General features: G+C 52.9%; 5 protein-coding genes across 6 annotated transcripts in view; 1 reads left to right on the top strand and 4 right to left on the bottom strand.

Annotated features, from left to right (window-relative positions):
- PSKH1 (protein serine kinase H1) overlaps positions 1-10,591 on the top strand; it is a gene marked incomplete at both ends in the record, with an annotated part of 21,978 nt that extends 11,387 nt beyond the window's left edge. The window contains one exon of the mRNA XM_080704501.1: positions 10,274-10,591. Coding sequence (XP_080560627.1) covers positions 10,274-10,591 — 318 coding nt within the window. The remainder of the gene's footprint in view (positions 1-10,273) is intronic.
- Positions 10,592-12,749: 2,158 nt separating this feature from the next.
- On the bottom strand, positions 12,750-14,616 carry CTRL (chymotrypsin like; the record flags this gene model as incomplete). The annotated part of the gene is made up of 7 exons (XM_080704515.1): positions 14,562-14,616; positions 13,861-13,964; positions 13,694-13,773; positions 13,516-13,597; positions 13,204-13,384; positions 12,996-13,129; positions 12,750-12,911 (listed from the first exon to the last, which is right to left on the bottom strand). Exons 1-7 carry the CDS (start codon positions 14,611-14,613, stop codon positions 12,750-12,752), a joined length of 795 nt encoding a protein of 264 aa, XP_080560641.1. The 5' UTR covers positions 14,614-14,616.
- A 3,530-nt stretch (positions 14,617-18,146) lies between these two features.
- PSMB10 (proteasome 20S subunit beta 10) lies at positions 18,147-20,367 on the bottom strand (the record flags this gene model as incomplete). The annotated part of the gene is made up of 8 exons (XM_080704512.1): positions 18,147-18,258; positions 18,379-18,530; positions 19,065-19,123; positions 19,234-19,349; positions 19,579-19,719; positions 19,816-19,913; positions 19,990-20,077; positions 20,312-20,367. The coding sequence occupies 8 exons, from the start codon at positions 20,365-20,367 to the stop codon at positions 18,147-18,149; spliced, it is 822 nt and encodes a 273-aa protein (XP_080560638.1).
- Positions 20,368-28,754: 8,387 nt separating this feature from the next.
- LCAT (lecithin-cholesterol acyltransferase) lies at positions 28,755-32,122 on the bottom strand (the record flags this gene model as incomplete). The annotated part of the gene is made up of 6 exons (XM_080704502.1): positions 28,755-29,329; positions 30,439-30,663; positions 30,745-30,840; positions 30,955-31,070; positions 31,147-31,303; positions 31,969-32,122. The coding sequence occupies 6 exons, from the start codon at positions 32,120-32,122 to the stop codon at positions 28,755-28,757; spliced, it is 1,323 nt and encodes a 440-aa protein (XP_080560628.1).
- Positions 32,123-32,776: 654 nt separating this feature from the next.
- On the bottom strand, positions 32,777-60,522 carry SLC12A4 (solute carrier family 12 member 4; the record flags this gene model as incomplete). 2 transcript variants are annotated; one of them, XM_080704492.1, is made up of 24 exons in its annotated part: positions 32,777-32,868; positions 32,988-33,121; positions 33,264-33,448; positions 33,959-34,066; positions 34,146-34,277; positions 34,361-34,530; positions 34,635-34,830; positions 35,080-35,248; positions 35,893-35,997; positions 37,428-37,547; positions 37,823-37,921; positions 39,830-39,948; positions 40,178-40,352; positions 40,687-40,744; positions 41,012-41,110; positions 41,189-41,353; positions 41,882-42,096; positions 42,228-42,469; positions 44,695-44,825; positions 46,597-46,651; positions 46,728-46,874; positions 51,438-51,569; positions 53,533-53,627; positions 60,408-60,522. In XM_080704492.1, 24 exons carry the CDS (start codon positions 60,520-60,522, stop codon positions 32,777-32,779), a joined length of 3,258 nt encoding a protein of 1,085 aa, XP_080560618.1. The 2 variants fall into 2 exon arrangements, with proteins under 2 accessions (XP_080560618.1, XP_080560619.1); XM_080704493.1 differs by having other exon boundaries at positions 34,164-34,277.
- Positions 60,523-61,834: the final 1,312 nt, after the last annotated feature.

The following is a 61,834-nucleotide window of genomic DNA, read 5'->3' as shown; positions in this document are numbered from 1 at the left end:
TAAAAGGGTGGGGAGTAGCTTGGAATGTAGGATGCCTATGAGTTCAATTTTCAGTGAAAGAAGGAAGGAAAGAAGGAAGGAAGGACTGACTTAACACTGTTAACACTGGGATAGTGAAGATTAAATGAGGTGCAGAGGAGCCAGTTATTGTGGTGCATGCCTATAATTCTAATACTTGGGAAGCTGAGGTAGGAGGATATAGATTTGAAACAAGCCTTGGCAATTTAGTGAGACTCTCAGCAAACTAGGGATATCCTGTTTAAATTTTTTGAAAAAGGGGGCCAGGTGTGGTGGCACATGCTTGTAATCCCAGTATTTGGGAGGCTGAGATGGGAGGTCATGGTTCGTGGACAGCCTCAACTACTTAGGCCTCTTGCAACTCAGTGAGACCCTGTTTCAAAATAAAGAATAAAAATAGGGCTGGGGGTGTAGCTTGGAGGTAGAATGCCCCTGGGTTTCATCCCCAGTACTGGAAAATAATAATAATAATAATAATAATAATAATAATAATAATAATAATAATTTTAAAAGGCTAGAGATGTAGCTCAGCGATAGAGTGCCCCTGGGTTCGACCCCCAGTACCATATAAAGTGAGGTGCAAAGGGTGTTGCATGTCTTGACGCTCTCTAGGTGACCGGAGTCAGCTAGAGTCCTGTCCTCTAGGCGTTCTTCTTTTGCTGCTGCCCTGGTTACACGCTCCCCAGAGAGCAGTACTTTCCCTGTGGTGGCAGAAGCAGACACCATCCCCCATACTGCTTCATCCAGCCCTTCCTGCAGAAAGACCTTGCTCCGACCGCCTTCAGCAGCTCATCAGCCCAGGTCAGAGCCGCCTCTCATCACTGCTGGACTCCACTCCCAGCCCTCAATGGCTCTCCAACAAAAGGCGACATCATGGCTAGTCCTCAGAGCCATCACTAGTGTGCCCGCTGCCCCCTCTCCTCTTCTCATTGTCTGTCTCTACCTGAAATAGCACTACCCGCTCACAGGCGCTCTTGCTTCTAGGCCCTTGAGTTTCTCTCTGAGCCACTAGGCTGTTGTCTCTCACACATTCTGACCGCTTTAGATTTGTTCCTGGCCTCCCACGCTCCTCCCCCCTACCCCAGAGATGAGAACTGACTGGATGGAGCAGCGGATGACAACCTGGTCCAACCATCTCTACCAGCAGAACCTCAGCAGGCTCCCCTTCCTTTTTTTTTTTGTTTTTTTTTTTTTTTTTTTGTTTTGTTTTGTTTTGTTTTGTTTTGGGCAGTACTGAGGATGGAACCCAGGGCCATTCTACCTCCAAGCTACAACCCCAACCCCAGCCCTATTTTTTTTTTTTTTTTTTTTTTGCAGCCCTGGGAATGAAATCCAGGGGCATTCTACCTTTAAGCGACACCCTCAGCCCTATTTTTTTAATTTATTTTGAAACAGGGTCTCACTTGAGTTGCATAGAGCCTCACTAAGTAGCTGAGGCTGTCCTCGAACCGCATTCCTCCTGTCTCAGCCTCCCAAATGCTGAGATTACAAGCATGCGCCACTACGCCTAGCCCCAGCCCTAATTTTTGTATTCTTTATTTTGAAATAAGCTCTCACTAAGTTGCAGAAGGCCTTATTAAGTAGCTGAGGCTGTCCGAGAACTGCAGTCCTCCAGTCTCAGCCTCCCAAGTGCTGGGATTGCAAGCGTGCACCCCCATGCCTAGCTAAGGCCACCCTTCCTTATGTCTGCTGTGCTTCAGTTTATCTGCCTTCTGGCGCATGCACGGTACCCAGAACTGAGCTCTGCTCCAGTGTCCACGTGGCATAGTGCAGAAGGCTAAGTTTATTCCATCTTTCCACTCCTCTTGTCATCTCATGTTGACCAAGTGCTGACCTTGAGCTGAGTCCTGTATACCCAGGGCCCCAGGGACACAGACCTCTAAAGACAGAGACCACAGTGTCGTTGAGATGCTGACAGCTACGGGGGCTCCAAACTGCCTTAGAAATTGGAATGGTAAAAGGCTGAGAAAGGAGGATCACAGGTTTGAGGCTAGCTTCAGCAACTGAGCCAGACCCTCAGCAATTTAGGGAGACCCTATTTCAAAGTAAAAAATAAAACACCAGGCAAACAAACAAAAAAAATAAAAATAAAAATAAAAAATAAAAAGGGTGCTTTTTATGTTTATTTTTTTATTTTATACTTGGGAGACCGAGAAAGGAAGAGTGCAAGTTTGAGGACAGCATTCAGCAATGTACCATTCTCTCAGCAACCTAGTGAGACCTGTTTCAGAACAAAAAATAAGGCTGGGCATGGTGGCGCACGCTTGTAACCCCCGCATTCGGGAGGCTGAGCCCATAGGACTGAGGTCTGGAGACAGCCTCAGCTACTTAGGCCTTCACAGCTCATTGAGACACTGTTTCAAAACATAAAAAGCCAGGCATGGTGGCACATGCTTGTCATCCCAGCATTCGGGAGGCTGAGACAAGAGGATAGTGGTTCAAGGACAGCCTCGGCCACTTAGTGAGGCCCTTGGCAACTCCATGCCCAGCTCCCCAACTCATTTTTTTTTTTTCAGTACTAGAGATGGAACCCAGGGGTATTCTACCTCTGAGCTATACCCCAGCCCTATTTTTTATTCTTTATTTTGAAACAGGGTTTCACTGAGTTCCAGAGGGCCTCACTAAGTAGCTGAGGCTGTCTGCAAACTGTGATCCTCCTGTCTCAACCTCCCGAATGCTGGGATTACAAGTGTGCGCCACCACGCCCGGCTTGCCCAATTCTTTTTTTTTTTTTTTTTTTTTTTGTGGTTCCAGGGATGGAACCCAGGGGAACTATACCTGCAAGCTACTCCCCTAGCCCTAGTTTTAAGTCTTCCCACACCACATCATTCTCTTTTTCTTGCTGCTCCTTTGCTCTGCCCACACATAAATTGGATCCTGTCAGGTGTGGAAGCTTAGGCTCAGGACAGTGGGTGTCTTGACCACAGGAGGGAATGCTGGCTCCACTGGCACCCAGTGTCTGATCCTGCTGAATTTTTCAAATGCTTATTCTCATGGGCAGCATCAGAGTGTCAGAGTGTGCTGTTCTTATTGTCACACTGAGAGTTCTGCTGTCCTGGGTAAACCTAAAACTCTGTTTCCCAGAATTTCCTCTGTGCCCTTTTCACTGCTCCCATTTAGGCCCACGTAAGTACAGAAAGGAGGCTTTTGAGGGTGGGAATGCTGGGTCTGAAAATACAAAAATACCTCCGGAGACAAAGCTGAGGAAGAATTGAGTCATGGTAGCAAATCCCAGCTTCATTCCTCCCTCCTTCCCCTGGCAGCTTTTTGGTGGTGCTGCCTTCTCTGCCTCAGAGCTTTCTCTGAGTCACCACAGGGGCCAGGAGGTCAGCTGGAATGTCAGATGGCATCCTCCATGCCTCCCGTGCAGCCAAGAGAGGAAAAAGGATGGGAGTGGTGTTCTTACACTCTAGGACTTCAGAAACTGGGAGATAATTAATTGCATTCAGCCTCTTCATGATAAAAGTGAGAAGGCCAGCAGGGCGTGGTGGTGCACGCTTGTAATCCCAGCATTAGGGAGGCTGAGACAGGAGGATCACGGTTCGTGAACAGCCTCAGCTACTTAGGCCCTGTGCAACTTAGACCCTGTTTCAAGATAAAGAATAAAAAATAGGGTAGGGCATATAGCTCAGAGGTTGAATGCACCTGCATTTCATCCCCAGACACCTCACCCCCCCAAAAAAAAAGTGAGAAGGCTATGATTTCTCTAAGGTCATACAAAGAAAGTAAAATTGGAATGCAGGTCACTGGTGTATTCTGTATTCTTCTCTCTCTCTCTCTCTCTCTCTCTCTCTCTCTCTCTCTCTCTTCTTCTCTCTTTCCTTCTCTCTCCTCTTTCTCCTCTCTCTTCCTCTCTCCTCTCCTCTTCTCTTCTCTTCTCTCTCTCTTCTTCCCTCTCCTCTCCTCTCCTCTCCTCTCTTCTCTTCTCTTCTCTTCTTTCTCTCTCTCTCTCTGCTAGAAATCAAACCCAAGGCCTGACTCGTGCTAAGGTGCTGCTAAGCAAGTATTCTGTCACTGAGCTGCATTCCTCTCCCCTCTGTCTCACACTTTGATATATCACCTGATATATCAAAAGAGATCTGGGCCTTTTTCTCTTGCAGCCTCACTTAAGAGTGATCCAAGCCTGGCATGGTGGTGCACACTTATAATCCCAGTACTTGGGAGGCTGAGACAGGAGAATGGCACAGGTTTGAAGCCAGCATCAACTACTTAGGCTCTCAGCAACTTAGTGAGATCCTTTTCCCAAATAAAATATAAAGTAGGTCCAGGAGTATAGCCTAGAGATAGAAAGCCCCTGCATTTTGTTCCCAGTACCACACACACACACACACACAAAATTTTTTAAAGGCTTGGATGAAGCTGGGTGTGGTGGTGCATGCTTGTAATCCCCACGCTTGGGAGGCAGAGACAGAAGGATTGCATTGGTTCGAAGCCAGCCTTGCTGGCTTAAGAGACCCTGTTTCCAAATAAAAATATAAAAAATAGGTCTGGGAGTGTAGCCTGGAGGTAGAAGAAGGGTTTCCAGGAACCCCAATACCACCAAAAAAAAAAAAAAAAAAGGGCTTGGATGGCACTTTTGTTACATTAGGAGTAGGTTCCCTGAATTAAGGGGTAAGGGCTCTTTGGGACTCTGGACTTAGGAGAAAGGCAGCTAATTTGATGGTTAAGGTCAAAGTATAGGTTATTTCCTTCCCTCCACAGGGCTGAGTCCCTCACCCACACAGCTCTGGAGATTTAGGAGAATATAGGTTGGTACCCAAGGTATTGAAGCTGTTCTCTGATCCAGAACAGGCAGAGACCTGAGCAGCAAAGCCAGCTAACTTAACATTTCCTCCAACACTGTCCTCCTTGTGAATCCAGAAACAGGTGGAAGCCTCTGGGAGACTGGTCAAGTGGTACTTGGGGCTGTTCCTTCTGTTAGCCACCTGAGGCCCACATGTGTTGTGTCCCTGCTCTGGCCGGCATATATACTGAGGCCAGAGTGCTGTCCTTTACCAGAGCAAGCAGTTACAGCTGTAGACACTGAAGAACGCGACTGTTTATCTTTTGTTTTCCCCTCATACCCACAACACTTCTCAGCCAGCCAGTCACAGGCTGACAGAATACATAAGCTCCAGGGCGCTGAGATTGTCAAGGAAGGAGACGGGTTGACCCGTGGGTGTTGAACCCTTTCTCAGGAGGTGCTGAATTGGACTTGAGGCCAGAAGCGTGGCTGTGGTGAGTGTGGAAGGCCTTACTTTTCTGAGCCTTGTTAGAGGTCTCAGCAGGGTTACCAGGGCCACTCACTATTCTGGAGGTCAACCTAAGCCCTGCCTCACTATCAGCTGGCTAGAAGAGGATCATCTCCCTGTGTGGCTGCCTGATTTCCCCTCTACAGGTTCTTTACTGCACCAGGGGTAGGCTGGGCACCATTGGTCAGGGCAGCTTGAATCAAATTGGCTTGGGGATCCTCCAGCACAGCTGCTCCCAGCTCTTTAAAGATGGGGAAAACTTGGGCCTGCCAGAAAGGGTTGGGCTGGTCCTCAGACAAATGAGTCCATCGGCATTCTCTGCACAGCTGCACGTACATAGTAATTGACTAGGCGAGATTCTGGGGGAACAGGATGGTTGAATCAATCTGGCTCGCTTTGGCACTAACAGATGGGCTGCTCGACAAGCAGCAGGGGTCGATGCCTGGGGTGAGTTGTGCCACTGTGGAGATGGAGATGCTTAAGCCCATGGGGCAGGTCTGGTGAGAGGCTCTTCTAAGATTGCACTAGACTGGTTTGGAGCTGCAGGGGTCCATGATTTGGCTGTCTGTGGATGTGAAGTAGGGACGTCTCACACTCATCCATGTTTAGGTTCCTGGCTTGTGAATTCAGCTTTTTAATTTTTTTTTTTTTAAGCCAGTCTGGGGATGGAACCCAGGGGCATTTGACCTCCGAGCTACAGCCCCTGCCCTATTTTTTATTCTTTATTTTGAAACTAGGTCTCACTGAGTTGCAGAGGGCCTCACTAAGTAGCTGAGGCTGTCTGCGAACCACGATCCTCCAGGTCTCAGCCTCCGGAATGCTGGGATTGCAAGCGTGCGATTACCACGCCCGGCTCCTATTTTTTATTCTTTATTTTGTTTTTTTGTTTTTTGTGGGTTTTTTAGTGGTAGTGGGGTTCCTGGAAGCCCTTCTACCTCCGGGCTACACTCCCAGACCTATTTTTACATTTTTATTTGGAAACAGGGTCTCCTAAGCCAGCGTGCACAGCTGGCTTCGAACCTGCGGGATCCTCCTGTCTCTGCCTCCCAAGCGCGGGGATTACAAGCGTGCGCCACCATGCCTGGCCTTTATTCTTTATTTTGAAACAGGGTCTCACTGAGTTGCAAAGGGCCTCACTAAGTAGCTGAGGCTGGCCACGAACCGTGGTCCTCCCGAATGCTGGGATTACAAGCATGCGCCACCACGCCCGGTTTGTGTATTTTTATTTTGAAACAGGGTCTCGCTAAGTTGTCTCATTAGCTACTAAGACTGTCTTTGAACCTGCAATCCTCCTGTCTCAGCCTCCCAAGTACTAGGATTACAGGCATGCGTCAACATTCAGCTTTATCTTTTTTTTTTTTCCGATACTGGGGATGGAACCTAGGGGTATTCTACTTCTGAGCTACACATCAGCCCTTTTTTTATTCTTTATTTTGAAACAGGGTCTCACTGGGTTGCAAAGGGCCTCATTAAGTAGCTGAGGCTGTCTGCGAACCATGATTCTTCTGTCTCAGCCTCCTAAATCCTGGGATTACAAGCATGTGTCACCATACCTGACTCTTATTTTTTTATATTTTGAAATGGCCTTGTTAAGATGCTGAGGCTTGATTTGAATCTGTGATCCTCCTCTCAATCTCCCAAGTACTGGGATTACATGTGTGTGCCACCATACCTGGCTGTGTGTTAGCTTTACCACTATTCTTGTCCTTTGTAGAGGAGTTTCCCTTTTGTCCAGGATGGACCAAAAGGCAGGGGCAGAATCTATGTCTCAACCCTGTTTGGATTAGTCTAAGCTGCCAGCCTTGTCTTGGGTCTGCTTCTCCAGTATCCTGTCCAGGCTGGGTGAGTGAGAGAGAGAGAGAGAGAGAGAGAGAGAGAGAGAGAGAGAGAGAGAGTGTGTGTGTGTGTGTGTGTGTGTGTGTGTGTTACTGGGGGTGGAATCCAGGGGCTTTTCTACCTCCGGGCTATGCTCCCAGAGCTATTTTATACTTTATTTGGAAACAGGGTCTCATTAAGTTGCTGAGAGCCTCACTCAGTAGCTGAGGCTGGCTTCAAACCTGTGTGATCCTCCTGTCTCAGCCTTCCAAGCGCTGGGATTACAAGCATAGGCCACCATGCCTGGCTCTCTCCCACTGCATTCTGTTTTTCCTGGAGACCACAGAAGGCCAGCAGGGCAGCACAAATATTTTCCTGACTCAATCTGTTCATGTCTGGGTTTCCCATGCCCTTCAGGGGCCATGCCAGGCCTGCTGTTTCTCACCTCCTAAGTGAGTGATGAGGCTGCAGTGAATATCCATGGTCTTGACTGGCAGGCCTCCAGCAGTAGCTCCTATGTTTGGATAGTAGCACCATTTGGTGGGGATTTTTTTTTTTTTGAGCTGTAAGCCAAAAGCTTTTGTGGCATCTGTCTAGTTCAGTCAACTGCCTGTTGGCCTCAATACCAGAGCCCCGAGCTGCACAGCCCAGCAGGGAACGTGGACCAACCCACATTACTCTCAGAGCACGACATATCTATCTCTGGGTTTTTCATAGCTACGTGTCCTTGAAACTCTGACTTTCTTCTTTCTGAGGATCAGAATCACTAGAGCTGGCCTGGTGTTGAGGACAGCCCTGTTAGGTGACTATGTGACAGTGTGATTTCTCTGCCACTTTCAATTAATCATGAAAATTGCCTTCCGGAAGGCAGATGAGGACAGTAACTGCAAGTCACCTAACCACCAGAAGTCCAGGTGACAGTTTTCCCTGCCTTGTCCTCCTGTCTAGCAGTGGGGAAGGGGATGGGGCAAGAGGTCAAGGAACCTGAAATGAGGTGGCAATGGTCAGTAAGAACATGTGTCTGCCAAATGGTTATGCTGTTGCCCTGAATGTGGGCTCTTATAAATTAGCCTGAGCCCCCTGGAGCACATGTTCAGGGTTCCCCAAGGTATAGGGTGCCATGGGGCAGAACAGGCAGACTCAGCCAGCAGGAAGGAGAGTGACAGTGTCCTTGGCATCTTCGCAGAGCCTTCTGCAGTAAGCTCAGGAAAGGGCTGAGCCTCCACCCTGAAGGGAACACCAGAGCCTGAGCCTGGAGAGCTCCCAAGATATGCAAGGACTGCATCCTGGGCTCCCCTTGATTTGGCTCCTGGCCTGGAAGTAGCTTCCACAGCGTGTACTGGTCAGACAGTATTCAGGGGTGATTAGCTCAAGAGCCTGTACCTACTGAGCATCTCCTGTATGCAGTGTGCCAAGCACTAAGGTTCAGTACTGCCTAATGGGAATAATAGAGTTAGAGTTGGAATATCTGCCTTAAGCACTGAGGGCTCAGAGGATGTCTGTTCAAGTGTCCTTTGCCCTAAGAACCTAAGGATTTGGTCAGGGGAAGATGAGCCAGGCAGACGCTGCTTGGTGTGTGGCTGAGACAAGGCAGCAGTGAGGCATGTAGCAGAGCAGGCTTTGTAGAGTCCTCCTCTGGAAACAGAATGTAGCAAAAGGAGGCTGGTGCACATCTCCAGAGGAGCCCTTCCTGCCTTAGAGAAGTCATAGAGGCTGGAGAGTGCCCTTGAGTGAGTCCCTGTCCTCTCCGCAAACTGGATGCTTTAGATTCTTTTTCTCCCCTTGGCTGAGGTGGGGAATGCTTTGGCAGTTGGAGGAAGGTGAGACCCTAGTTCTTTAAGAACTAGGAAGTTTCCCTCTAAGTGGCCTATTCTAGGCATCCAGGGATTAGAGCTCAAGTCTAATTTAAGATGGGGTGGGAAAGTTTGGTTCATTCTATTTATTTTTGTTGTACTGGAGATTGAATCCAGGGTCATTCTACCTCCAAGCTATACCCTCATCCCTATTTTTTAATTTTTATTTTGAAACAGTCTCACTAGGTTGATGAGAGCCTCACTACTTGCTGAGGCTGTCCTTAAACCAGTCTGTGATCCTCCTGTCTCAGCTTTCTAAGTACCAGGATTATAGGCATGCACTACCACACCTAGTTGAACCATTCTCTTTAAAACTCTCCCTGAGCCAGGCGTGGTGGCGCACGCTTGTAATCCCCGCGCTTGGGAGGTGGAGACAGGAGGATTGCGCAGGTTCGAAGCCAGCCGCGCGCTGGTTTAGGAAACCCTGTTGCCAAATAAAAAAGTATAAAAAATAGATCTGGGAGTGTAGCCCGGAGGTAGAAGGGCTTCCAGGAACCCCAGTACCACCAAAAAAAAAAAAAAAGAGAGAGAGAGAGAGAAAAGAAAAAAACTCTCCCTGATGAGATTGGGTACATTCAGGGTGGTATATAAGGCTGTAGACCCTGTGTTTGTTTGTGGGGGGCATGCTGGGGATTGAACCCAGGGCCATTCTACCTCCAAGCCACACCCCCAGCCCAATTTTTTATTCTTTTATTTTGAAACAAGGTCTCACTAAGTTGCAGAGGGCCTCATTAAGTAGCTGAGGCTGGATGCAAACCTGGATTCTTTTGTCTCAGTCTTCCAAGTACTGGGATTACAAGTGCACCACCATGCCCAGCTTCAGGCCCTGTTTTAAAATAAAAATGAGAGTGTATTCATTCGAGTCACCCCTCCATGCCACTCTGGCATGGGGCTGTATTTCTATTTTCTGTATTTCTATCTTTTTAATAAACTTCTTTAAATCTTCAAAAAAAATAAAATAAAAATGAAATAGGGCTGGGCATGTAGCTCAGAAGTAGAATGCCCCTGGGTTCAATCCCAGGACCACAAATCAAAACAAAAGAGACTTCTGAGTTCTGGTGTTTCTGGGGTAGGTTGGAACTTGGCAGTTGCCACCTCCCTAAGCCAAGCTTCAAGTCCAGAGCACTTAGAAGTCCCTCCTAGGAAACAGGACAGGACCTTTCCCTCCTTGTGAGCTTCTCATCATCCAGATGAGGTGGGTCAGGAAGGCCCAGGCTGCTACATGGGAAGAGGGGGCAGTGGTTCCCCCTAGGGAGAGCAGGGTCACTGGGCAGGTCCCAGTGCTGTGGTGGTGGCAGAAAACAGACGGGTGGGCACTGTTGAGCACTCATTCTAATGCTTGTCTCTGGCCTCTAGCCCTGGCCCAGTGTTTCCAACCTGGCCAAGGACTTCATCGATCGCCTGCTGACAGTGGACCCTGGAGCCCGGATGACTGCACTGCAGGCCCTGAGGCATCCCTGGGTGGTAAGCATGGCAGCCTCTTCATCCATGAAGAACCTGCACCGCTCCATCTCCCAGAACCTCCTGAAGCGTGCCTCCTCGCGCTGCCAGAGCACCAAGTCTGCCCAGTCCACACGCTCCAGCCGCTCCACACGCTCCAACAAGTCACGCCGAGTGCGGGAACGGGAGCTGCGGGAGCTCAATCTCCGCTATCAGCAGCAGTACAATGGCTGAGCCACCGGCTGTGGCATAGACACCGCCTGGTCCCAGCCTGGCCACGCTCTGCAGTGCCATCTGGGCTAGTGGTACGTAGAGAAAGTCTGGTCCCAGTCCCTTCTCTGTGCCTTCAGCAGCCCCTGTCCTCATTATGGGCCCAGGTCTGGTGTGATGGAATGGAGGCAGCCCAGGGGGTTGTGATCACCTGACCTGGGAGCCTGGCCTGGCACTGATACCCCTCTTGGTGGGCAGCTGCTCCCACAAGTGAGGGAAGAGACAGGACCTACCCTTCACTGTCTTCCTCATCCTTTGGCTCTTCCCCAGAGCAAAGGGGCCTGCAGGGTTGGGTGGAGGGTGTCCTGTGGCCCAGTACCCTTTGGGACTGCTACTTCTAGAACCTCTCATTCCTCCATAGAGCCTTCCTTCCTAGCTCCCCACATTCCATGGCATCCTGATCCTTAAAATTATACTCCAGTGGGAGTCCCAGCTTTGACCTTAGCTAGACTGCAGACCCCAGATGCCTTGATTAGACCTAGGCAGCCCCTACCTCCCAAGATCTGTCTTCCTGGTGCTGCCAGGCACCCCTCCTGGCCTAAGACTTGTGAGGCCCTCTAGTGATAGGACCATGGCACGGACCTTAGCCATGCCTGTGGCAGGCTTGAAAGGGTTCTTGCCACTGCCCTCAGTGCCTTCTTTGCAGACCCCACCATTGCCTCCCTTTCCCCTTGGATGCCTATTCTATTACCCAGGTGCTTCCTTCCCAACTGTGGAGAGTCAAAGGGAGCCCCACTGCTGCTACCCAGGGAATGGGGGCACCTGGGCCAAGGCAGAGAGTGATCCCTTAGGATCCTGTTGTCAGCCCTAGTTCCATCCTTTGGTACTGCCCCTCGCCCCTGCCCTTCAGGTGCCACTGTGCCCTCCTCTGCAGCTTCATGAAGGCGCCATCTAGTGTCTAGCCTGTGTATGGACAGCCTGAGTATGATCGTACCCATCTTGCACACCCACAGCCCTTTAAAAAGAAGTGGAAAGGAAGGAGCTGCTGCATTGGGGGAGGGTCCTGGGCTGCTCAACTCCCCTTCTGCTCAGCTTCTGCACACTTCTCCCTGGAACTTAGCCATACTGTGTGACCTGCTTCTGAACCCTGGGTGCTTGGGGTACAGATGGCCTTGCCGTGAGAGCAGGCCTTACCCCATCCATCCTGTGTCAGCTTCCTTTCACAGCATTAACCTTCCAGTCTGGGCCCCTCTCTCAGGCTGGGGGAGCCCTTGCCGGAGGTGGGTGAGGTTGAGGGGCTATTTTCCTACAGGCCTGAGCCATAACTGTCCCCATAGCTGGCATGGTATCTCCCCCTCCACCAACACAAATCAGGCTGGAACCCAAGCTCTCCCTCCACAGCTTCTTTCAGTGGGTAGGAATGGGCCAAGGTCCAGCTTCAATTTTATGTAGAGCCCCTGCCAGAAGGGAGAGTTTGCCCCAGACTCAGCTCCTCCCAGTGGACAGCCTTGGGCCAGACCCTCCTTTGTTTGCATATGTGCCTCCAAGGGGAACCAAACCAAAGAGACCACTTTGTGCCAAGTCGACTGTGCCTTATATACCCTTTCCTTCTGTCCCCACCGCCCTCTGAGGCAGGAGTCAGTGGAGCTGGAGCCCTATGGCCTCAGAAGCCTCCCCACCGATTCCCCAAGTGTCTCTGGAGGCCTGAAAGCCCTCCAGAGATTTATTTCCTCTCTTGCCCAGGACAGGCCTGAGGGTAGGACAGAGGGAGTTTGGAGTCTTGGGCCTTTGATAGGCCCACATGGGTCTTCATGCCACAGACCGTGAATGGAGAATGTGCAGTTATTTATTTTGCTTACTCAGTTTGTAAATGTATCCTCTGTATTCAATAAACAGGCTGCCGTCCCCAGGGAAGGCTGCCCATTCATTCCAACAGCCCTGGCTGTGTGCTGTGGGACTGAGGGGGTGCCCTAGAGGAAGAGGGGGTGGGCGCCCCATCCTGGGCTGGCTATTGTAGGAAGACCTTGACTCCTCAGCTCCTTCTGTGTCAGAAGAGAAAGTGTACATGGGGGTTAGAAGCCTCAAGAGCCTCTCCTTTTCCCAGAGCCAGGAGGACAGGTGAGTACACAAGAGACAGAGCCTAGAGTATTGTATTCGCATGGGGAGGGAGCCTGTGGCGAGTTCAGTTATTAGCTATAACCTGGTTGATCCAGGTGTTGAACTTGCTAACTCGAGCATACACGGCAGGTGCTTGCACATTGCAGTTACTGGTGCCCCAGGAGACAACACCAATAAGGACCCATGTATTCCCCTTCTGGCAGACAAGAGGACCTCCGGAGTCACCCTGAGAGGGAGGAAAAAGGGAGAAGTCAGCATGGCATGTTGGGAGGTGTCTGTGGGGCAGTGCAGAAGATGGGACCCTGCTCACCTGGCACGAGGAGGCACCCGAGGCACCTGCGCAGACCATGGAGTCAGTGATACGTGAGCCCCAGTACTGCCGGCACTGGTTCACAGTGACCAGGGGCAGAACTGCTTGCTGCAGACGTGCCGGTGTCACACTGCCTGTGGGTCAGGAGAGGGTAGTCAGGATGGCCTAGGTGCCTATCCCCCCACCCCCAGCAGGCCTCAGTCCTCACTTGTGCCTCTGAGGCGGCCCCAGCCAGTGGTGACACACGTGAGGTCTCCAGACAGCGCCTCGTTTGAGGCAGCCAGGCAGACTGGGGAGATGGAGGCTGTGTACCGGGCTGGTGAGGCGAGCTTCAGGAGCGTCAGGTCATTGTTCAGAGTGCTGGGGTTCCAGCCTGGGTGTGTAATGGCCTATGGGGCCAGGAAGGGGTCACTTAGGAGGGTTGAGGTAGGCATAGGTGCTTGGCATGCCTGAATTCTATGTCTAGAGAAACCCACCTGCAGCCCATTTTTCCTTCCCACAAGCACAGCCAGGCACTCACCTTTGAGATGGACAGCACCTGCACAGGCTCTGCATTGGACGACCGGTCATACTCACCCAGGACGACAAAGTGGCTGCCAGGGCTGCAGTGAGAGGGGTTGGGTAGCTCTCAAGAGTCCAGAGCAACAGAGGGGTACCCCAGGGAACAGGATGGGAAGAGGTGGAGAGCACGCACTCACCTCACACTGCAGTGGGCAGCAGTGAGCACCCAGGACGGGCTGATGAGAGATCCGCCGCAGAAGTGAAAACCGCTCCGGTCCTGCATCCAGGGGCAGAGACGGGGGTAGACTCAAGCTACATGTAGGCACGAAGTACCCAGGACACTGCCCAGCGTTGGTACACATACCTGCAGGGACACCTGCCAGGGCCAGGAACCCGGCACAGCGTTCTCCCCATTGACAATCCTCTGCTTGGAGCTCAGAGCTGGACTTATGGCAGGAGTTCCGCAGCCTAACCATTGGACTGGTGAGGATCCATACCACACCCAAGCCCCCTTCCCCTCCTTTTTTTTGGACTCCTGGGCTGTGTACCCCAGAAGGATCTGAATTGAGGGGGCTTGTCACTAGCCCTTCTAGTGAGCACCTCTGGGCATCCACAGCTATCACAGTTATTCCTCATTACAACCAGCTCCCAAGTCCTGTCCATTCTCCCACACCTCTGACCTAGTCCCTACTGTTTCCTAATGCCATCCCTGTCCTCTGCCCAGGCCACTTTTCTCACTGACCCCTAAGATAGTCTTCTGGCTCACTACCCTGAAGAGTGTATACCCTTCATGAGGCCAGAGGACTCTTTCTGAACTATGATCCCAGTTCTCAGAGCCCAGCTTTCTAAGCCCTGCAGTACCCAAGTCAAGCTCCTGTCCCATTTGTGAGACCACCCCTCTCAGCCCTTAGATAACCCTCTTCCTGCTCCTCTGCCCTAATGTGCCCTTTTCCTTTGCCCATACTGTCTACCTACTTCCCTTCCAGCCAGCCTGACCCCCTGGACCGGCACTGGGAGCTGAGTCGCTCCAGGCTGTTAAGTCAGGATCGGTCCTGGCCCACTTACCCCAGGAGGAGCGGAGGAAGACCAGGCTAAGGGTCAGGCTGAGCAGTAGCATGGTGGCAGGTGAAGTTGAGAACTGGACTGGGCTTTATTTATGGGTGTCCTTGGGCCAAAGTCCTAGGCCTGAGACCAGGCCAGCTGTATGGGCTCAGCTCCCTCCTAAGCTCCATTTAAGAGGAGCCTCTTTAGGCCAAGGTCTTTTGATACAGGCCTGAACTTATCAGACAGATCCCAGCTGTGAGATTCTCACTCCCTCCACCTCCCAAAGTCTGGCCTGTGATTGGCTCTCTGAAGCATTTCACATTCCAAGCACAGGGCACAGGTAAGATACAAGAACATATGGTTAAATCAATTCTATCAAGTATTAACTTAATGGTTGGGGCTATGGAAGTTTCCCAGGGCTGTCATGAATACTGGTCTCTCAAAAGGGTGCTCAGAGCTGGGCGTGGTGGCACACCGCTTGTGATCCCAGTACTTAGGAGGCCAAGACTGGAGGATTGCGCAGGTTTGAAGCCAGTTTCAGCTACTTAGACTCTAAGCAGCTTAGTGAGACCCTAATAAAAATATAAAAGACCCAAATAAAAAATATAAAATAGGTCTGGGAGTATAGCCCGGAGGTTAAAAGCCTCTGGGTTCCATCCCCAGTACCACAAAAAAATAAATAAATAAAAATAAAAAAATTAAAGCCGGGCGTGGTGGCGCATGCTTGTAATCCCCATGCTTGGGAGGCTGAGACAGGAGGATCACACAGGTTCGAAGCCAGCCTCAGCTACTTAGTGAGGCTCTCAGCAACTTAGTGAGACCCTGTTTCCAAATAAAATATAAAATAGGTCTGGGATTATAGCCTGGAGGTAGAAAGCCTCTGGGTTCTACCTCCAGTACCACCCAAAAAAAAAAAAAAAAGGGGGGGGGAATGAGTAGAAGAATGAATGAATAGACAAATGGATGACCAAAATCCCACTTGTAGCCAGGGTGGTGGCACATGCTTGTAATCCCAGTACTTGGGAAGTTGAGATAGGAGGATCAAAGGTTTGTGGCCAGCCTCAGCAATTTAGTGAGGCCATCTACAACTCAGACCCTGTTTCAAAATAAAATAATAAAATAAGACTGGAGGTATAGCTCAGAGGTAGAATGCCCCTGGGTTCCATCCCCATTACCACACACACACAAAAAAGCATATAAATGAGCTGAGCATGGTGGCGCACACTTGTAATCCCAGCATTTGGGAGGCTGAGACAGGAGGATCCAAGTTTGCGACCAGTCTGGTGAGTATATTGGTATTCAGTGTGTAATTCCTTCAACTTTCCTGCTATATTCAATTAAAATAGTTAATTTTTGGTACTAGGGATTGAACTCAGGGACAGTTTCCTTCTAAGCTACATCCCTAACTTTTTATTTTGAAATAAGTCTTGCTGACTTGCTGAGGGTCTAAGTTGCTGAGGCAGGCTTTGAACCTACAATCTTCTTGTCTCAACCTTCCAAGTACTGGGATTATAGGCATGCACTACCACACCTGGCTACATAATTTTTTTTTCACAATAAAGTACTGGGGGAGCCAGGCATGGTGGCACACACCTGTAATTCCAATACTTGGGAGGCTGAGATGGGACAATTGCAGGTTCAGGGACAGCCTCAGCAATGTAGTGAGATTTTTAGCAACCTAGTAAGATCCTGTTTCAGAACAGTAGAGGGGTGGGGATGTAGTCTGGGGGTAGAATATATTGGGGGCAGAGCAAAGTCAGTTGTTCAGGGATGTCAGGCTGGAATAGAGCCTTCTAAGGGGTGGGCAGACTTTTTTTTTTTTCTTGTACTGGAGATTGAACCCAGAGACATTCTACCTCTGAGCTATACTCCCAGCCCTTTTTGTGGTATTGGGGATAGAACCTAGGTACATTCTACCTCCGAGCTACACCCCCAGCCCTATTTTTTTATTTTTTTATTTTGAAACGGTATTACTGAGTTGCAAAAGGCCTCACTAAGAAGCTGAGGCTGGCCATGAACCACGATCCTCCTGTCTCAGTCTCCCAAATGCTGGGATTACAAGCATGTGCCACCACACCCGGCCTTAATTTTTTATTCTGAAACAGGGTCATGCTAAATTGCTAAGGCCTGGCATTCTACCTTTGAGCTACACCTCCCCAGTCCTGTTTTAATTTTTATTTTGAAATAGGGTCTCACTAAGTTGCCAGTATTAGTCTTAAACTTTCAATCCTGTTTTAGCCTCCCAGGTCCTAGGATTACAGGTGTGTGCCACAGGGCCTGGCTACTCCTGACTCTTTTTTTTTTTTTTTTTTTGGTGGTACTGGGGTTACTGGAAGCCCATCTACCTCCGGGCTATACTCCCAGACCCATTTTTTATATTTTTTATTTGGAAACATGGTCTCTTAAACCAGCACGGCTGGCTTCGAACCTGCGTGATCCTTCTGTCTCTGCCTCCCAACAGCGGGGATTACAAGCGTGCGCCACCATGCCCGGCTTACTCCTGACTCTTAACAGTTCTGAAGCCCCAGTGGAGCTCAGCTACTCAGAGGAAGATGCTCTAGCCAGCACTCAGCACCTAGGCCTAGCACTCAATGGATACTCAGCAAAGGTTTCTTGGATAAATGTGTCATCTCTCCCCACATGAGTCCTATGACACCTGTCAGCCCAGAAAACTTGATCTCCTATAGTCCAGCATGTGCAGACAAAGCCAAGCTCTGTGTAAGTAACTCAGGCTTGGTCATCTGAGGGGTATCACAGGTGAAGCATTGCTGGGTGAGGAGCACTTAGTGAGAACTTGCCCTTGGAGTCAGGGAGTAGTTTTTTTATCAGCACTTTAGCCCTCAGAAGACCCAGGGCAGACCTGCAACATGTGGGAAAGGCTCTGGGTAGGGGTTGTCCATGGGGTCTTGTGGGTTTCCAAAACTGCAGTGAAGCCAGGTGTGGTGGTACATGCTTGTAATTTCAGTACTTGAGAGGCTGAAACAGGAGGATTACAAGTTTAAGGACAGCCTCAGCAAGTAGTGAGACTCTCATCAAGCAAATAGCAAGACCCTATTTCAAAATAAAAATAAAAAGCTGGGCATGGTGGTGCACGCTTGTAATCCCAGTACTTAGGAGGCTGAGACTGGAGGATCGCAGGGTCAAAGCCAGCCTCAGCTACTTGGTGAGTCTGTCAGTAACTTAGTGAGACCCTGTTTCCAAATAATGAACTAAAAAGAGCTGGGGGTATAGCTTGGAGGTAGAATGCCTCAATTCAATCCCAGTACCACACACAAAAAAATAATAGAGCTGGGGAGATAGAATGCCCCTGGGCTCAATTCCAGGGGCAAGAGCAAGGCAGGGACGTGGAAGGGAAACTTCTACAGTGTGGAGCCAGAAGGAAGATTTATGGGGAGCAGGATGGTAGCTTTCCACTCTGAGCCCACCATGCTAACCAGGGCTGTCACTGGAGCTGTGGGGGATGGTGGTTCCTGCAGGGCTGCCTTAGTCACAGAGCCCTGCTGGCTAGCTGCCCACTGCACCCAAGAATGACACAACCATCTGTTTAGGTGTTTGTATTTTCTAGGTTTGTTTCCCCTTGCTCTGAGCCCTCCACCTCAGAGCACTTCACTCCACCTCCATGGCCTGCACAGTTTCCTCCAGGAGCTCCAGGTTCAGAGGCCTCACTGTCTGGGTCAGGATAGCTGTGGTTCCAGGTGTAAAGTGGTAGCGGCCAGGCCTAGGAGGGAGGAGGGACAGCCTCTCAGGATGTGGGCCTGTCCTCTTCTTGGAGCCCCCATTTCCCTCCCCTGCTACCATCCTGTCCTCCCCAGGGGTCCTCCCACTTCCCTACCCCTACCTCTTCACAGATTCTGTGGGTGAGCTCAGTGTACGCAGTATAGTGGCACCCGCTGCAGTGATCACACATGCATCCACGTTGCCACCGGAGCCCAGGTCACCCAGGATCCCTGCAGTGATGGCTTCCACCAGCAGCCCCTGTGCAGCCTCCAGCTGTGGCAATGCAAGTGTGGGGCCTAATGGACCCTTCCGTGTTGCCTTGGGCACCTCTTCTCCCTTCACCCAAAACTCCCCTCCCTCAGCCTCTGCCTTCCTCTCTCCCATCACTGGTGTTCCCTCCTCCCACAGTCCTCTGCACAAACTTCTCAGAGTTGCCTACACTTGTGGCCTGCCTTCTGGCAGTCTGCCCATCACTGCATCTGCTCTTGGCTCTAGGTCCTTCAAACTCTGCGTCTCTGGGCTTTAGCTACATCTGAAGCCACACAGTCACCCATTTCCATTCATTCCAAACTACAAACTTCAGACCAACTTTAGAATCGCCCCGGGCTCTTCCTCTCCCCTCGGCTACTAAGGATCTCCCTGCAGTGCAGGCCTTTGTACTGTAGGTACCGCACTTCTCCATCCTCATCTCACCTTCTCCCAGAAGCCTTCCCCATTCCCATACAAAGCCAAGGTGCCTCTGTGCTCCCCAGCTACCGGGTATATTTCCTGCCAGTGATCGTGTAGTAGAGGACAGGGGTTACTCACTGTCATGTTCGGCTGGAACCGGTCCTCCAACACGGCCAGGGCCGCGTCCTGCCCGGAACCTGCAGGTGGGAAGGGAATCTGAGGTCAGCTTTGGCCACTCCCTCGGGGAACAGACTAGAGGCCAGGGTGGCAGCAGGCGGGGTTCGTGGGGAAGGGCAGAAGCGCTCACCCAGGGCAGTGAAGGGCATGCGGCTGTAAGAGCCGTGGGGATGCACGCCATAGAGCTGCGGTCCAGTCAGGTCTACGCCGCCCACGATCAGCGACGCACCCACGTGCCCACGGTACCTGTCGGCGGGTGGGCGTGGCGGGTCCCAGCCGGATCCGGGCCCCGCCCCGCCCCGCGGCCCCGCCCCTCCGGCCTCCCAGCCCGCCGCGGCCCCGCCCCTCCGGCCTCCCAGCCCGCCGCGGCCCCGCCCCTCCGGCCTCCCAGCCCGCCGCGGCCCCGCCCCCTTTCGGTCTCACTTCCGGCCTCCCCGCAACTGCCCCTCCCAGGTCGTCGGGGCGCCGCCCGCACCGGAAGAGCGTCTGGCGCAGGACGCGGGTGACCGCGGCCACGCGAGGCTCGCGGCCGGTGGTCAGCGCGAGTAGCTCCGTGTTGGACGCTGCCAGCCGCGTGATCATCTCGGCGTCCGCGGCTACTCCGGCCCCACAGCAGCTGAGGGCGAAGGGAGGGTTGGTGCGGGGCGGCTCGGATGTGCTGTGCGCACGGGGCAGAGCGCGGCTGCGCCGTGCGGGGCTGGGCGAGTCTTACTAGATTTTGGGGGCGATGTAGTGGATCTTCTCGCAGCTCTTGTCCGCCACGACCGAATCATTAGTGGCCCGTGTGTCCGCACCCAGTACGACCCCGTCCTGCGGAGGGGCGCTGCCTCAGTGTCCCCCACCCCGGCCCCCCGGCCCCGCCCTCGCCCGCCGCGTCCCCGCTCACTCGGAACACGAGGCCCGCGATCGTGGTCCCGGTCTTGCGCGCGTGGGGGGCCCGGAGCCCGGGGAGGGCGCGTTCCAGGGACGCATTTCTAGAAACGGAGGGGGAGGCACAAGTTTAGGTTTTCAGGACCCCTGTCTCCACTTCCAGCCCGTCCTGTTCCTCCGGTCCTGGGGTAATCCTGGAATCCAAGTTTCCCGACACACCCTCACCGCCCGCCGCCCACCTCCGCCAGTGGGGCGGGGGCGCAGCGAAGGGGCACCCCGGCCCGCCGCCAGTGGGGAGGGGGCACAGCGAAGGGGCACCCCAGCCCGCCGCCCCTCACCTCTGGCAGTTCTCGAAGGAAAAGCCCCCTCGGAGCTCCAGCGCGGGCTTCATCATCTGGGGCAGTCGAGGCAGACTGGCCAGGGCGGGTGGGTGGGTCAGACGAGTGGGGCCAGGGGGCGCGAAGCGTCTCAGCTTGGCTTCTGAGCTTGGCTTCCCTTCGCTTTCGCTTTCGCCGCCTCGCGGGTTCCGAGATGCTGGGCTTTCTGCAGTCTTCTCTTTCACTTTCCCCTTCACTCCTGGTTCCAGGTAGCCAGGGAGGGGCGATGTCCCTTGCCAGCCCCTCAGTGCTGCTCCAAACAGGGACAAACCTGGCCACTGTTCAGCTCCTCTCGGGGCCTTCAAGTCTGATACCTCCTAAGTCTTACCCAAGTCCAGCTCCGGCCTCCAGAGCTAGCGCCCTAACCCTGCCCGCCAGGCATCCTGCGTTGTGACCGGCCTTCAAAGATCAGGCCTGGCCGCCTTTTGTCCTTTGCCACTCTTCTCCCGGTTCCTGCCTCTTTTGCTGCCTTTCTCTCCTGCAAACTTCACACACTGAGGCGCCATCCTTGGCCACAGAGAGGTCATTCCCTCTTCTCTCAAGAGGGGTGCCCCCACCCCAGGTTGGGGTTGTAGCTCAGTGGTAGGACACTTGCCTCGCATGTGCAAGGCCCTTGGTCAGAACTCCAGCAACAAAAAAAATAAAGGTGTGTAGGGACACTGGCTGGCTTTCTAGTGGCCTGGAGGCATGCTGGGCTTTACCCGCGGCCACGCCTTGTTATTCCACCTCCCACTTTTTTTTGGGGGGGGGGGCTGGTGCAGGAATTGAACCCTAGGACATTCTACTTCTAAGCTACATCCCCAGGCTTTTTTTTTTTTGTGTGTGTGTGTGTGTGTGTGTGTGTGTGTGTGTGTGTGTGGTACTGGGGGTGGAACCCAGGGTCTTTTCTACCTCCAGGCTACACTCCCAGACCTATTTTATACTTTATTTGGAAACAGGGTCTCACTAAGTTGCTGAGAGCCTCACTCAGCAGCTGAGACTGGCTTTGAACCTGTCTCAGCCTCCCAAGCACTGGGATTATAAGCATGCGTCACTGTGCCCAGCTCCAAGGTTTTACAGTGGCCTGTTGTTACTTCTTTCAGCTTCCTTTTCTTTTCTTTCTTTCTTTCCTTTTTTTTTTTTTAAACTGGGGTTTGAACCCAGGTATGCTCTACCTTTAAGCCCTATTTTATGTTTTTATTTTGAAATGGTCTTGCTAAGTTGTTGAGGCTGGCCTCAAACCTGAAATCCTCCTGTCTGCTCCTCCACAGTACTGGGATTACAAGCCTTACAAGCATGTGCCACCATGCCTGGCCCCTTCTCAGCCTTCTGCCCATACCACCTCCACAGGGAAGCATTTCTGACCCATGAGGTTCAGCATGTTGTACTACCCAAACTTCTCCCACAGCATTTAGCTCCAGTAATTGACTTTTGGGGAAGATGTAGGCAACGGTTCCCAAATGAATTTGGCTTCCTGCACCCTTTTCAGGAAAAATGAATTACTTAGCACTCCCTGGAAACCTACCTCCTTGTTTTTGTTTGTTTGTTTTTGTGGTACTGGTAATGGAACCCAGGGATGTTTTACCTCCCAGCTACAGCCCCAGCCTTTTTTTTTTTTTTTTCGGGTCTGGGGATGGAACCCAGAGGCATTTGACCTCTGAGCTATACCTCTTGCCCTATTTTTTATTCTTTATTTTGGAACAGGGTCTCACTAAGTTGCGGAAGGCTTCACTAAATAACAGGCTGTCCACAAACCTCAATCCTCCAGTCTCAGCCTCCTGAATGCTGGGATGACAAGCATGCGCCACCATGCCTGGCTCCCAGCCCTAATTTCTTTCTTCCTTTCTCTTTCTCTCTTCTCTTCTCTTCTCTTCTCTTCTCTTCTCTTCTCTTCTCTTCTCTTCTCTTCTCTCTCTCTCTCTCTCTCTCTCTCTCTCTCTCTCTCTCTCTCTCTCTTGCATTACTGAACCAGAGGTACACACCCAGCCCGATTTTATTCTTTATTTTGAAACAGGATCTCACTAAGCTGCGGAGGGCCTAAGTAGGTGAGGCTGGTTGCAAACCCCTGATCTTCCTGTTTTAGCCTCCCAAGTACTAAAAGCATGTGTCACCACACCGGGCTTTATTCTTTTTTTTTTTTTTTTGGTGGTACTGGGGGTGGAACCCAGAGGCTTTCTACCTCTGGGCTAAACTCCCAGACCTTTTTAATATTTTATTTGGAAACAGGGTCTCACTAAGTTGCTGAAAGCCTCACTAAATAGCTGAGACTGGATTCGAACCCTGTGATCCTCCTATCTCAGCCTCCCAACTGTGGGGATTACAAGCGTGCACACCCGGCTTTATTCTCTTTTTTTGTGTGTGTGGTACTGGGGGTGGAACCCAGAGGCTTTCTACCTCCGGGCTATACTCCCAGACCTATTTTATATTTTACTTGGAAACGGTCTCACTAAGTTGCTGAGAGCTTCACTAAGTAGCTGAGGCTGGCTTCAAACCTGCGCGGTCCTCCTGTCTCAGCCTCCCAAGTGCAGGGATTACAAGCGTGCGCCACCACGCCTGGCTTATTCTCTATTTTTGAAACAGGGTTTCACTAAGTTCCTCACTAAGTAGCTGAGGCTGGCCATGAACTGTAATTGATCTCCTGTCTCAGCCTCCCAAATGCTGGGATTGCAAGCCTATGCCACCACACCCAGCAAAATCTACCTCTTTAAACAGAAAGATGTAGTGGCAGCCAGGTGTGGTGGCCCACGCTTGTAATCACTGCACTTGGGAGGCTAAGACAGGAGGATTGCACAGGTTCGAAGCCAGCCTCAGCTACTTAGTGAGGCTCTCAGCAACTTAGTGAGGCTCTTGGCAACTTAGTGAAACCCTGTTTCCAAATAAATATAAAATAGGTCTGGGAAGATAGCTCATAGATAGAAAGCCTTGGATTCCACCCCCAGTACCACCAATAAATAAAGCCCGGCGTGGTGGTGCATGCTTATAATCCCCGTGCTTAGGAGGTGGAGACAGGAGGATCATGCAGGTTTGAAGCCAGCCTTGCTGGCTTGAAGAGAACTTGTTTACAAATAAAAATATAAAATAGGTCTGGGCAAGGAGGTAGAAGGGTTCCATCCCCAGTAACACTAAAAATAAATAAATAAAGCCAGGCGTGGTGGCACACGCTTGTAATCCCCGCTCTTGGGAGGCTGACACAGGAGGATCACGCTGGTTCGGAGCCGGCCTCGCTGGTTTAAGAGACCCTGTTTCCAAATTTAAAAAATATAAAATAGGTCTGGGAGCATAGCCCGGAGGAAGAAGGGCTTCCAGGAACCCCAGTACCACAAGCAAAAATAAATTAAATAAATAAATAAATAAATAAATAAATAAATAAAGAGAGATGTAGTGACAAGCCAGACATATTGGCGCATGCCTATAATCCCAGTACTTGAGAAGCTGAGCCAGGATTGCAGATTGAGGACAGCCTCAGCAACCTAGCAAGACCCTGCCTTAAAACAAAAAATAAGGTAGGACCGTGGAGCTAGTGGCCCATAACTCTAATCCCAGTACTTGGAGGCTAAGACAGGAGGATCGCGCAAGTTCGAAACCAGCCTCAGTTACTTATTTTTTTTCCTTTTTTTAAATTTATTTTTTATTGGTGCACTGTATTCAAAAATCATAATGGGATAAAAAAAAACTTTTGTAGACATACATGCACACATCGCTCAATTAGCCCCTACCCAATCCCCATCCCGTTCCCTCCCCATCCCTCCTTCCTATGCTTGGCTTAGTGGTTGACATCTAGTATTATAGCAATTTATCCAAAAATAACAATGATAATCTCACAGAACAGTTTCATTTGTCTGCTACCAAGCTTTTGATGACTTAAAGATAACATTTCAATATTTCTTTTTGCTTTCTTTCTTACCAGAGAATATTTTTTTCTTTTGTTTTTTTAGGTGAAGCTATCATACATTTATTTATTTTTCAGAAAAAATCTATCCTAATGTGGAATATGGACTCTAGTTACCCAAAACGATCTCGAAAAAGAACAAAGCTAGATGTATATTTTCTGATTTCAAACCATAGAAAGCTACAATAATTGAAACAGTGTATTACTGTTATAAAGGCAGATATATAAACCATTGGAGTTAAATAAAAGCCTAGAGATAAATTCTTCCATATATTGTCAAGTTATTTTTGACAAGGTTTCCACAAACATTTGGTGGAGGGACTAATAATCTTTTAACTAAATATTGTTGAAAAATAATAATTACATGAAAAAGAATAAAATTGGACCCTTACCTAACACCATATACAAATATTAACTCAAAATAGATAAAAGACCTAAATATAAATCTTAAGACTATAATCATTTAGAAGAAAATCTGGGTCATTAAACCTTACTACACTGAAATTGGCAGTGATTTCTTGGATATGATTTCTTTTTTTTTTTTTTTTTTTTTTTTTTTTGGTGGTACTGGGGTTCCTGGAAGCCCTTCTACCTCCGGGCTACACTCCCAGACCTATTTTTACATTTTTATTTGGAAACAGGGTCTCCTAAGCCAGCGCGCACGGCTGGCTTCGAACCTGTGCGATCCTCCTGTCTCTGCCTCCCAAGTGCGGGGATTACAAGCGTGCGCCACCACGCCCGGCTTGGATATGATTTCAATGGAACAGGCAACAGAAGGGTAAACAAACTCCCTAAAAAAAAAAAAAATTGTATATCCAAAGACAATGTAAACAGAGTTAAAAGTTACTGATAGAATGGGATAAAATATTTCCAAATGCTATATCTGAAGGTATATTAATATTCCAACTAGAAATTCTAAAAATTAGCAACAATAAAGGCAAACAATACAATTTAGAGATATGTAAAAGACTAACATAAATAATGAATCTCCACAGATAACCAATCTTAGTTGTCTGTTGGATGGAAAAATCTTGTTTCTCTGGTTCTGGTGTGTGTTAACTAATTCTTCTTTGTAGTTAATCTCTTTGAGTATTTTCTCTAGCGCTGGTTTTGAAGACATAAATTCCTTCAGTTTCTGTTTGTCATGGAAGCTTCTTATTTCCCCATCTAATTTGATAGAAAGTTTTTGGCTGGAAGTTGTTTTCTTTCAGAGTTTGGAATGTTACTCCAAGCCCTTTTGGCTCTCATGACTTGGTTTGGGAAGTCTGGAGTGATTCTAATTGGTTTGCCTCTGAATGTCACTTGGCCCTTTGTTTTTGTTGCCTTTAAGATTCTCTGCTTGGCTTCCATATTGGTCATTTTGACAATTATGTGGCGTGGGGATCCTCTTCTCTGATCCTGTCTAAAGGGAGTTCTATAAGTTTCCTGGACCTGTGTATCGACCTCTTGCTCTATGTTTGGAAAATTTTCTGCTATTACTACCTTGAAGAGATTGTTGATCCCTTTGGTTTCACCCTCTTTACCCTCCTCTATTCCAATTATTCTTAGGTTAGCTCTCTTAAAATGGGCCCATATTTCTTCAATGTCAGATTCCTGCTGTCGGATTTTTTTTCTAAATTAGAAACTATGCATTCATTTTTGGAGTGATCATCTTCTAAGAGCGAGATTCTATTCTCCATGTGGTCTAATCTGTTGTTTGTACTTTGAATTGAGGCCTTTACTTCATTAATTGCATCCTTTATCTCTTTTTGGCTCTCTCTGAATTCTTTTCGAAACACCTCTATTATTTCTACAGTTATTTTCCTGATTTGATCTTCTATAAATCTCTGTATTTCTGTTTTATCAGGTTCTGATGTTGTGGGGTTGTGGGCATTCATTGCTCCATTGTTATTCCTCTTTCCCATGATTTTGGAAGTTTCTGCCTTCTCTGGGTTCTTCCCTTGGGTCACTAAGACTTCACTTAAGGTACTCTGGATCTCGAGTCTGTGGTATCTCAGTCCCCACTACTCCTTTACTAGGTTGTATCGCAGAGTCTCAGACCCAGGGAGTCAATCGAGGCTGCTTTAGACCATGGGGGTGTGCCAGGTTGGGTGTTCTCCTATGGTGTGATATCTCTGCCACCGCCATTCCCCCACTGGGTCAAGTCCCTGGGAGTGCAGTACTGGGGTTTCTTCTCTAGGAGCCGCAATTTGACTCACTGTTGTTGAGTGCGCAGATGGAGCTGTAGTGGACTTGGTGAATTCGCTGCTGCTGCCTCCAGTGGCAATATGGCGCCGCTGCCATGCCCTCGGTCGTGATGCTGGCGTATTTCTTCTCTGGTTTTGCGCTCCGCTCTGAGTCCCTGCAGGGTGTGCTGAGCCCAGCCACTGGGAGATTTAGATGCTCCCTGCACCGAAAAATCTGCCGAATCCCACCCGGCTGTTCAGCAGTGGCTCACCTCGGCTCGCTGTCCGCCACTCCTCTCTGGAGCATGGTGGGCTGTTGAGTGCATTGGTCTGGTGCCGTCCGGTGAATTCGCCACTGCCGCCGGCAGTAACACACTGTTGCTACATTCTTGGCCGTGAGGCGGGCATATCTCCTCTGTGGCTCTGAGCTCCGTTATGAGTTCTCCTCCTCTCTAGAGCCTGGTGCTACAAGGAAAGATGGCGCCCGCTGCTCCGCGCCATGGCTCCAGCCGCAGCACTGCGATCTGGTTTCTTTCTGGTGTCTCGTTTTTCCATCCCTCTTTTTCTCTGTCCCTTGTAATTACATTTTTTGTTTCTCTGCTGATGGTGTTTTCTGACTATGAAAGGCGTTGATTTTGTAGTAATAGAGATTGGTTGTTAGCGGGGCTTGTAAGCTCCGCTTTTCTCTGTCGCCATATTCCCAGAAGTCCCAGCCTCAGCTACTTAGCGAGGCTCTCAGCAACTTAGTGAGACCCTGTTTCCAAATAAAATACAAAATAGGTCTGGGAGTATAGCCCAGAGGTAGAAAGCCTCTGGGTTCTACTCCCAGTACCACCAAAAAAAAAAAAAAAATAGGCCTAGGAGTATAGCTGGTAGGTGGAATGACCCTGGGTTTAGCGTTTAATTCCTAGTAACACACACACACACAAAATAAGAGAGACAAAATTTTCATTATTTTACGTATCTATATTCTCCCCTCAAGGGGGCAGTATTGCTCACTTTGGAAATCTCTGGATAAGGCATAGCTCAGTGGTACAGCCCCTACTTAGAATATGTGAGACTCTGGGTTCAATTACCAGCATTGAAAAAAAAAAAAAAAAAGAGTCCGTCAATCCTACATTACTGAATTGACCCGATTTATGGCCATCATTTCACCAGATTTTGTGTGTGATACTGGAAATTGAACCCAGTGGCATTCTACCTCTAAGCTACACCCCCTCAGCCCTACTTTTTTTTTTTAATTTGGAAACAGGGTCTCACTATATTGCTGACAGCCTCACTAAATTGTTGAGGCTGGTTGGGCATGGTAGCACACACTTGTAATCCCAGTACTTGGAAGGCTGAAAAAGGAGGATTGCAGGTTCATGGCCAGCCTCAGCTACCTAGTGAGACTCTGCAACTTAGTGAGACCCTGTTTCAATATAAAGAATAAAAAACAGGGCTGGGGGTATAGCTTGGAGGTAGAATGCCCCTTGGTTCCATCCCCAGTAGCACACACACAAAAATTGTTGAGGCTGGCTTCGAACCTTTGACTCTCCTGTCTCAGCCTCACAAGTACTGGGATTACCAATATTTGCTATCACACCCGGTTCACTTCACCAGATTCTAAACTTCTTTTTTGGTATTGGGGATTGAACGTAGGGCCTGTCTTCTATTGAGCTATACCCCCAGCCCACAGATTCTAAACTCTTGTACATCCGTCACCCTGTCAGCACTCAGAAGGCTGTCTTACTTGTTCCTTGGGGAGCTGGGACCCTATAGCTGTGGGTACAACTGGCTCCAGTCCCCCACCAGAGAGGCAGGCACAAGGGGGCTGTCTGGATAGCTCAATCAGGAGAGTAGGAAAGGAAACTGCATCTATTAGGCTGTCCAGTCCCAGCCCTTGTTTTTACTCTGACACAGAGTCTTACTGAATTACGAAGGGCCTCAAGTAGCTGAGCCTGGCTTCAAACCTGTGCAATCCTCCTGACTCAACCTCCCAAATGCTGGGATTACAAGTGTGTGCCACCATGCCTGGCTTCGAATCTTAGGCTTTTTAACAATTTTTAAAAAATTTATTGAGAGTGTGTGTGTATGGTACTGAGGATGGAACCCAGGTATGTTCTACCTCCGGGTTATGCCTCCAGCTTTGCCTTTTCTTTTTAATTCAGAAACAAGGTCAATTGCCAAGAGCCTCACTAAATTGCTGAGGCTAGATTACAGGGGTGCATCACCACGCTTGGCTCAGTCTTTGATTTTAGCAGAGCCCATCTTGTGCCACGCTCTACTGAGCACCAGGCCTGGGGCTGGCGAGGTGTGAATTCTGCTGCGGGAATCTAGATGTGCCTCCGTTCCAACCCACAGCACACAGGATGTATTGCAGTAAAGGTCTTTATTCAGGGGACTGGGGGTCTGGGCTGGCAGCTGAGGGTGCAGGGGTGCCGTGACGGTAGGCCCCGAGCAGAATGGCATTGATCTGCTCCAGTGTCTGGTTGCTGAAGACCATGTTGAGGTGCTGTGTCCCCTGCAGGGGCAGCAGGTGCACGGGTTGTGGCTGGCGGCCCTGCCAGTGGCTACAGAGCTTAGTGCTGCGTGTGGCAACTGTGTCATCACCATCCTCGTAAAGCACCCCCACAGGGTCTGTGTAGGGGAAGCCATGGTCGTAGATGTAGGTATGGGGTGTAGGCAGGCCCACGCCATACAGACAGTATACTTCCACGCCCGGGGCTGGGAGTTCTGCCAGCAGGTCATGTGACTGTAGCCACATGTACCAGCCGTCCTCAAAGTGCAGGTCTGCAAAGAAGCGCTGGAAGTCACTGAACGTGTAGTTGAAGCTTGGTGTGGAAATGAACACGTGGTCCTCGGGCCACACCCGGCGGGCAGGGAACATCCAGGGAGACGTGGTGCTTATGCGCTGCTCCTCTTTCAGCTTGATGCTGGACATGATGGGGATGCCCTGGTTGTCACCTGTGAACACGGAGCAAGGTGGGACGGGGAGCTGGGCCCAGCTGCCTCCGGCCCACAATTTGCCCCCAGACTGAGTGCAGCAGGACACTCAAGCTTGTTCCTGCCTCATCCACACCTGGAATCCAAGAGATCGGCTGGAGCAGGCCTGGTATTCAGTAGGTGCCCTATGTGTGTTTATTAAATGAGAGGTTATGCTGTCTCTGTAAGACAGAGCTGTAGAAGCCCCCAATCAAGAGTGTGGGGGCAGCTTCCCGAGGGTGGGTATGAATGGTGTGGAGGGTGCTGGCTAGTTGTTCTAAAGGCGTGTGGGGCTTTCTGCTGCACAGGGGTTACAGGGCTGTTTGGGATGAGCGGAGACAGTGCCTGCTTTGACGTTCAGTGACAAAAATCTGGTGAGTCTCCCTCACTAGACTGTGCGTGCCTGGGGAAAGCCAAGCCCGGCAGTGCCCAGCACACAGGGGGTATGGTGGCTGTGTCGGTGCAGGGTCCTTGCAGCTACATCTCAGGAAAGGGCAGGCTCTCACTCTGGTGGACCTGTCCCCAGCAAAGCAAATCCTTGGGCCAGGGGCTCCTGGGAGCAGAAGGTACCTGAAGACAAAGCTGGGCAGGCAGCACCTGGGGCCCACACGCAAGGAACAAACCCTCAGGGTGAATGAGATTGCTGGGCTTTATTTCCTCTTACTTCCTCTTTGTCATTATTACATAGACTCTGGATTTTGTTGTTCTGCGTTTTCTGTTACTCTTTTTGTTGTAGTGCTGGGGATTGAACCTAGGGGCACTCTACCTCCTAGCTACACCATCGGCCCTCTTTACTATTTATTGTGAAACAGGATCTCGCTAAGTTGCTGGGGTTGGCTGTGAACCTGTGATCCTCCCGTCTCTGCCTCCCAAGTACTGGGCATACAGGTGTGGGCCACCATGCCTGGCTGACACTCTGGAAGGAGCACTCCTAATGGCCCCACCAGGACCACAGTTCCTGGGGGACTGATGACAGTGGGCACGCCCACAGTGCTAGAAGATGCCCTCAGATGCCGCGCGCAGAGCCAGCTCCACGTCAGCTTCATTCTATCCCCGCCTCCCCCAGGACCAGTGATGAGAGGCCTCCTCACCTGAGGCCAAGACCAGCATGGGCTTAACAGAGCCGCCCCAGGGAGCCCCAAGAGAGATAAAACCATCAATAAAGCGGTCCTTCCAGGACTGGGGCTGACGCAGCAAGAAGTAAAGCAAGTGCAGGCAGCCAAGGCTGTGCCCGATGAGGAAGACAGGCTTCCCATAAGCGGCGTGCATCTCCTCCACCAGCCCTGCCAGCTTCCGGTAGTATTCTTCCTGATGTCCTGCGGGGGATGGAGAGGTCAGGACAGTTGGGGTCAAGGGCCACCTGCCCCGCCCCACACCCACCACCTGCAGACACTCACTAGGCTCCAGCCGCCAGTCGTAGGGGGCAGCCCGCACCGTCTCATCCCGCACATACCCGTTGTTGACCAGATTCTGTACCAGTGTGTGCATGTAACCTGTGGGAGGCGGCAACATTCAAGACTCTGGCTACAACACCTGCGACCCAGACCTGCTGGCCCCACAACCAGTGCCCCGGGCCTTCCCCCCCCCCCCCCCCCCCGCACACATACCTGCTAGCTTATTGTCATCCAGGTACTCAATAGAGTAAGTCTTGCCAAAGCCAGGGACACGGATCTCTACACCAGGCGCATTGGACATGTACCCAGAGGTGCGGTTGTAGATAACCCTGGGGACAGCGGGACGTTCAGCAGCCGGTAGCCAAGGGGCAGGTCTGTAGACCAGGCAGAGCACATGGCACATACCTGGTGTTATCGATCCAGCAATTCACCCCAAGGGGTAGAAACATATTGAGATCCAGCCAGATGGTAAAGAAGTCGTCCGTCTTGCGGTAGCACATCCAGTTCACCACATCCGGCTTGTCCAGCTTGGCTTCTAGCTGATTCCCCATGCAGCCAGGCACTGCAGGCACCGGATCTTACTCTGGCCTCCTTGGCTCCCCCCATGACTCCACCCCCGGGCCAGCCCCAGCGGTCCACCTCCCACACGCTCAACTCCCAGGCACCAAAGACACTTATCCTCTCCACATCAGACACAGCCCCACCGTACCCCCAGTAACCCAAAGCCCACGCTCCCCGGGGAAGATAGAGAAACCAAGGACGCTGGCTCCTGCCCCCACAGAGTAAACATCCAGCCTGGCCTCCCATTATTGCCAAAGTCCAAGGGGAGAACAAATAGGTATGGGGGTTGAAGGCTGGGCCTGGAGTAGTGGGCAGGCTGTCATGGGACTCTCCTGCTCTAGGCTGGGCATCTCACCCTTGCTAAGGTGGTGGCGGAGGAAGGAGTGATAGGGCCTGACCCAGGGTCTAGTGTGCTGCCGCTGACCACACCCTGGCCAGTACCACTGCCAGATCCCGTCCCCTAGCCTTCTCCAGGAGCCTTCCCCTCCCTGGAGGAGACAACTCAGAGAGAGAACAGTGTCTTGGGGGAAGGGGCGATTTCTCTGCAGGATAAGCCCCTCCCCACACTGAGGCAGGTACTGGGGATCATGCAGGGGCAGAAGGGCCTTGGTAGCCTCTGCTGCTAGGGGCTGGGCCTGGTGTAGCAGGGGCCTGGCGGGGGCTTACCAATGATGACCGGCCGTGTGCGGTTACTGAGCTCAGCCTTGGGCGTGGTGTGCGGGGGGAAGAGCACATTGAGGAGCCAGAAGGGGGCGGCAGGGGGGAGCAGCAGTCCCAGCAGCAGCAGCACCCACTGCCATGGGGAGCCAGGCAGCCCCATTCCAGCCCTGTACCTACTGCCAGAGGAGGCAGTCCTGGGCTGGCCTTATCTGCTATGGGTGTGGGAGGGGCCATGGGGCCTGTGGGAGGGATGGCCTGGCCAATGGGGCTGGCCAGAGATTGCCATTGCTGGGAAGGGGCACAGCCTCAGGGCGCAGGCTCTGGGCCTGGGTTCAGTTCTGCCTTCTTCCCTGGCGCCAGGGGAAACAGAGCTGGGGCAGCGGGAGGCCCAGAAGTACACAATGTTTTATTGAAAAAAGTCAGGCCTCAGCTAGGCCAGCCCCATTCTGCTGGCTTGGTGGGGGTCCCGGCCCACAGCCGCCTGTGCCAGGCCTTCCTGCAAGCAGATGGGCTCGACCCCCCTCCCTTGCCGCCCTTCCCTCTTTGATGGTGACACTCAAACAATAAATATACAATAAATAGTGCTCCTGGGCTGGGCTGGGCCTTCAAACCCCACATCAGCCCCCACCGGTCTTCTGCAGCCTCGGGCAGGCCTTCTGGGGTACTGAGGGGGAAGTCCCCGAACCGCCCTAGGTCCCAGAGCACCGCAGGTCCTTCTCATTGCCAGGAGACTAGCAAAGCAGGACTGGCAGGTTGGTGCTGGGGCGCTAGCCGTTGCCCTGGACACCCTACTCCAGGCCACGGGGCACAGAGCTCAGGAGTAGATGGTGATGACCTCACGGCCACCACCACGCACCAAGAGCACCCGCTCAAGGCCCTCAGTCAGCACCTCAAGGAACTCCATGTCTGCGGGGACTCAGGTCAAGGAGGCAGCAGGATCGAGGGCCCGAGTCCCCAAGGAGGGGAACTCCTGGCCCAACCGTATGTTGTCCACCTCCGCCCGCCCGCCCCTCACAAAGGGATACAGTTCTCATCACCCTCGCTGTTCTTGGGCGGGCCGGGCATGTTGAGTAGGACCAGGCGGGCATCGTGGGAGCGTGTGACGATGACTTCATTCAGCTTCACGGCAGTGTGCATGCGCCGCACATTGGATTGGTCCCTGCATGTAATGCAACCGGTCACAGGCCACAGGGAAGCAGAATTTAGCCAGGAAGCCTCCATCACAGGCCCACCAACATGGCTTCGGTGCCCCACCCCCAACCTGGCCCCCAGATACACTGGGTCTGTTTCACTGCACTCACGGTTTAATGTGCACCAGCTCCCGGAAGTTTTCGGGGGCACGGCTGGGGTCCCAGGGCTCAGCCATGTACTTGTCCCGGGTCCATGTCATCTGGATCTTGTCAGCTCCTGCTGCTGACTCGTCTTCCTCATCCGAGTAGAGGCTTTCTAGGCGCAGGGCTGAGTGCCTGTCTTTGACAAGCTGGGCCTGCATACAGAGGAGGTAGCCTCAGTGCTGCAAAAAGGGAGGCCCGAGCCGGGCGTGGTGCGTACGCTTGTAATCCCAGCATTCGGGAGGCTGAGGCAGGAGGATGGTGGTTCGTGGCCAGCCTCGGTTACTCAGTGAGGCCCTTTGCAACTCGGTGAGACCCTGTTTCAAAATAAAGAATAAAATATAGGGCTGGGGGTGTAGCTCAAAAGTAGAATGCCCCTGGGTTCCATCTCCAGGACTGAAAAAAAAAAAAAGAAAGAAAGAAAAGAGGCCCGCCTGGCCTGCCAACACCTGCCTCCAAGAACGGGCACTGGCTCATGTGGAATGGGATGAGTCATTCTGTTTGCAGTACTGGGGCCTGAACCCAGGGGCACTCTACCATTGACCCGTATACCCAGTCTCATTTTATTCTGAGACCAGGGTGAGTCATTCGGATGCCTCATCTGAAGGCGTCACCAGGGGCCTGACCCGCTACCACCCCCGGCCTGCCCCATCTAGGCCACTGACTTCGCGCTCCCGCTCAGTCTTGGTCAGCCGCATCTGCCGCAGCATCTGGGACCGCTGCTCCATCATCAGGGTGCGCTCGTAGGTATAGGCAGAGATGTCGCTGTTGTGCTGGGGAGAGGGGAGGCTGTGAGGCCCAGGCCGCGCGGCACTCGGCATCTGCAGGGCCAGGGTGGGGCCGGCAGCTCACCATCTCCACCACCTCCACCTCCGCCTCCAGGCGGAGGTGGTACAGGAAGACAGCCAGGTCCTTCTTCATTTGGATGCTGTTGTCGTCCATCTGGGCCACCGTGAAGATGCGCATCCGGCACTTCCTCCACACCTGTGGCGAGGGAGCAGGCGTGCGCTGGTCACAGCGGCCCTACGGGGCCGGCCGTTCTCCCGCAGGCCCACCCGCCGGCCCACCTTGTGCTGGCGCAGCAGGAAGGGCAGGAGCATGAGCATGCCACCGTCATGCACGATCCACCACACGTCGATGTGGCCCTCCAGGTAGCGCTCATGGTTGCTGGGGTAGAAGGCGATGTTCTTGGGCACGAGCAGGGCCAGGTGGGCAGCTGTGGTGCAGCGCACCGTGTCTGGGGAGGAGGAGCGCTGCTGACCGCCGGCCTGGGACCCTCCGGCCTCTGCCACCTCACTTGGCCCTGGCCCCAGCCCCATCGGGTGCCGGCCCCTCACACACCAATAAAGGTCTTCCAGGCACGTGGGTCCTCACTCTGTCGCCAGCCGTAGGGCCAACCCAGCACCACGGAGTTATGCCTCATGCCGCCCAGGCCGCAAGACTGGATGAGGTGGGCCAGCCCCTCACGCACCTTGCTGGCCACCACTACCTGGCAGAAGCCCTTCACTTTCTCAATCTCCATCATGTTCTTGATCGTCTGTGGGGAACATAGGAGCGTCAGAACCTAAGGCTACCCGCATCCCCTCTGTTGAGCCCTAATCACGGAGCCAGCAGCCCACCCAGAGGCCAGGTTTTAAAAATGGGGCAGCTAAGCCACGTTGCTCCAGCTCCCAGGTGGCAGCAGAGCTATCTACCTGGCTGGCCAGGCACGGTCCCCTCCCCTCGTGCCTGCAGCAGACCAGACACCAATGGTCTGGCTCAGATCTCCCCCAGCCCCCACGGGCACCTGCTCGGCAGCCTGGGCCTCGCCATAGTTCTCCAAGAAGCTGCCCTGGATGACCGAGCCGACGATCGTCAGGCCCTTGCCAGCCTTAAGCTGGGAGGCAAAGGTGAGGAGCCGAGGGTACTTCACGTGAAGGTCCTCGTCCAGCTTCAGCAGCACCAGGAGCTGAGGCCTGCAGGGCCAGACGGGGACAGCCTGAAACCAGGGCCAGGCCTCGCAGGAAGCCCCGCCTTTACATCACGTCTCAGAACCCCACAGATCTGGGTAGCCTGGATCCAAGGGCTCAACAAGTAGGAGGGGCCGAAAACCACACACGGGGGATCTGCATTAGGGGGGAGTCCCTCTTTTTTTTTTTTTTTGGTACCAGTGATTGAACTTGGGGCATTCTGCCTCTAAGCCATACCCCAGTCCTCCTCCTTTTTATTTTTGGTGTGTGTGGTACTGGGGATTGAACCCAGGGACAGTCTACCTCTAAGCTACATACCCAGCACTTTTTAAAAAAATTTTCATTCTGAAACAACAGAGTCTCACTAGGTGGCTCAGGGCCTCACTAAGTTGCTAATGCTGGCTGCAAACCTGTGATCTTCCTGTCTCAGACTTTCAAGTTCTGGGATTACAGGATGCGCCATCACGCCTGGCCTGTTTTTCACTTTGAAAAAGGGTCTCCTTAAATTGGTGAGGGTCTTCCCGTCTCAGCCTCCCAAGTACTGGGACTACAAAGGTGCACAGCTGACCTGGCCCCTCCTGGCCCTCCCACCCTCATAGTAATCCCTAAAACCCTCCAGATACCCAATGCCAGTCTTGGTGTGAACTTACCGCCAGTTCTTGGTGTGAGGAGGCCCCTCTTCCAGTCTCAGCAGTGCGTAGCGGGCGGCACTCAGGGACAGGCCTCGGATCCCATCACCCCACTCCTTCTCAGCCCTGCAGATGCCACCAGGGACAGTGATGCCCTGGCCCCACCCAGGGGCTTCACTTTTCTTGTCTTTCTTTCTCCTTCCCTCCGTGTGTATGTGTGTGTGTGTGTGTTACTGGGGACTGAACCCAGGGGCATTCTTTCTTATTTTAATTTAGAAACAGGGTCTCACTAGGTTGATGAGAACCTTTTTTTTTTTTTTTTTTTTTTTTTTGCGTTACCAGGATGGAACCCAGGGGCATTCTACTACTGAGCTCTACCCCCAACCTTATTATTATTATTATTATTATTATTATTAATTATTATTATTATTATTATTGTACTGGGGGTGGAACCCAGAGGCTCTTCTACCTCCAGGCTACACTTCCAGACCTATTTTCTATTTTTTATTTGGAAACAGGGTCTCACTAAGTTGCTGAGAGCCTCACTAAGTAGCTGAGGCTGGCTTTGAACCTGTGCGATCCTCCTGTCTCAGCCTCTCAAACGCTGCGATTACAAGCATGCGCCACCACACCCAGCCAACCCTATTTTTAAAATTAATTAATTAAGGTCCAGCGTGGTGGTGCATGCTTGTAATCCCTGCGCTTGGGAGGTGGAGACAGGAGGATCGTGCTGGTTTGAAGCCAGCCCCACTGGCTTAAAAGACCCTATTTCCAAAAATAAAAAGTATAAAATAGGTCTGGGAGTGTAGCCCAGAGGTAGAAGGGCTTCCAGGAACCCCAGTAATACCACCAAAAAAAATTAATTAATTAATTAAATTCTTTTTGTGGTGCAGGGGATGGAACCCTGGGACATTCTAGCTACGAGCTCCACCTCCAGCCCTATTTTTTATTCCTTATTTTGAAACAGGGTCTCACTAAGTTACAGAGGGCCTCACTAAGTAGCTAAGCTGGCCATGAACCCTCATCCTCCTGTCTCAATCTCCCAAGTACTGGGATTACAAGAATGTACCACCACACCTGGCTCCCAGCCCTATTTTTTATTCTTCATTTTGAAACAAGGTCTCACTAAGTTGTGGAGGGTCTCACTAAAGAGCTGAGGCTGTCCTCAAATCACGATTCTCCTGTCTCAGCCTCCCAAGGACTGTGATTACAGGCCTGTGCCACTGCAGCTAGGTTTTTGTTTTTGTTTTTGTTTTTGTTTTGTGGAGCTAGGGATTAAACAACCTAGGGCCTCACATATACAAAGCAAATGCTCTAACACTACGCTGCGCCCCAACCCCTCACCCAGGGCAGCCTCTTGGAGAAGGGCTGGGGTCTCCATCTACATGAATGGGGGGTAGTGGCAGGGCCTGAGTCACAGCCCCCAGGCCTGCTGCCCATGGTGCAGAGCAAAGGTGGCCCCACTCTCTCCACAACCCAACATCCAGTCCTCCCGCTAGCTAGGCACCTCGGGGCGGCACGGCTGTTGGCAGAGCCTGGCAGCGGCCTCCACTCACCCTTGGTACTCGATGTACTTGTAGATCATGCCTGCGATGAGCATGGCGACCAGAGCATAGTACCAGGAGGAGATAAACATGAGGGCCAGGCAGAGGCTCATGCCCAGGAAGGATAGCGCCCTAGGCCAGAGTGGGGGGGGGCAGATCAGGGCAAGACTGGTAGGGCCCAGGCTACAGCCCATCCCATGCCCTGGCACCCCGGTGTGGCCCAAGTCATAAGCTGGGTGCAAAAAGTAGGTCACGGGCCACCCCCACCCCACCCCCTCTCCCCACCATGGCGTTGCATCAGGAGCAACTGCCGCCCACGAAAATCAAACCTCACCCAGAATGGGGCTCCCGGCCTCCCCAAAGGCTCCGTGGCAGGGGACCTGGCACAGGGCCCAGCTGGCACTCACCAGTGATAGTACTTGAACCGGGGCCGCCAGTTGGGGGTCCTCAGGAGGGTCTGCACCGCACAGGCCAGGTTCACAAACAGGTAACACATGAGAAAGAACCTGCAGCACAGGCAGAGGCTGGTCCAGGGCCGCCTCCTTGGGACCTCTGGGTGCCTCCCGTCAGCCCGGCCCTGCCCTGCACGGGCTCCGTCAAGTCTTCCTAACCCCACAGCGCCCGCCCCCACAGCCTGGTGCAAATGGGACTGCTGCAGAGAGGGTGCCCTGGGCACCAGGTGGCACCGGGTGGGCAAGCGTTCCCTGGCAGAGGGGGCAGCAGGGGTGCAGCCTGGGCACAGCCAGCGCACAGCTAGAACAGGATGGTGACCAGGGATGGCAAGTGCTGAGCAGTCTGGAGAAGGCCGGGTGACACTCGGGGCTCGCAGGATGACAGGTTAGAAGCTGTCACACATGTGGGGAGGCGGAGCAAAGCAGGGGACACTGTGCATGTGCTGAGTGAGATTGGAGGAGCTGCGGGCGTGGAGCCTGGGACTCGGCAAGGCTGACCCTGGGAAGGTAGTCGAGGCTGAGGGAGGGGCGCCAACCTCCACTCTCAGCTGAAGGGAGGGGGACTCCTGAGAGGTATGTGGGAATAGGGGCCCCCACAAAGGGGAGGTCCCATCTGCGGCCAGTAGAGCCAGGACAAAGGCTGAGCTATGTCCTCTGGCCTGGGCAAGGCGGGGTCACCACTCAGAAGACTGCGGTAAGAACAGTGAGAGGTGTGGGCTTCTGCAAGGGACAGGCTGCCCTGGGGGCACAGAGCCCAAGGCCAGCAGGCCTGGCCGTGGCTTGGGGGAGAGGCTGCTGGGGGAAGGGGAACTGTCAGGTCTGCACACTGAGCAGGCAGTGAAGGGCAGGCCCTTCATAACCATAAGCAAAGCTGGGCGTACAGGCCTCTAATTCCAGTACTGGGAGGCTGAGACGGGATTGCAGGTTTGAGGCCCGCCTCAGCAACCTACTTGAGAGACCTTGTCTCAAATTAGAAAGGGTTGGAGGTATAGTTTGAAAGTAGAATGCTCCTGGGTTCAATAAACAGTACCAAAAAAAAAAAAAAAAAGCCAGGAGTGGTGGCATATGCTTATAATCCCAGTATTTGGGAGGCTGAGATAGGAGGATCGTGGTTCACGGATAGCCTCAGCTACTTAGTGAGGCCCTCCGCAATTCAGTGAGACCTTGTTTCAAAATAAAGAATAAAAAATTGGGCAGGGGGTGTAGCTTGGAGGTCAAATGCCTCTGGGTTCCATCCCCAGACCAGCAAAAAAAAAAAAAAAAAAAAAAAAGAAAAGAAAACAAGGAAAGACCATAGACCATCAGCTGTGGAGCTGAATGTTGACAATCCCAACACGGGCAGAGTGAACACAGCAACCAAAGTTCTGCTCAGGGATCCCTGGGAACCGCCGTGTGCCAATCACCTACAAGGCACGGGCACACTCGTTTGCCCAGGTGCTTCCAGAACCATAAAAGCAAACTACTTTTTCTGGGTGTGGTGGCACGTGCCTGTAATCCTAGGACTTGGGAGGATGAGACAAGAGGATCACAGGTTTGAAGGCAGCCTCAGGAACTTAGTGAGACCCCCAGCAAAATAAAAACCGAAAAGGGCCAGGGGTGCATCTTAGAGGTAGAATGCCCCAATAGCAAAAAAAAAAAAAAAAAAAAAAAAAAAGCAAAACAACTTTCAAAATGATGGATGGAAGAGTGGTGGTTTCAAGACTCAAGGGCCCCGGTGCTTGCCCTGTCCAGGGTGGGGGTCTGCCGGCCCCTGCGCTGAGGAGTCTCTCATAGCAGGGGTGGGGTGGGCTCCCCTTTCGCTCTGTGTAGGAGCACTCTAGCGTCTTAATGCTGGGGAAGATGAGCTCTGCCAAGCAGCATTGCTCCGCAGCCCGCCGCACCCCCAGCTGCACACCTGACACTGGACAAGGTCGCGGAAGGTGCTGGGACCCCCAAGGCCACCCCTGCCCTGCCCCGGCTCACATGGACAGAATGGGGGCCACCATGTCAAGGGAGGCGATGAGGATGCCCAGCTCGGCGATGAGCGCGGTCAGGAGGAGTGCCCACGTCGGCTCACCATTTGCTTTCCCATGGCCGAACACCTGCAGGCACCAGGGAAGGAGTCGGTCCTGCCACCCGCTCCCACAGCCTGGGCTACATCGTCCCTGGGCCCCGCGGGGGCTCGGCCGCCCCACGCCTACGCCTATGAGGGGCCAGTTTCCTTGAGTCCACTCTGCTTTGGGTGAGTGTAGACAGGCCATGAGGATTCGGGCTTGAGCAGCTCTGCCGACAGCCGGCAGGGCCAGACCCAGGAGAGCAGAGGCAGCTCACCCGGAGGAAGGGAATGATGTTGTCCTTGGCGATGGCCTGCAACAGGCGAGGCGCCCCCGTGAGGCTCTGCAGTCCAGCACCACAGGTAGAGAAGAAAGAGCCGACGACGATGACCCAGGGCGAAGGCCAGGCCAACGTGCCCACCACCAGGTTCCTGCTGACGCCGTCACCGTACCTGCAGGGGCCGGGCTCAGACCATGCTGCGGGCAGGGAGCCCCGCGCGCACTGGCTGGGGCTGCCCAGAGGGAGGGACACCCAGAAGGGAGGCCCAGGGGGCAGGCAGAGCTTGGTCGTTAGTAGAGAAGGCCACCTGCTAGCCCCTATCCCTTAATTCTGGCCCCTCATCCCAGCCCCGAGCCTGATGTCACCAGGTCCCAGAGGGGCCTGAGCCGCCTGGTGGCAGAGACCACCACTGGTAACCAGCAGCCCAAGGAGATACACAGGGCCAGGGCCAGGGCCAGGGCCGCAGAGGCTGAGCCGTCACTACAGCGAGGGTGCAGCTCACTCACTTGTCCCGGAGCACCACACCCTCGATGCAGGCGCCAAAGAGGACCACGCTGCTGAAGTCTGCGCAGGGTCAAGGAAGCTAGGCGTCCACTGAGCTGCTGCAAGCCCACGCCTTCCCCACACGGGACCCCAGGGTTGCTTGCTTCATTCAGCCTCAGTCTGCACAGCCAAGGGCTCTGAGGTCTTGCACACACGCCCCCACCCCAGCGCAGGCAGGCACGCAAAGGGGCCGGGTGCCTGTGCACACGTGTGTGGCGCGCCTGCGCATACCCACTGGAGAGACTCAGCACGCAAGTGTCCTGCCTGCTGCAGGCTGGGGAAGGATACACACAAGTGAGGTGGTAACGATGGCCAGGATGGTCCCCACGGGGATGGACTTCTGGGCATCACGGAGGTCCCCGGAGCGGTTTGAGCCAGCCATGATGCCTCCAAAAGCAGAAGAGACTCCCTCAGCGGCTCCCCAGAACTAGGGGCAGGCCGGGCGGGCGGGCGAGAGGGGCTCACCTGTTACGGAGGGGAAGAAGATGCCGACGAGCACGGTGAAGGAGGTGGCGATGTCAGCCACCACGTACAGGGGCAGGCTCTCCTTCAGGCCAAGGGCCTCTGTGGAGGGCAGCCCGCGCTTCTCCACCACCTCGCCCTTCTCCAGGTAGGCGCTCCACAGGTTTTCTGCAGGGGCAGCAGCAGCAGCATCACCACCGCAGCTCCGCCGGCCTCCCTAGGGGAGCTGGGGCAGCCGCGTCAGAGGCTGAAGACGCGGGGAAGCTCAGGGGACTTTGGGGACAGCTTCAGGGCAGTGGTGACGGTGTCTGCCACAGGGCTGCTCCAGCCACAAGGAGGCTGTCCAGCTAGAAGTCTGGCTGATCCGTCATCAGCCTGAGCCCACCACTGCCGGCCTCCCAGACAGAGGCCCTTTATGGCTCCGGTGGGAACATCCCCAGGCGGCATCAGAGGCGGGTGGCCGGGGAGGAGGGGCTGCCAGAACGTTGCAGGGGCTGCTGCAGGCCTGGGATGCTAGCCAGAGGCTCCGGTCACCCAAAACCCAGCTTCCAAGAGCCAGGCCGAGAGGACACTGCCGAGCTGGGAAGGCAGCCAGGCCTGGCCCTTTCCCGAGCTGGCCACACAAGGCCGGCTCTGTGCTCTGCTCTCCTGCTCAGCCTGTGGGCTCAGGGACAGGAAGACAGAGGGAGGACCCACCCTGGAGCACACCAGCAGCTGCCCCGGGGATGCCGGAGATCTCCGTCACATTGTTGAGCAGGAAGTAGGGGTCACAGGAGTCAGTAGTAAGGTTGGGGCTATGGCAGAAGAAACTCCACAACTGGGTGGCCACGGTCTCATTGTCCACCACAGCTGTCTTGGCACAGACATCAAACTGGTCCCGGGACAGGGTCCTGTTGCCAAGCATGCACACCCTGTGGGGATGGAAGCACGGCCTCTGCTCAGATGGAGGCCCCAGCCCACTCCTGCCCTGCAGTCTCGGGGACCCGGGCACTGAAGGCTGTTTAGTTGGCGGGGAGGTCGAGGCAATGCTGTGTTTACTTACGGAAACACGGGTGGGTCAAAAATAGACTTGATGCCCCCAGCATAGATGGACAGGATGGAGACGATCACACAGGCCAGGAAGAGCGAGGCAAATTTGTTCACATACTTGACACCAACGAACACCACGAGGGTCATGAGAGTCAGAAAAATGGTCCCGTACACCCGCATATTGTTCAAGGTGGCGCTCGAAGTGTCATGAGAGCCTGACGGGTAAAAAATGGCGGCTGGTGGGGCAATGTACGTCTGAAACAAGAAGACAGATATGGAGGGTTCAATCTTCCTATGTGAAGGGTGGAACCTGTCTTTTTTGGTTTGGTTTGGTTTTTTGTGGTACTGGGGGTGGAACCCAGGGGCTATACTCCCAGACCTATTTCTATTTTATTTGGAAACAGGGTCTCACTAAGTTGCTGAGAGCCTCACTAAGTAGCTGAGGCTGGCTTCAAATCTGCACAGTCCTCCTGTCTTAGCCTCCCAAGCACGGGGATTACAAGCGTGCATCACCACGCCCGGTTTGGTTTTGTTTTTAAATGTGATTCCAATTATATAAATGGAAGCAAATCCATAGAGACACACAGCAGAGTGCAGCTGCTGAGGGCTGGGGGGATGGAAAGTGACAAGGAATGGGTTTCTTTGTTTTGTTTTTGGTACTAGGGATGGAACCCAGGGGCATTCTACCTCTGAGCTACACTCTCAGCCCCTTTTTTTTCCCCCCCAGTACTTGGGATATAATCCAGGGGCATTCTACCTCTGAGCTACACCCCCAGCCCTGTTTTTTATTCTTTATTTTGAAACAAGGTCTCACTAAGTTGCAAAAGGCCTCACTAAGTAGTAGCTGAGGCTGTCTGCGAACTGTGACTCTCCTGTCTCAGCCTCCCAAATGCTGGGATTACAAGCGTGCGCCACCATGCCTGGCTCTCAGCCCTTTTTAGTTTTTACTTTGCAATGGAGTCTCACAAAGTTATGAGACTAGCCTCAAATTTGTAGTCTTCCTGCCAGCCTCCTAAGTACTAGGATTATAGGTGTTCACCACCACGCCTGGATATGATGTTTCTTCTGGAATGACAAAATGTTCAAAAATTGATTGTGGTGATGGCTATAACCCTGTGAATATATTAAAAAACCAATGAATTTCTGGGCGTGGCGGCGAATTCTTGTAATCGCAGTACTTGGGAGGCTGAGACAGGAAGATCATTCAGGTTCAAAGCCAGCCTTGGCAAATTAGTGAGGCTCTAAGCAACCTAGTGAGACCCTAATTCCAAATAAGAAATAAAATTGGGCTGAGGGTATTGCTTGGAGGTAGAATGCCTCTGGGTCCGATCCCCAGTGCCATTAAAAAAAAAAAAGAAAAAAAGAAAAAGAAAAAGCCACGCATGGTGGCACATACCTGTAATCCCAGTACTTGGGAGGCTGAGATAGAAGGATTAAAGGTTCAAAGCCAGCCACAGCAACTTAGGCTGTCAGCAACTTAGAGAGATACTGTTTTTAAATAAAAATAAAATAGGTCTGGGGGTGCAGCTCAGAGGTAGAATGGTCCTGGGTTAATTCCAGCATTACAAAGGGGAGAAAGAAAAAAACGAAAAGAAAAAAAAAAAAAAAAACAACAAAAGAAAGGCTTTAGACACGGAATAGCAGAAAGGCCAAAGTGGAACAGTTTGAGCAACAAAATAAATACGGGGAGTGTTGGATTATAACCAATAACCCGTAGAACAAAATAAATATCCCAAAGTCCATATAATTACATGGCCTTATGTAAATAAATATAATGGAAAGAAAAGGACACATTTCCATACAGAAGAATTTTAAATAATAAATGTAGAAGAAATATGAGAAATAGAAAACAAATTTTAAAAAACTAGAAGATTGAGGTACAAGATCCATGCTCTAGGCAGGGGAGCAGGAGGCAGGAATAGTTGGGCAGTCCCTCTAGGTATCTCCTGCCTTCCCAGGTGGGGCACCCTCACCCGGTGCTCCCCACAGCCCCTCTACCTCTTCTGCCACCGGCCCAGGCAGTTCAGGGGCCAGGGGAGCTGTGTCTGAGACGGCGGCCGTGGGGCTCGGGGAGGCCTGACCTCCAGACCGCAACCCGTGGCTGCTCACTAACTCAGGGATGAGAAGCCGGATCTGAAGGCGCCGGGGGAGAGCTGGCCGGAGCCCACCCAAGTCCAGGAAGCGGCCTCTGTGTCACCACCAAGATCTGTCACTCAGCTAAATACAGCAGTTGGTGGACTCCCTGCCATGTCTGAAACCGTGCCCGGCAGATGAAACACCCAGGCCAGGTGAAGCAGCCAGGCCTCTTTCCTGTCCCACCAAAATAGCACCGGGTAGTGGGGAGACTGGCCTGAGCCTAGATCCCTCTCTCCAGGTCTCCCATGTATGAGCCCAGACCCTGGCACGGACAGCCGGGGCCTTCTGTGTGGAGTCCAAAGGACTACACGTGACTGGAGCTGACGGGGCAGAGCCTGACTCACCAGCAAGATCTCGATGGCCCCCAGGATGTACATGGCTGCTGCAAATGTTGTTCCCAGGTAGAAGCACAGGCCCACAGCGCCTCCAAACTCTGGCCCCAGTGACCGGGAGATCATGAAATAGGAGCCTCCAGCTACAGCAGAGAAAGTGCACACGGGTCAAGCTTGGTTCTTCTTCAAGGGGTCTCCCCATGACAAGCTCTCACAACTGCCCAAAAGGACCAGAACGGCGTTTCCGTTTTCGAGATCAGGGCAGGATCCATGTGTTGTCCAGTGTTTTGGCTCTGGGGGCAGCACAGACCCGCCACCCGGTGGGTGTCCACAGCTAGCTAGCTCTTCTGCCCTGAGTGGGTGCTTTCATTTGACTCTAACATCCCTGGCAAGACTTACAGAGTCAATGCTGGGCTCCAGGGTGGCAAAGGGGCAGGGAAAGGAGATCCTATGGTGCTGACTGCACCTGCTGCTCATAAAAGCTCTCCGGTGAAAATCTGGGCATAAGCCAGGCATGGTGGTGCACACTTATAATCCCCGCGCTTGGGAGGCTGAGACGGGAGGATCGCACGGGTTGAAAGCCAGCCTCAGCTACTTAGTGAGACTTTCAGCAACTTAGTGAGACCCTGTTTCCAAATAAAATATAAAAAAGGTCTGGGAGTATAGCCCGGAGGTAGAAAGCCTCTGGGTTCCACCCCCAGTACCACCAAAAAAAAAAAAAAAAAAAGAAAAGAAAGAAAGAAAATCTGGACATAAGAATCAAGACACCTGAAAAAAAATTGGGCATGGTGGTGCACACTTATAATCCCAGTACCAGGGAAGCTGAAACAGGAGGATCACAGGTTCACAGCCAGGCCTTGGGAATTTAATGAGGCTCTCAGCAACTTATAAAGACTTTGTTTCCAATTAATAAAATAAAAAGGGCTGGGGGTGTAGCTTGAAGGTAGAATGCCCCTGGGTTCAATCACTAGTAATGCAAACAAACACCAGCTAGGCATGGTGCCACATGCCTATAATCCTGGTACTTGGGGGGCTAAGATGGGAGGATTGCAGGTTTGAAACCAGCTTCTACAACTTAGACCCCATTTCAACATAATAAATAAAAAGGGATGGTGGTGTCGCCCAAAGGTAGAATGCCTCTGGGTTTATTAATTCCAGTACCAAAAAAACAAAAAACAAAACAAACAAACAAAAAAACCAAGAACCTGGGTGCATGCCTGTAATCCTAATACTTGGTTTGGGAGGCTAAGATGAGAGCATCACAGGTTCAAAGCCAGCCTCAGCAACTTAGCAAGACCATGTTTCCAAATAAAACACAAAATAGGGCTGGGGGTACAGCTCAGAGGTAGAATGCCCCTGGGTTCAATCCCCAGTACCACAAAATAAATAAATAAAATGACAACAAAAACAACAAAGAAATATTTGCAGCATTTAGAAAACACACACGTGTTTTGGTATCTATATACACATACATATCTGGAAAGGAGAAATTACATGTACATGTTATTCACATATATCTACACACACACACACACACACACACACACACACACACACACACACACACGGAGAGAGATATCAATAATTTATGAGATGCTAATACCATATGCCAAAAGGCTAACCGTAATAAACTTAGCACGATGGGGCTATGAACGCTTTCAGTTCTCTGGTCTGTCTTTCTGCCCTTTTGAACCCACTTATGGTAAATGCAACGCTGCCCTTCACGGGGGAGTGTGTCTGACTTTTACACTGACAAACACAGCTGCAGTCTCACAGCCGGTCCAGCGGGGAGGCTCCCAAACGGCAGCGCCATCCTGGAGGCAGGGCCGGGGACCCCAACAGAGAAGTGTGTGGGCGACTGGCGGTTCCCTGACAGCGCGAGGCAGCTCCGGGCCCATGTCCTGCCCCACTCACCTGGAACCACGCCGTTGGTGGCGATGGCGCTCATGGAGATAGCCGTCAGCAGGGTCTGTGGAAGGAGGCCTGGTCAGCAGCTCAGCCCGGAGGGCTCCGTGGGCGACCACAGCCCCGGCCCCCGTACTCACACAGCAGCAGCAGATGAGCACGATGAGGAGGGCCTGCAGCACCCCCGCCGTCCCCACCATCCAGGTCAGCCGCAGGAAGAGGATGACCCCAAAGATATTCTGCAGGCAGGGCAGGTACACCCCCATGAGGGTGCCCATGCTGGGCGCCTGTGTTGGCAGGAAGGGAGGAGCACAGAGCATCAGAGGGGCACCGCCGAAGGCACTCAGGGATCCCTCACCTGCAGGGGGCCTGGGAGCATGGGAGGCGGGACGGTGCCTAGCCCATCTCGATTTCTTATTCATTTACTTTTTGGTACCAGGGATTGAACCCAGGGGCGTTCTACCTCCAAGCTAAACGCCCAGGCCTTTTAATTTTTAAATAGTCTAAGCTGGGCATGGTGATACACGCTTGTAATTCCAGCATTCATGATGCCGAGACAGGAGGACCGCAGGTTTGCAGACAGTCTCAGCTACTTAGTGAGGCTCTTTGCAACTCTGAGACCCTGTTTCAAAATAAAGAATAAAAGCCGGGCGTGGTGGAGCATGCTTGTAATCCCCGCGCTTGGGAGGCTGAGACAGGAGGATTGCACAGGTTCGAAGCCAGCCCCAGCTATTTAGTGAGGCTCTCAGAAATTTAGTGAGACCCTGTTTCCAACTAAAATATAAAAAAGGTTTGAGAGTATAGCCTGGAGGTAGAAAGCCTCTGGGTTCCACCCCCAGTACCACCAAAAATAAATAAATAAATAAAATTAAAATCAAAATAAAGAATAAAAAATAGGGCTGGGGGCTGTAGCTCAGAGGTAAAATGTCCCTGGATTCCATTCCCAGTACCACAATCTCACACACACACACACACACACACACACACACACACACACACACACACACACAAAAACCCTTTTATTTTTAAACAGGCTCTCACTAGTTTAATGAGAGTGTCACTATTTGTTGAGGCTGTTCTTGAACCGCTAACTGCGTATGATGGTACATGCCGGTAATCTCAGTACTTGGGAGGCTGAGACAGGAGGACTAGAAACTTGAGGCTAGACTTAGCAACTTAGTGGAATCCTGTTTTAAAACAAAACATAAGCCAGGCATGGTGGCACACGCTTATAATCCTAGTACTTGGGAGGCTGAGACAGGAGGATCACAGGTTCGAGGACAGTCTCAGCAAGAAATGGACTCTCATCAACCTAGGGAGACCCTGTTTCCAAATAAAAATAAAATAGGGGTGGGGATACAGCTTAGAGGTAGAATGCCCATGGGTTCAATCCCCAGTGCCACAAAATAAGTAAATAAATAAATAGCGCTGGAGTTAGACTGCCCCTGGGTTCAATCCCTAATATCACACACACACACACACACACACACAAAAAAAAAAAAAAAAAAAAAAAAAAAAAAAAGGAAAGACACTGTCCCTGTCCTTCACCCTCTTCCATCCCCCATTCTAGTCCAGGTGCACATGGAGTCCTGCTCAGTCTACCCCACCCCACCCCCACCGCCCTGCGACTGGTGGCCTGCCTCGTCCCAGCCTGAGTTCCTGGGCCTGGGGCAGGACACCCAGGGCACTGGGCAGCACCCTCCCAGGTTTACCAACCTCCACACTCCAGCCCACTTGGGGCAGGTCTCTGAAAACCAGCTCAATCTCATCATCCCTGTTGAGACCCTGTGCTGTCCTGCAATCCAGCATGTGGTGCGTGGTCCAGGCGCCTTGGCTTGGGCCTCCATCAACTTCACTGATGCCATCAGCTCCCCAGCATGGGGCTCCCTCTCAGCCTCCGAGCCCAGGCCGTGCTAGGCCGCCAAGGAGGGCTGGCCTTGCCTCGTGCCTAGCAAGCCCTCTAGTGAAGCCTCCCGGGGCTGTGACTGTCACCTCTTCCAGGAGGCTGCGTGGAGCTGGTTCTCCGCTGGCATTCCCTCAGCCTGAGACGCCCTTCCGTGACAGCGACTGTTACGGTCACCATAACCACCAGTTCACTGGGGTGTCTTAGGATCATCCCAGGATAGACTTGGCTCATTTCCTGTTCTACCACTAGCAGGCCCTGGAGGTCTCCAAAAGGTGGCCCTGAGCCTAAAGAGTGGTGCCTTGGAAGGCTCTGGACATCCTACTGGGCAAGCCTGTGAAGAGGAGCGAGGTGAGGCCAGGGGCAGGCGAGGAAGGCAGAACACACAGACCCAGCAAAACATCTCAGCACTCGAAGGTGAGCAGGAACTGTAAACCTGGGGTGGGGAGAGCCGTAGGGCCACAGGACCCTCCTGAAGGGTTGGGCCTAGGGCAGGGTCTGCGAGTAGCTAAAGGACCTTGGAAGGGCCTGGGCAGGAACCTTCCTCACGCTGTTCTGACAGTGCAGTGCAGGGGAGATTCTCCTCATCTGGGCTCTGTCCCAGCCCTTCTCAGGGGATGCCACCCACTGGAGAGTGGCAGCAAGAGTTCCCAGCCCCAACCCCTTCCTCGGCTGAGTCACGCCAAGCAAAGGGCACTGTGGGAAAGGGCAGGGCCGGAAATGCTTGCTACATCCCCAAATAACCTCTGGCAGCCTCGGAAGGTCAGTGGGCCAGGGCCCGAGCAGCTGCCAGGGAGAAGCTGCCTCTGGTCTCAGCACCGCCGGGCTGGAGGCCCACCCTTCCGGCTTCAGGCCTTTTCTGAGGCTCCTGGCCGAGCTGCCCTGGTTGTGGCCCACAGCTCCCTCACTTCCTGGTGACTCCCTGTAGACTCCACCAGGTTCCTCCTTCTTCCATGGAAAAGCCACTGGGGTCAGGACCGCAGCCCTCCTCTCACAAGGAGCAGGGGTGCAGTTCCCCCGCAAGGATCCTACCACCCACAGTGGGCAGCAACCTTAGAAGTCAGGACCTCTCCTATGGGCTGGGGTGGCCAGAGACCGCCACAGTTCTCTGCTATCTTTAGTTCAGAACATGCCGACAAAATCACAACCAGCTGTTAAGAGTGGGGGCTGGGTCTGTGCAACCTCCCGGTACCAGCTGCCCTCCCTGAAGAGTGGGCAGTCCACTCCTGGGAGGGCCAGGTCAAGGGTGCATTTCAGCTTGGTTGGCCCTGTCTCCTGGACCCATCCCAGCAAGGCCCAGATTTCACAAGCAGGCTGTGACCTGGAACTCTTGCTACTCCCAGCGAAGGGTTCCTTTTGCTTGTGCCGACCTCCGAGGAGCTAGGAGAAACCCTAACTCCTTCCAAACAGAGCCATTTCCCAAACCTCCGGGAGGAGGTAAGGAGGGAGGGCCCCTTACCTCCAAACTCGAAATGTAGACGAAATCCTCAGCCTTCAATTAAACTGAGGCCCACCACACAGAGGAGCTGAGCAAAGATGTAAAAGTCCTACAGAGAGAGGAGGCCAGCCAGACACGGTGGTGCATGCCTGTAAGCCCAGTACCGGGGAGGCAGACAGGAGGACCACAGGTTTGAGGACAGCCTTAGCAACGTAGCAAGATTCTCACCATCCTAGCAAGATCTTGTTTCAACAACAGCAGCAACAACAAAAATAGTAATCCCAGTACTGGGGAGGCTGACACAGGAGAATTTCAGGTTTGAGAACAGCCTCAGCAAGTAGGGAGACTCTCATCAACCTAGCAAGACCCTATTTCAAATAAAAATAACAAGAGGGGTATAGCTCAGAGGTAGAATACCTCTGGTCTCAGTTCCCAGCACCACACACAAAAAAGGGCTGGGAGTGTAGCTCAGAGGTAGAATGCCCCTGAATTCAACCCCCAGCACCATAATAAAAATAAAAAAAAAAAGAAAGAAAAAAAAGGAGAGAGAGAGGTGGGCTAAAGGATCAGAGGCCTGGAAATGACCAGGCAATGAGGCCAGGAGAGGGACAGGGAAGCTTTACAAAGAAGCACATGTGTCTTACCCTGGTGCTCAAACAACCCAGGGGCTTTTTTTCTTTTCTTTTCAGTACTGGGGATGGAACCAAGGGGTATTCTACCTCCAAGCTACACCCCAGCCTATTGTTTATTCTTTATTTTGAAACAGGGTCTCACTGAGTTGCAAAGGGCCTCACTAAGTAGCTGAGGCTGTCCGCAAACGGTGATCCTGTCTCAGCCTCCCAAATGCTGGGATTACAAACGTGCGCCACCACGCCCCACCACTGGATTTTTTGTGTGTGTGGTACTGGGGATGGAACCCAGGGGTTTTCTACCTCCAGGTTACACCCCCGGCCCTATTTTTTATTCTTCAATTTGATACAGGGCCTAAGTAAGTTGCTGAGGCTGGCTGAGAGCCTGCGATCTTCCTGTCTCAGGCTCCCAAGTACTGGGATAATAGACATGTGCCATCATGCCCAGCTACGCACTGTCATTTCTAAGGGCCTCTGTAGCCCTCAGCTCCCCTCAGGAACTCCTTAGGTCTCCCTTTGAATCCTCATATCTCTCTCTCTCTCTCTCTCTCTCTCTCTCTCTCTCTCTCATCCTGCAGATTGAACCCAGGGGCATTCTACCTGAGTTACACCCTCAGTCCTTTTTTACTTCCTATTTTGAAGCAGGGTCTCACTAACTTGCTGAGGCTGGTCTTGAACTTGCAATTCTCCTATGTCAGCCGCCCAAGTACTGAGATTACAGGCCTGTGTCAATCTTCCTTCAAGCCCCTTAAAGCCCGAGTTGCTCAGCGCCCGTCTACTATGCTCACCATACCCGGCTCCCACGCATCCTGGCGTGCTCACCGCCACGTGGGGAAGCGGTTGATTCCACGGCGCCCGTCAGCCCAGCCGACCAGCTCACCTTGGCTGCTCTCCGGCGGGGTCCTTCCCCGCTCTCAGCTTCCTCATGTTCCTTGGCACCCTGGCTGAGGTTGGTGTAACTGACGAGCTTGCCCAAAAGAGATGATACCTTCGGGCGGATGTCCAGCTCCTCCTGTAAACAGAGCCACGGGGCGAGATGGCATCGGGCCAGGCCGGCGTCAGGCCACCTATATGTGGCCAGAAGCCTGGCTCCTGGCTCTGTCCCAAGCCCCAAGGCAGGCCTGGGCCTGATCCCAGCTCTCGCTTGGGGAAGCCCTAGTCAGCCAACTGGGCAGGTGTGGGCGCCACACCCCAGCATTCAAAGACCCAGCCCAGCGGCTGCTTCTCTCTGCCCCGCCTTGGCTGCAATCACTGCCAGCTCATTTGTGAAAAGCACCCGCCTCAGGGCAGAAGAAGGCCAGCCGGCAGACTGTACTTGCGCTACCTCACCACCTCCCAGCTATGGCTGGGCCTCTGGGACTCACATCTACCCTGAATACCCCCACCCAAATGCCACCCTGGAAAAGCCAGGTGTGGCGGTGCCTGCCTGTAATCCCAGTACTTGCGAGGCTAAGACAGGAGGATCACAGGTTCCAGGCCAGCCTCAGCAAGCAGTGAGACTCTCATCAACCTACCAAGACCCTATTTCAAAATAAAAATAAAAACAGGGCTGGGGGGGTGTAGTTCCAAGGTAGAATGTCCCTTGGTTCAATCTCTAGCTCTAAAAAAAAAAAGAAAAGAAAAGAAAAGAGCTGGGCGTGGTGGCACATGCTTGTAATCCCAGAATTGGGAGGCTGAGACAGAAGGACTGCGCAGGTTTGAAGCCAGCCTCAGCTACTTAGTGAGGCTCTCAGCAACTTAGTGAGACCCTGTTTCCAAATAAAATATAAAATAGGTCTGGGAGTATAGCCCAGAGGTAGAAAGCCCCTAAGTTCCACCCCAGTACCACCATACCACAAAAAAAAAAAAAAAAAGATAAAAGGAAAGAAAAAGGACAAGCGTGGTGGAACATGCCAACATGCCTGTAATCCCAGTGTTTCGGTGGCTGGGACGAGAGAATTGCAGGTTTAAAGCCACGCTCAGCAACTTAGTGAGGTCTCAGCAAGTTAGTGAGGTCCTGTTTCCAAATTAAAATAGGGCTGGGAGTATGCCTAGTCCAGAGGCAGAAGGCCCCTGGGTTCCATACCTAGTACCACAGAAAGAAAGGAAAGAAAGAAAGAAAGGAAGGAAGGAAGGAAGGAAGGAAGGAAGGCAGGCAGGCAGGCCGGCCACCCTGGTCACCTCAAGGAACCAAGGAAGACAAGGAAGGATGCCCAGGAGAAGTAAAGTTTCTGCCCAAGCTCTGACCTTCCTGGATGGTCTCTCCCAGCCCTGATGCCTGTGAATAACCACCTCCACCCCCAACGTGGGGTGCTGGCCCCATACTCCGTCCTCAGATGGGCCAGGTCTCCACCCCAGCGGGGTCTTCCCTGCACCTGCCTCCACCCACCTCTTGCCCAAATGTAGCCTCTCTATCAGCCCCTCTCTGACGCCACACCCAGGGAGGCCGGCTGGGAGCGGGGCGTGAAGACGCACATCCTTTGGGCTTATGGAGAGCGAGAAGCTTGCGTGTTTCAGCCCTGGCAGCTGAATAATGCGGATTCGAGTTTAGCAGCCTAAACCTCGTCTTACACTCAGACCTCCTTTCTTAGCTAGAGTCTGGAAAGGATAATATTCAAGTTCAGAGGCAGGAACTTGGGAGGGAGGTAGATACTCCACCAGGCCTCCATTTATTAGAGGGGCAGAGTTGCCAGAGCCAACCAAGAAAGATAAGGAAGAGTCCACAGGACAGTCGCAGGAAGGAGTCCCAGGAGTGGAGGGAAAGAGACAGTTCTGAGGGGTGGTCAACTTGCTGGGGCTTCAAGGAAGGCACAGCTGAGTAGCCCCAGAGGCAGCGAAGGGATGGGCTGTGAGCGGCCTCTGGGAAAGGAGTTTCAGTCTGAAGGGCCACAGAAGGACCACAGCCTGGCTGCGAAGGGAGCCTGCCTGCCTGGCTGAGAGGCCCCTGGCAGGCCTCCACCTGCCACACCTGCGGCCCAGAATGGCTCCTCAGCTACCTCAAACAGTGCCAGGTTCCGGTCATAGTAGTCACTTCCTCTGGAAGCCTCCGAGGGGCACAGAAAAGGGCTGCTCTCTCTGTGGTTGCCTGGTCCTGTGGAGAGAGAAGGAAAGAATCCCAGTTAGGGGCGGCCTCTGGGCAGCCACACCGTAGCCCTCCCCAAAGGGCCAGCTCCCAAATCATCCTCTCCAGAGAACATTCTGGAAGTTGTTGGTGGTGACGGCGCAGGCCTGCTATCCCAGAACATGGGAGGTTGAGGCAGAAGGATTGCAGGTTCAAGGATAGGGCAGTAACTAAGGGAGACCCTGTTTCAACATAAAATAGGGCTGTAGGTATGGCTCGCAGAACCACACACAGACACACACAAATAAAACACTTTGGCAGACACAGATTTAAGAGGCTGGGCCTCCTTGAGGAACCAGAGTAGCCCTGGAGAAGCCAGCAACCAAAAGTCAGCCCATCTTTCTCCATAGTGGGGGGAGGACATAGGTGTGCCCTGGTGACAGGGCAGGGCCTGGCATCCTCGGCTTATTTCCTTTCCCTCCATATCTGGAGCACCCAGTGTCCCAGGCACCCAGGCCTCAGTGTCCTCAGGCACCGCCTGCTGGCTGCCTCCCAAACAGATGAAGCCACAGAGAATGCCTTCCGCTGCCATAGCCAGCAGGGGTCCTGCCAGCCGCCCCACCATGCACTGTGCGGAGGTGCCCTAGAGGGCAACCCAGGGCACACGGGAGGCGGGGTCAGCCCAAGATGCTGGAGGGTGCAGAAGTGGGCTCAAGCAGCTGCTTGGGGTAGGGCTGTTGGGTGGCTGGGTCTTAGATTAAGTAGGGTAGAAAAGTGGGGGTGTAGTCAGGCGCGGTGGCACAAGCCTGTAATCCCAGTACTTGAGAGGCTGAGACAGGAGGATCACAGGTTCGAGGCCAGTGAGCAGTAACAGTGAGATGCTATTTCGAGGAAAAAAAAGGGGTTGGATGTGCAGCTCAGAGGTAGAATGCCCCAGTTCAATCCTCAGTAACACACACACACACACACACACACACACACACACACACACACACACACACACAGGACTGGGGATGTAGCTCAGTGAGTTTAATTCCCAGCAGTACTCGACAAAGGAAGAAGAAAATATGAGCATGGCTTGCTGTCAGGGCCCCAAATTAGCCTCTTGGTCTGCAGATCCTGCCAGCTTGCACCAGACCAGGTGAGAGGCTGACTCAAGCTTTTACCACCCCTCAGCTCCAAGGAAACCTGCAGAAGGCAGCGAAATGCACTTTTTTTTTTTTTTTTTTGGTAAGCCTGTCTCCACTCCCAACACTTAACTGCCTTCTCTGGCCTCCTATCATTCATACTTTTCCTGTGTTTTACAGTTGTCTCTTGGGAGCTCAGATTTGTGACAGAGCTCAGATTTGTGGCATTCTCAGCTTCCCCCAGAGCAAGCAGAAGGTGCCAAGCACTCCTTTTCTAGAAGCCAAGCACCCCGCCCCGAGGCAGCCTGGGGGCCACTGCACTGACTCAAGGTCTCACAGCCAACAGGAAGCAAAGCCACCAGTGGAGTTGGATGGCAGTGGTATGCAGTTTTGAGGACAGATGCCCCAGCATGATGTCCCAAGATGGAGGTGGCAAGAGAAATGTCATAACCAAGCCAGACCAGTGGTGTGACTGGGCCATGCACGGCCATGACCATCCATCTTTTCTTTTTTTTTTTTTTTGGTGGTACTGGGGTTTCTGGAAGCCCTTCTACCTCCCGGCTACACTCCCAGACCTATTTTATATTTCTTTTATTTGGAAACAGGGTCTCTTAAGCCAGCGAGGCTGGCTCCGAACCAGCGCGATCCTCCTGTCTCAGCCTCCCAAGCGCGGGGATTACAAGCGTGCGCCACCACGCCCGGCTTGACCATCCATCTTTTCTGTTTAAACAGGGCCTAGCCGGGCAGGGTGGCACATGCTTGTAATCCTAGTACTTGGGAGGCTGAGACAGGAGGATCGCAGGTTTGAGGACGGCTTCAGCAATTTAAGTGAAGCTCTCAGCAATCTAATGAGATCTTGTTTCCAAATAAGAAATAAAATCGGTCTGGGGGTGTAACTCAAAGGTAGAATGCCTCTGGGTTCAATTCCCAGTACCAAAAAGAAAATAGGAAACCAGGGCCCAACTCGTGTCTCTTGTTTGCAGCTGAGAATGTTGTCTGATGCATCCTCTTCCCTCTGAAACATCCTCTTGTTATCAGTGTGTGGTTTTAATGTGGCTTCTCTGAACCCACAACCACTTAACAGCTGCTGCACTGCACAATGGGGATGGAATCCAGGAGCATTTTGCCTCCAAGCTACACCCCTAGCCCTATTTTTTATTCTTTATTTTGAAACAGGGTCTCACTGAGTTGCAAAGGGCCTCACCAGGCAGTAGCTGAGGCTGTCTTCAAACCGCAATCCTCCAGTCTCAGCCTCCCAAATGCTGAGATTATACTTCACCCAGCTCGCAACTGCTGCACGATGGACGCTTTATTACTCAAGGAGACTGTGTGCAGGAAAAGTGTGCCCGTGACAATTTCCAGGGCAGTCAGCTCTTCCTTCCCCTTGCATGTGACAGCAGTACATCTTCCCCGCGGCTTATTCAGTAACCTGAACTAGCTAAGTGGACCGAGCATCTCAGGCTCACGTCCAATGACTACATCTGGGTCAATGCCAATGGCAGGTGCACGTGGCAGTCAGGTCCAGCTGGACCATGTCATGTTGAAGCCCCATGGAGTCATGTATTTCCTCAGACACCGTCACATCCTATGACACTAAAACTTCAATGCTTATTCAGGATCAGAAGTCACACAGAAAATGTGAGAACTCGGTAACACTGCCCTTTGACAGCTCTCCAATAAGAAGCCTCTGAAAATTACTCTTTGTGTGTGCGTGTGGTACTAGATATTAAACTCAGGGGCATTCTACCTCTGAGCCACACTCCAGCCCTATTTTTATGCTTTACTTTGAAGTGGTCTCACTAAGTTGCGGAGGGCCGTATGAGGTTGCCGAGGCTGGACACGAACCTGTGATCCTTCTATCTCCCGAGTACTGGGATTGACAAACAACAACAATAAGAAGTGTCTCCCCCTAAATAAATCAAATTCATTTTGTTTTGTCAGAAAATGGCAGCTGTACAGCTCCATTTACTCATCGTACTTCCCTTTCTGCCTTGGCTGCTAGGAACCTCCGAGCTAAATATGCTCCTTAGATGCAATAGCCAGCTGTCTAATCTGAGTTCTTACTCCTTTCCTCTGCATCCTGGGGGAGGCACTTTTGTTGCAAATTTCTTCTGACCCTTTTATGGAAGTAGATGAGAAATAAATGGTATATCATTCTAAACTTATGCAGTTTAACTTGCCCCACCATTTTCCATTTTGTCCCTCTGAAAATGCACTAGTAAACAGAAAATGTAGATTTGAGCAAATAGCAGCCTGTGGATGGTCCTCCAAGACCCTGATCCCTTGTCCCTTCAGCTATTGTTCCAAGTAACTCTGAGCCCCCACCCCCACCCCTTTACTTGTGGTCCTGGGGATTGAGCCCAGGGGCATTCTACTTCTGAGCTACACCCTCAGTCCTATTTTTAATTTTATTTTATTCTTATTATTTTGCGGTACTAGGGATGGAATTCGGAGGCATTCTACCTCTGAGCTACATCCCCAGCCCTGTTTTTTAAATTATTCTTTATTTTTATTATTATTTATTTATATTTATTATTATTATTTATTTATTTTTTGGTGGTACTGGGGGTGGAACCCCGAGGCTTTTTACCTCTGGGCTATACTCCCAGACCTATTTTATATTTTATTTGGAAACAGGGTCTCACTAAGTTGCTGAGAGCCTCACTAAGTAGCTGAGGCTGGCTTCAAATCTGTGCGATCCTCCTGTCTCAGCCTCCCAAGCGTGGGGATTACAAGTGTGCGCCACCATGCCCAGCTTTATTCTTTATTCTTTATTTTGAAACAGGGTCTCACTGAGTTGTGAAGGGCCTCACTAAGTAGTAGCTGAGGCTTTACTTGAACGGAGATCCTCCTGTTTCAGCCTCCCGAGAATGCTGGGATTACAAGCATGAGCCACCATGCCCAGCTCTATTTATTTTTTTTAATTTCTTAAACAGGGTCTCACTTGGTGATGAGAGTCTTACTACCTGCTGAGGCTTATCCTTGAACCTGTGATCCTTTTGTCTCAGCCTCCCAAATACTGGAGGCACACACCACCACACCTGGCTTGCTCTGAGCCCTTTCTAGAGTTGCTTCTAGTCCTTACAGCAAAATTCCAGTAGGATCATTTACCCTGTTTTAGTGATAAGGAGAGTAAGTCTCAGCTTCAAAGGTGAGGTCATTCAAAGAGAGCCAGACCTAGCTGGTCGTGATGGCTCACCCTTGTAATCCCAGTCCTCTGAAGGCTGAGACAGGAGGGTTGGGGGTTCACAGCCAGCCCCAGCTACTTAGTGAGGCCCTCTGCAACTTAGCATGACCTTGTTTCAAAATCAAAGGAAAAAAAAATAAAGCTGGGGTGTAGCTCAGAGGTAGAATGCCCCTAGGTTCAAGGAACATTCTAGGATGCTGGCTCCTACTCTGACCCCTTAAACAAGGCTAGATCAAGGCAGAACGCAGGGCCCTCACATACCCCCCCCCAAAAAAAAGAATAAAAATAGGGTATAGCTTGGAGAGGAGCGCCAGATCATAGAATAGAAAAGAGGCCTGGAATATGCAATTGGGTGAGGGATTGCACGTCCCAGTCTCTGGGTGTTCAGATGGCCAAAGCCTGGATAGATTCCTGGTCCTCCTCCTGGGTGACCCAGGGTAAAGCATCCTCTCTGTGCTGTCTTGTCCACTGTCCTATGTGTAGACAGTAACGCCTGCCCTTCTGCTACCCAGAGATATTAGAAAACAGACTATCCGCTGCCAGGCACCCAGCAAGCACTTTTTGGAGTTCCCCAGAGCTCTTTTAGGGACGGTTCCCATGGGATTATGGGAATGTGAAATAGTCTAAGCAGTAGCTGGACGTCTGTACTGCCCTCGGCTTTGCTTCGAGCTGCCAATTCTGTCCTCAACTATTCCAAAAATGCCAGGGCAGGTTTGGGCACGCCTGCCAGGCCCAAGCCTCTCAGATACGACCTGAGACCCCCAGTACACCTGAGCATGATCGGGGCCGGGGGCTGTCTATAAGGTGCACAGGTGCCTTCCCACCGGCAACTGTGAGCACACCAGTGGCACTTAGGAATCCAGGTGACCCTCCTGGTCCCTGTGCACAGGGGCATCTGCCTGAAGTGCCCCTCCAGGACCTTCCCAGCCCCAGCTCACAGGCTCGCTGACCCCTAAGAACAGGGGTGTGGGCCTCAAGCTGGGGGCCCCAGAAGGTGGCCCTGGGGTTGACCGGTCCTGTGCCCTCTAAACCTTTGCAGTCCCACCAAGAAGGATCAAAACCACTCACCAGTGTGCAGGGGGTCCCCCATCCTGCAGACACAGCCAAGGTCTCGCTGAAAAGGAGCAAGAGGAGGAGGAGGAGGAGGAGGAGGAGGAGGAGGAGGAGGAGGAGGAGGAAGGGGGAGTGGGAGGAGCTGGCTTAGCCTGGAGGAATTTGGCTGGATCCTGGGGGCCTTCCAGACACCCTGTGAGGGGCCAAGGCAGAGCCAGATGCTCAGCTCAGCGCCTGCCCACTGGTCCAGGCTAATCCCAAGGATGCAGTGCAACCTCTGTGGCCAGAGATCCTCCCAGGCCGGGAGGAGCAGGGATGCTGGCTCCTACTCTGACCCCTTAAACAAGGCTAGACAAGGACAGAACGAAGGGCCCTCACATAGCCAGCAAGCCTGCAAAGCCTCTGCCATGTCCAGCAGTCCGTCCCTCTGTCCTGCACCACCTCCACACATGGCAGTCAGGTGATACCCGCAGCCATCACACTGCCATCAGGCACGGCTCACCTCAGTCCTGTCACCACAGACAGCCCAGAGGTCAAGATCACAAGACCCCACACAGGCCAACACAGGTTTGGGCCAAGTCTATCATGGTCAGTCACAGACATTACAAGCATTTGTCATCAGGAACATCGCCATCCTCATCAGAGACAGCCTGGATGTCAGCAGAGACTGCGGCCAGGAGAACGCGCCAACCTGACCCGGCCTTCAGCGTGATACCCACCGCAGATACACAGCAGCCCCCAGACAGACGGCCGGGGTGGGAGCCTCCCGGGGCAGGAGGGAGAAAGGAGCAGCGGGAAGGGACAGGAGCCCGAAGACAGGAGGTGCTCACCTCCCAGCCCAGCTCTGAGAGTTAAGGCGCTGGAAGGTCCAGTCTGACACCCCCCCCACCACCACCACCACCACCACCACCACCACCACCACCACCACCACCACCACCACCACCACCGAGGCAAGTTACATAACCGCGCCCCCCCTCCCAGCCCTCTTCCTAACTGCGCCAACAGCATCTGTCCCACGGGGAAGTTTGGGAGGATTAAACGAGTTGGTTCACGCAAAGTGCTAGACAAGTCTGGCCCCGTGCGAGCGCTCTCCGGATGCCCACGGCACCGACAAGTCTACGCCGCGGGGGCCAACCGGGGCGACCACGGGCAGGTACCCGGAGCCCCCCCCCTCAGGGCACACCCTCCCCGGCGACCAGGGAGGGGAGAGGGCGCCCCGGGGGCAGAGACACCACCCCAAACCGAGGGTGCGGGCGGGCCAGGGGTGAAGCTGGGGCTCGGCTGCGGCGGGCGGGCCTCCGGGGCGCCACGTCTGCAGCCCCCCCGCGGCCCGGGGGAGGAGCGGGGCCGGGCCGAGCCCGCGCCGGCGCCCGGGGCCGCGGGACCTGCGGGGCCGAGGGCGCCCGCACCCTCGAGGGCGCCCCCGCCGCCCGCCGCGCTCACCGTCCGCGTCCTCGCGCCCGCCGCGCTCGCCGTAGTCCACCCAGCTGAGCCCCTCCAGGTTGTCATAGTCGCCGCGCCGCGGCCCGTCCACCGGCACCACGGTGAAGTGCGGCATCGCCGTCCCGCCGCCCCGCCCGCGCGCATTCCTCCCCGCTGCGCTCACTTCCTCCGCCCGCCCGGGCCGCCCCTCGGGGCGGGCGCAGGGGCGGCTCCTCCCCGGGGGCGGCGGGGGGCGCGGGCCGGCGGCGGCGGGGGCGGGGCCGCCGTCTGGGGAGCAGGACCTCCACCCCCGCGGTCTGGAGAGCGGGGAGGCGGGGCCCCGGACCGCCGAGGGCGCCCGGGGAAGGCGCGGCCCCGCCCTGCGCCCCTCGCGGAGCCTCCCCCCCCCCCAGGAAGGACACTACCCGGCCCGGTCCCATTTGCCACTTTGGGACCGCACGCTTGTGATTAGCCAGAGTTCTTTGGTGTTAACTCTTTGACCGTCTCCCGCCTGGTACCTTTATCCGAGAGCGTCCACGTATTTGTCCCCAAATTTTTCTTTCACTTTCTACTCCACTGCTTCAGATAACTTATCCAGTTAGCTTCACTTGAGCATTTTTATCTTTCGGAGCCGCCCTGTCTGCCGTTTTTTTGTTTTTGTTTTTTTTCTTCCCTATCAGAAAACCCCAAGGTCCATCTCCCTGGTCTATCTCCATTCTTCTCCCTTCGTAGCTCTAGAACACTGACAGACCGCTGACTGCTGCTGACCTCCCAGCTTCCAGCTCTGGGTAGAGTCTCGGAGCCCCCAAGAAGACCCCCGGCTGACGGCCATCTCTCCCCTTCTGCAGGACCATCTCAGGTGGTGCCCTCAAATCATCCTGGGCAGCCTTCCTGATGACTGGGCTGTCCCCTGCTCACGGCTCCTGCGTGCTCTTGCCGCCCTAGCCTCTGCGCAGGACCCACTCCATCCAGCCCCGCACCTCTCCAGGAGTATCCCTGCCCCGCCTCTGCCTTCCCCCTTTCACCAGTCTCAGGAAATCACCTGTTCACTTGGGACTGGGATGGCTCCCTAGCCTCTCCCAACACCCTCACCCCCAAACTTCTTACCCAGGAGGTCTGGGGGAAGCAGCACCTGGCTCACCCCAAGGCTTTGCAGACACTCCCCTTCTTATTTTTTTGCAGGTCTGGGGATGGAACCCAGGGACATTCGACCTCCGAGCTACACCCCCTGCCCTATTTTTTTATTCTTTATTTTGAACCCGGATCTCACTCAGTTGCAGAGGGCCTCACTAAGTAGCTGAAGCCGTCCGTGAACTGTGATCCTCCCGAATGCAAGCGTGTGCCACCACACCCAGCTACACTCCCCTTCTTCTACACTGAGTTCCTCTGTGGCACTTTCCCTTTGAGGTACCCACTACAGGCAGAAATGTGCTGGCGGAGACCTCTTA

Source organism: Muscardinus avellanarius (assembly GCF_963383645.1).
Source record: "Muscardinus avellanarius genome assembly, chromosome: 10".
Taxonomy (NCBI): domain Eukaryota; kingdom Metazoa; phylum Chordata; class Mammalia; order Rodentia; family Gliridae; genus Muscardinus; species Muscardinus avellanarius.
The sequence above is the reverse complement of the archived record's forward strand: the minus strand, read 5'-3'. Positions and strand labels throughout refer to the sequence as shown.